This window comes from Lissotriton helveticus, chromosome 11 (genome assembly GCF_964261635.1).
Source record: "Lissotriton helveticus chromosome 11, aLisHel1.1, whole genome shotgun sequence".
NCBI classification, from domain to species: Eukaryota; Metazoa; Chordata; class Amphibia; order Caudata; family Salamandridae; genus Lissotriton; species Lissotriton helveticus.
In genome coordinates, this window is record NC_136072.1 from 1,178,176,876 (window position 1) to 1,178,248,964 (window position 72,089).

Genomic DNA, 72,089 nt, shown 5'->3' on the forward strand with positions numbered 1-72,089 from the left:
GGACGCTTTCGAGAATGAGGTCCAAGACCTAGCAGACAAGCGTCCGATTTCCAAGGTGTCCCAGGGCCATTTCAGTGGACCAGGCCCAAAAAGGAAACAGCCTGCCGCCATTTTGAGAGTCCTGTGACAGCCGCCTATCGCTGCACCGCAAGAGTGGGCGCAACTCAGCTGAATTGCGGCTTTTGACACAGTGGACCAAAAACGGACGGAATGGCAACTGAAACGGTAAAGGGGCGCCCCACTACAACAGATGACACTCCACCTGGAGAGGCCCGTTCACGCCGCCTCCCCCTGGGCGCTCCACGCCGTTATTCGGAGCAGCATTGTAGGATACCAAAACCAGTGCGGCAACTTACTGGACATCACCTTGGTGCCATCGTTCTGCTGCCTTGGAACTATTCGCGCAACAGTTTGCTACTGATGACCCACCCCCCGCGACGCCCCATGCCGTTATTTGCTGGGTGGCAACTTACTAGACATCACTTTCGTGTCATCTAGATTTCAACGCGTTCTGCTGCCTTGGAACTATTCGCACAACAGTTTGCTACTGATGACCCACCCCCCGCGACGCCCCACGCCGGAAATCTGGACGTTGTGCTGCGTTGGGACTATTCGCACAGCCGACCGCTACTTCGTTGTTTTTCCCTAAAAATGTTTATATGTTATTACTATTTTTGTTTTCTTGTATATATTTATAAATTATTAAAGTTTTATATTCTTACTACTTTGTCGGAGTGCTATATATTTTTAATGTGACACATAATTGTAAAAACTTTGATGTACAAACAGTCATCCCTGGAATCTTCCGCTTCAGGCTCGGTCCCCTCCCCAATCACAATACAGGATGGTTTTCAGATAATAGCAACGCTTCTGCTGTGACGAATCTCATCGAGTGTGGGCCTTGATCTACTATAACTCCTTTGAAGAGGGGTGATTCTTTACAGCTGTGGCCATAAACTACATCTGCAGGGCTAGCTGATACCCTAGGACCAGCCTGGACAATCGGACACAGAGGAAAAGGAGTGTCAGAGGGTGCGGTAGTGAATAGGGCGAAAGGGAGGTGTCGGGCGGGCACAGGGTGTGATTCTCAGGGAACAGCAGCGCAGATGGGGGAGGTTTATTACCCATGCATAAGACAGAGAGCGGGGGTGACCACTGCCTGGGGGAGATGTTTGCGAGGGTGGGGAGCCATGCTAAGGATCGACAGCGTGCACAGAGTGGGTCTGGTCAAGGCATCTAAAATGGCTGCCGTGCACGACAAAAGTGTGGCATTTGAAAAAAGACAAGATGGCGCAGACAATGTTTTTCAACACTTCCTGATTTCCTTCGAATCGAACGTTAACAGACGTTGGGGCATATTACCAAAGTTAAGCGATATTTATCCCTAACGATGCTTAGCAACGATTTTTTTACCGTCAGAAATTATCGCAGATAAACCTTGCTATTATCAAGGTTTATCGGAAATACGATAAAAAACGACCGCAATGCATTAATATCGCTGAAAACTCAGCGATATTCATGCATTACCGAGCTAATGCTCTTAGCCATGTTATCCACCTCCCATTGGATAACATGGCTAAGAACTGCTCAGGGCAGGTGGTAGCTTTTAGAGATATTCGCCCTTATCTCGAATATTTCCAAAAGTTGATAATAGGAGATAGCGATGTTAGCGACTGTTTCCAGTCGCTAACATCTTGGCATGCCCACTTTGCATGTCATTAGTGATAAATATCACTCACATGCAAAGTGGGGCCCAAGATGGTCGCTATCTTCTACTAGCCGTCGCTAACTGGTGTTAGCAACAGCTAGGTAATACACATATAATTTTATCTCCGCGAAGCGGAGCGCTGTTACAGATATATATCTTGTTTCTGAACGTTAATTTCTCAAAATGCACTGAAGCACATATATTGAGACCTAGCAAAGGCACATCGGGCTACCAGTCCCTACAATTTTGCCAAGTTTCGTGCAAATCCATTCAGCTGTTCGATCCTACCGAGAGACAAGATGGCGGCCGCTACGTACTGTTTGGAATGTTTACAGACACCGGAGAGCCAATCAGCTTCGCTTCGCAAAGCTCCGTAACGCGAAAAGTACGCGAAGCGGTGCGCTGTTACAGATATATACCTTTTTTTGAACGTTAATTTCTCAAAATCCACTGGAGCACATATATTGAGATCTAGCAAAGGCACATCGGGCTACCAGTCCCTACAATTTTGCCAAGTTTCGTGCAAATCCATTCAGCTGTTCGATTATTATTATTTTTATTTTTTTTTGCCCCGCGGGGCCCTTTTAAAACCTCCACATCAAACCTAGGGGGTGAGCGACAATGTACTATGCCCCCTTATGGTCATTTGCCCCTTCGCTTCGGCCTCCTCTTGTCTCTCGATCCTACCGAGAGACAAGATGGCGGCCGCTACGGACTGTTTGGAATGTTGACAGACGCCGGAGAACCAATCAGCTTCGCTTCACAAAGCTCCGTTGCGCGAAAAGTCCGCGAACCAGAGCGCTGCCCGGTCCGCTGTTACAGATATATATCTTTTTTTAAACGTTAATTTCTCAAAATCCACTGGAGCATATATATTGAGACCTACAAAAGGCACATCGGGCTACCAGTCCCTACAATTTTGCCAAGTTTCGTGCAAATCCATTCAGCCGTTCGGGCTAAAAGTGAGGCCAACCGCCCTATGGAAAACTCAATGTTAAAAACACGTTTTGGGACCCCCCTTTTTTCTCGGCCCCCACTGGACGAACCCCCCCCAAATTTTCAAGGGCTGCTCAGAAACAAAATGTGCCATTTTCCTGAAAATTTCAGCCAATTCCGTCCACAAACGCCAAAGTTATTAGACATAGAATTTTCAAAAAACCCATAGAGAAAAAATCCTAACTATATATACCTACTGGCGACCGCCAGTAGGTAATATATATATATATATATATATATATATATATATATATATATATATATATATATATATATATATTCACTGAAAAAACCATATGTTTCACACCAGTTATAGTTAGGAATTAGCATTTAAAAAACCTATTAAATTCACTGAAAAAACCATAGGTTTTACACCAGTTATAGTTAGCTGGAAATTTTACTCGCATAAAACCATTGAAATTCCCACGTTATAGTTAGTTGGACTCACTATAACTTGCGCGTGCAATGCACTGCTGATGACGTCACATATTACATCACTCATGACATGGTCTGTGACATCACTCATGCCATCACTGATGACACAATCCTTGTGACAGAGTGACAGACCTCTTTTCACTGTAATGTAACCCTTAAAACACATATTCAAAAATAGAAACTAAAATTTTTTTTAAAATGGAGATACCCATACCAGTTACAACAACCAATTGAATAATTCCACCATCTATATACACATGCACTGATTCACCAACAGTTCTATATAGTCACTCATACATATACTCACTCATCATATGTAGTGATACACCTATACATCCTGTTACACACTGACAGGCATCCAAAAGTTACTCACACACATACTCACACATGCAAATAAACTATTGAACATCCATTCATTAGCATATACAGCTATACGCACACTACCACTTTACTTCTAAGGAAACTTACACATACTTACTCTCTTAAACAATCACTTATAGAAACACATACTAATTTAAACAGGAACTCTTAGAATCCCTCACTCTCACATATACTCACTTATATACATCAATATTCACATATACTAGATTAAAACATATGTAGTTACTGATAAAGACACTAGTGAGACAGTCATTCACTCACTAACACACACATATACACACTCATCCACCCATACAGTCCTGCACATATGCTGTCTTCAAAACACATACAAAGAGAGAGTCAGTCATTCATGCATCTATGTGCTAAGTAACACCCCCACCAAACATATAGACACTCATATTGATATTACAAAAAATCTAATAACCCATATACCTACACATGTAGCTACTCACCAACCCATGCAGCCACTTATACACAAAGTGAAACATTAATACATATATTTAAATATTTAAACATTACTCACTAATATTAAGTTTTCAAAAAGACACACATTCACTGGATGGTGTCATCAGTGATGTCATGAGTGATGTCACTGACCATGTCATGAGTGATGTAATATGTGACCTCATCAGCAGTGCATTGCACGCACAAGTTATAGTGAGTCCAACTAACTATAACGTGGGAATTTCAATGGTTTTATGCGAGTAAAATTTCCAGCTAACTATAACTGGTGTAAAACCTATGGTTTTTTCAGTGAATTTAATAGGTTTTTTAAATGCTAATTCCTAACTATAACTGGTGTGAAACCTATGGTTTTTTCAGTGAATTTCAATGTTTTTTTAATAGCAAATCTTAATAGGTATAGAAAGTGAAACATTTTAAAACAAATTTTATATTGTATAAACGTAAAAAAAAAAAAAAAAATTTTTATTTGTAACCCGGGGGCGCTCCCGGGGCGCGTACCGGTGAACGCACCAATAAGCGCAATGTTACGGCGCGTCCCGTTAGCGCTATTCTCGTGAACGAAAACAACATCGTGACGTTTCGCGTAACCGCGTGATGCGTCATATGACGCACAGCGTAATGGCAACCGAAAGCAAGCGATCGCATACGATTGCGAAACGTCCTGACACGCTTAGGCTACGCACCCGCGGGCACGCCCCGGAGCGTGACTACGGGCGCCCCCCGGTGCGCGTAGCGTAAGCGCGTCGGGTCATGTGACCTGAAAATAACACTTTCTATTGGTGCAGAACAGTTTTGGTTTCCAAATGAGTATAGCCTGGGTCTTGTGACCAGCCTGGGTCTTGTGACCAAAAAATAACACTTTCTATTGGTGCAGAACAGTTTTGGTTTCCAAATGAGTAAAGCCTGGGTCTTGTGACCTGAAAATAACACTTCTGATTGGTTCAGCACAGTTTTTTTTTCCAAATGATAAAAAACCCCACCTTTCTTCCTCACTCTGACTTTGTCTTTTGACTGAGAAAGACCTGTTTCATCTACAGAGACAATTCTTTTGTACTTTGAAATGGCTACTGTAGCAGCAGCTGGAGCATCTGCACCACCACCACCACCACAACCACCAAGAGGACCACCACAACAATACATTGCTTCTAGAGAAGAGGAGGAGGAGGAAGAGGAAGAGGAGGAGGGGAGCAGATGGCTGCCGGAAGAAATTACCCCATACAAGCCAAAAGAACACATTGTATGGGAGTTTTTTTCTCTTCCAGAAGGCAAGAAGAAAGTTAATGCGGCCAAGGTAACGTGTCGAATCTGTGGTGCAGAACTCTCAAGGGGCAATCCAAATAAAAAATATTCATTTGGGAATCATACCATGATTCGGCATATGACCCGGAAGCATCCTGCTAACTATTCTCGTGCAGAGATCAGGGAACTGGCAAGTCACCTCCCCCAGTGTTCAAGGACCAGCTCAAAAAGAAAGCTACCCAGTCAATCGGACCCAGAAACAACGGAGACGATGCCTTGCATTCAGCAACAATTTGGTACTTTTAGAATCACTTGTACTGAATGTGGCAAGCTCATTGCCTATGGTGAAAAGAGCGTAAAGCTGATTGTCCTTGCTGGTCAGAATCACATTTGCCCCAAACAAAATAATTAATTTTTTTTGTTTTTTGTTTTTTGCTCCAGTTGAGCCATTTTCAATTCCCTTTCTCGTTGTTTCTTCCCATAAAAAATACAAAATAAATATAAAACTGTTTTGAAAAGCCAAAAAAAGTACAAAATGTTCAAAAAACATAAAAAAAAATATAAAGCAACAAAAAGAATTTAAAAAAAAGTTCTTTTCAGAACTACCTTTCATTTATAAAATTAAACCTATATTTTTAAAGGATCTCTGTCAATTTTTTGTCCTTAGGGTACGCGTAGCGGGGCGCGCCCCGCAAAAAAATAGAAAAAAAAATGAAATGAAGCAGTTCGCATGAGGGAAGGACACAAAGAGAGTTATGTTAAGAGAAAAAGAGCTACAAGATGACCACAGAGGGAATATTTATTACATAGTAAAAAATAGAGAAGGTGTAATTGGATGAAAGTGAGAAAAGTAAAATGAGTAAAGGAGCGAAAGAAAGGAAGAGAGAGGAAGAACACTAAAGTAGAGATAGTGTGAGACTGTGATTGGCTGTTAAAAGGAAAAAAAAAGGACAGTAAAAAATGGACAATGAAGGGAAGTGGCGGAACCATGATAAATGAAGAACGATGAGGGAAAGTGAGAAAAGACCAGGTAGTATAAGTAAAGAGGGATGAAAGAGGGAGAAAAATTGAATTAGGATAACACATGGGGAGTGACAAAGAGAGAGGACAAAGAGAGTAAAGGAAACAGTACCTGAATGGACTTGAGTAAAACATTAAAAAAAGATAAGTAATGCAGTGTGTGTGACTTACAGGGAGTCAGTGGGTGTAGGTCGGAGTGTGGGTGTGTAAGGTGTGTCTGTGGGTGTGGTTGTGTGCAGTGTTTTGGTGTGGGTGGAGGTGAGGGTGTGTGAAATATGTGTGAGAAGTGTATGAGTGGGGTGTATATGTGTTCGATATATGTGTGTGTATGGAATGTGTGTGGGAGGATGTTTTGTGTGTATGAGGTGTGTGTGTGGGGTGTATGTTACAGGTGTGTGTATGTGTTGGAAGGGGGATGAGGTGTATGTGTAGGAGTAAGGTAAATAATTAAGAAAAAGAGAATGAGTGAAGAAGCAAAGGAAGGGATAAGAGGGTAAGTAAAGTAAAGAAAAGGGATTGAAAGAAGTTCAATATGAGATGGGAAAAATCGGAAAAGGGGAGTACACATGTAGAATAAGAATAAGTGAGTGAAACAGAGTAAAGACACAGGAGTGTGGTAGATTAAGAAAATGTTAGTGAGCTTAAAGCAAAGGGTGATCACAAACTACATTTATTTAGTCATAATTACCATATAATAAATACATTTTTAACTGCACTTTGTATCTGTGAAAGAGAGAAGAAAAAATAAGTTATAATTAGTAAAATATGTATTTTAAATTAAAAGATACAAATGAAGAGGTTAAAAATCTTAACACTCTATTTAGAAATAAAGTTAGAGTGAAGAACACAGAAAGGGTAATAAACTAAGGTAGAAGGACAAAAAGAGGGAAAAAGAAATAGAAGGAGAGCAAATTACAAAGAGTAAGGCATATAGATTCACTGAGAAAAAGAGAGAGAAGAACAGAGAAATGAACTGAAGGTAAGAAAGATACTAAAACAATGTGAGTTAGCAAAACTAAATCAGGAAACAGAAGTAAATAAAAAGATAATGACTGAGACAGAATACAGTCTAATTAAGGATGCATTTAGAAGAATGAGGAATAGAAGATAACTGAGAGTAAGTGAAGAACAGTCATTGAGTGAAAGGATGAAGGGAGACAGGATAATATACAACGATTGAAGGAAATGGACTGAGGAAGTTATAAGGTAGACACACTAAGGGAAAAACTGAGTGAGGTGGAGTACAATGAGTGAGAAAAGGAAATGAGTAAGTGAGGAAAAAGAAGGAAAGAGAGGAGAAGACGACTAAAACAGTGGTACTGAGAAACAATAATTTGGTGATGAAAGCAAAGAGAAGGACATTGAAAGAAAGGAAATGAAGGATAGTAATGGAACCAGAGTAAAAGAAATGGGATGAAGAATGATGAGAAAGGAGCAGTGAAGTTGTTGTAAAAGAAGTGATAGAAGGTATATAAACACAAGTGAACATAACACAAGTAGAGTGAGGCACTGAGCACATAGAAGTAGTGAACGAAAAACAGAGAGAAGAGGTCAAAAGTAAGGAGCAAACAAAGATAAGCTAAGGAGAGTGGGTGATTTATAGTGATAGAGTGCAATAATACTGCTGAGTGAGTAAACATGAATTACTAAAAGAGCAAAGGAGGAAAATACTTAAAAGAAAAGAAAAACAGAAAGACTGAAAGCTGAAAAGTTATGCAAGGGAGAGACGGGATACACACAGTTGAAATGAAAATGAGGGATTGTCAAAGAAGTGGAGTAAGGGAACGGGGCTTACAGAGAGTGAGAGAAAGACATTATAAGTGAGTAAAAAGAGGTGAAAGATGATGGAAAAAGGAAAGTAAATGTCAGAGAATGGAATACAATTTAATTTACACAATCCAAAGTATAAAATAACTTGTACAACATGTTACAAAGTTTATTTTTGTTTTTCTCAGAATATATTGAATTTCACTTAAAAGAGTGAGTTCAATTTACTCATCATATGACAGCGGGAAAAAAAAACACAATCTAAAAGATTGTGTTTTAAAAAAAAACTTAGATACTGACAAATCACAAATCTACGCTAATCTTAGATTGACTTACTTTTCCTTGAGGCCAAATACTGTATCATGGTGGTCCTTTTCGCATTGGAAAGTAGTTTGCTGTTCACTTAAAAATCCATTTTATCGACTTTCTAGAAGAAAAGCTCCAAGAACATCTGAAATATTTTCAATATTTTCATATACTCCTTTTTTCAGTCATGACTCTTTACTCCTTCCTGCACCTTTCCATTTGGCCAAATAGTGTCAGATGTATGAGTATTTGTTCAAATTAATTCTAAGGCACTCTGAAATGATCTTTTTCCCAACGTTCTGAAAGAAAGGCTCTACAACATTTTCACAACATTTAAATATTTGTAAAACCATCTCTGACTCACTCATGTTCATCATTTTGTATAATACTAACCTCACTTATTATGAGATCCAATTACAGTACCTATATGACAAGTCCATTTTTTATATTGCCTGGAACACTTTTACTCAGAATATATTTTTAAACAGCAAAATAACCTTTATAAACTACTGCCGTCTTCATATGCCAATTACTTTTACCTAAATTTTGGCTGTAAAAACACTAGGTATGAATTTATAAAGCCAAAAGGCAAACGTTGTTTGAAAGTCAAATGAGTGTTGTTACATTGGGTCCAACCTTTAGAAGTTTTTAAATAGCATGTGTAATGCCCTGATGTTGTAGAAGGACCATCATGAAAAATAATAGCTACAGTTGCAAAGGTTCTTCCTGATATCGATAACTGAGAAGCCACAACATTTTTAATAGAAGTTGTCAATTTTGTTCCATCAGGTCTACATCGTTGGAACATTAAAATGACATAGTGACCATAATTTTGTAGAAATAATGTGAACAGCATTGTAGACTTACATTGGGTACACACCATATTGTGATCAGCTGCTTTAACTAGATTATTAAAAGGCACTGATTTGCAGTCTGGTAAAGTCAAATATATAAATCTTTCACTGTCTATTCTAGTAGTACTTGATGAAGCACAGTTATCACAGTCATGTTGCCATTGATAAGAAAGGTTAAAAAGATTTTTTATATCTACTCCTTCATCTACCAATACATCAAACATATACATTAAAAATTCCTGACAATCCTGCTGAATTATCTGTGAAAATTGATTTTGACCTGAACATATGTCTACAAGATTCCTAATTTCTGAAACACTTTCTATTTTTCCTCTATCACTACTACATTTCTCTAACACAGAATTCAATAAACAGCACAATGTTTGTTCCCGATTTTCGACAATCAGTTTTTGTAAATTTTGAAGAAAAAACAACATTAACTACTACATTAGCATAGCAGTTGACACCAGAACTGTTTTCAAACTGAAATCCAACAACATCCTCAACAGAATCCTTTTTCCTTCTGCTTACAATTACAGTTTCATCTACTTTTTGTCTTTTTGCTACTACCTCACTGCAATTACTCTCATTTCTTCTTTTTTGGCCTACCACACGTTTTTCAATCAAATGATATTGAGGCAAATGTGGAGCATACTCTCTTCTTAACCTATTGTATTCTTTAACACAATCTAGATCTGCACAAATCTTTGTTTCATCACACTCAATCAAGTACAATCCTGATAAAGTTCTGACTCGTGATACAGAGATTTATGAATTGTCACCGCATATGCCAAACAAATAGGAAACTGTTTTCGGCGAACATATAAGTCTTTCACGAGCAAAAATCTAGCTGAACAACGACAAATTTGTTCTATTTCATCAATGCCATCAAATTTAATTTTTATAATTTCAATTCCATCTCTATTTTTGTAATTCACAAAACCAACAACATGACCCATAGCTCCATTTACCAGACCTCTTTCAACATTTAAATTCCTTCTCAAAATGACACGACAATTCAAACAAACATTCAGAGTCTTTTAAAAACCAGCAGTTTTAGATATATTCTTCTCCAATGAATCCAATTTTGATTTCAAATTTTCTGACAAAATAATTGTTGCTCCCAAATGCTCTATTTTATCTATAGCTTCCAGTTTCACTATCTCTTCATTTTCTAACTTCAGCATTTTGACGTTGAACATGGAACATTCTTTCAGAGTAGGCATCAAACATATGGCAGATTTCTTCTAGTTAATTTTCTTAAAAATATTCTCTGGAAGAATGTTTTCATTTGGGTACAAATTAGAAATTAACCATCCATGTAAAGCTTCTTTCCCTTGTTGACTTATTTTTCCTACTCTTACATCTTGTAAAATATTTTTATAATCTTCATCCTTTGCCTGCCGCATATTTTGAAGCAGTTCTGCATATTTAAAGTTTAACCATATATTAACGTTTCCAATGCTTCCTAGGCACTTCCTGGTATCTTCATGTGTGAGCATTTTGAACACAGGTTGTCCTTTCACTGGAGTCAACTGCAGAAGATCTCCAAAAACAATAATATGTTTTCCTCCAAAAAAAACATCATAGTCTGTTCTAAGAATTTCTTGCATTCTCAAATGCACAAAAGCAAGCATTATATTTGACACCATGCTTACTTCATCAATGATAAGAAGTTTCATTTTCTTCAGGACTCTCGAAACTTCGGAACACGCATCTCCAGATAGCTTGTGATATTGCAATTTGTTATCATGCTCCACTGGCAGCATCAGTAAATGATGTAAAGTAATCCCTTTAATATTATGTGCTGCCAGCCCAGTTGGAGCGGTAACAACACAAGACAGCGGTGATTCAGTCCTTTTCTGCAGATAAGATGCAATTGCTTTAATCAGAAAACTTTTTCCAGTTCCCGCTTCTCCACTCACGTACAGTCGGACAGGCTTAAATAATGTACATGAGCACTCTTTCTTCTCATGACTCAATCCATGTTCAACCTGTCCTGTGACTTCGTCATATATCAGTTTCTGCTCAAGGTTTAATTGTTTCACCAAATCTTCTAAATGAATTACATCCTCTTGAGCTTGCTCCATAGCTCTTTCCACTTCATCCATGGCAGTGGCAGCTTCATTTTGGATAATTGGTCCTCCTAGTGGATCCTGACTCAATGAAGCAGAACTCTGACTGCCTTGGGAACTATCTCTCGCAATCTCTGCAGCAATTGTTGATTCTTGCTCTATTTCTTCATTCAAATTTGCAGATAATTTGGAAAAACAGGACATTCTATGGTATCCTTCATAGCAGTAAAAGAGTCTTCATAACAGAGAAAATCTCCAAGTAGTTCCTCTTCTTCTCGCCATGGTTTAAAGCGTTGCAAAAGAGCCAAATAGTAAAATTCTCTTTTGTCTGGATTTTCACAACTCAATTTTCGATGATTAATCAAATGACCTTTTTTCTGTTTCACTAGACATCCTTCACATCCAATGATTCCATACATTCCATTATTGATATCTTCTCTGATGTTCCTCTTATAAATATATCTTTGCAGAACTTCATAGAGACAAACGTTCTCAAGGTGAGGACTTCTATTTGGATAGTATGTATCCAACATGTTTGTCTTCAAAATATCTGTACTTTCTGGTTCTTTCTCCGCCAAATACTCTATCTCATGTACAGATTTCAAAACTCGATTTCGTGTTGCAGCAAGACCTAGACTCACCCAAATGATGGTTCTAGATTTGGCATAGAGACTTGCTGACGACAATCGATCAGAACATTCATATGCTCCAATTTCTCGATGCGACAACATCTTCAGACTGTAACTGTACAATTTCTTGCTTAGGCTCTTTTCATGTGAAATGTCCTCCCACATTTCCTTCAGTTCTGTCTTTTCTTTTTTTGTGATGTAAGACGTCACATATCGAGCTACAGCAATAGAGTTGTCAGCAACGAATTGAATATCCATGTTAGCATTCCACATGGACAAAATCACTGGGTTGTAGTCATTGATGTACTTGGACTCTCCGTTTCTTTTTAAATTGTATGTATTTTTTGATGATTTTCTCGTCACAGTATGTCGCAGAGAAGACATTAAATTATTTACTCTTCCTTTAGAAATCACTGGTCGTGGAAAAGCGAAACGACATTTTGTGTAGAACTTGTCCTTGTTTCTGAATTTTCGACGACAGTACTTTCCACAACGATGGGATTGAAAGCGTAAAACTTGTTGCCTTAAATTGTTTTCTTCTGTAGTTTTCGGAACAGCACATTTTGAATACTTTTCAATGAAGCTCATCACTGTCTCATCTGAATCTGTTCCAAACTTGGGTGCATCTTTAATCCATAATAACATATGTATGTGAGGAGCACCTCTCGCTTGATACTCCTTTCTCCAAAAGAAATCCAAACCCTCTCCATGGGGAGGATTTTTTTTGTTGGTAATAAAAGACATCATAGCTTCAAATCTATGATTTAAATATCTGCATACATTCACTGGATCCAAAGAACACAGTTCTCCAGGTGTTTTGAATTCTATATTTTGTATATTAGCATTGGCCTCTCGTAGAAATTGAAGTAAGTCCTCCCATGCATACTCGGCACAGCTAAGAGTGAGGACCATGTAGGAGTTCCTAAGTTTCTTAGCATACATTTCAATTCCCCATGGCGACGGTACCAATACTCATTTGTACCACGCTGACATGCCATGAGATTGATTAGATGAGATTCTAAAATATTATCTTGCAGATTCACTTTCTCCATAAAGTCCCTCGCCGAAACATTTTGCAGATGTGCTCCACTTTTCAGAATATGGTTTACTGCATAAGAAAGCCCAGACAAGTCACTTTCATACAGTAGATGAAACAAATAGGGAATGAATTGACGAAACCTTGCATCTTCAGCATATAATCTTACAGTTCGATATTCAGATGCAGGAATTTGAAGTGGTCGATCGTCATATCGTCCACCTCGACCTGTTGGAAATAGCTGTGGAAAACAACGAGCTTCCAAACTTTCTTCCCATACACTAATGGGACTTCCTTTTGCTGTTTTCATTTGAAACAATTCAATTGCATTCCCCATTACTTGTTTGGAATGCAAAGGATGAACAGTATAATGTTCATATATTTCTTCACTTCTAGACACATCAACTTTTTCAATTTGGCCGCCTGAACAATCACTGTCTTCATCTGCAGCTGTTTCCTCTGCTGCAACACATACATCTTTGTAGTACTCATTGTTTTTTACTAAATACAACGTTGCCTTTTTGACTTTCCTAACATCCACTAAATCTTGCCAGATTTTTTTACTCTTTGTTGGAACCCCATTAACTAGAATAACTAAAGGTTCCTCTTCTACTTTTTCTATACCAATTGTATCAATATTTTTTTTCAAATCTAGGGGCAAATTAACAACTCTTCCCTTTAATCCTCTCTGCAAATCTGTAGGAGGCAATTTCCCTATTTTAGGCTCCATGCGAACAATTGCCTGAAAAGGATGGACACATTGAATCAAAATAGACTCATATGTATTTAAATCCATCAATTCACGGGAATGTCTACCAACTCCAGATTATTATGAACAGCTCAAGCAGGCATTCTGTTTTGATTTAATTTATCATAACAATATTTACAAATACGCTGATCAGAACTCAAATCAAAACAATTCTCCACCCACAAATAAGTTGCTAAATCTTTCCACTCATAATTATCCATCTTTTCACTTTTTGCATATAAATCAACTAACCTAGTCTGACTTTTATAATGAGTCCGTCGACAACACACACAAGTAAAATTCGGCCTTTCACTTGATTTCACCTTAAACCTGGTAATTTCCTTCTCAAACTTTTCTGTATTTAAAATCTGTACATTGTCTTCCACATTACCTTGAATTGCTGTCTCAATTTTTACACTGTCCTCTTTTTCACGAAAATAACAAATCTCAATTTCTTCACAAATCTTCTTCACATCTAATTCAGTTCCATGCAAAAGAGCACTGTTTAATTGTTTAAGCTTAAGTGCGGGACTTTTTGCATAATACAACATTCTCACTAATTTCCTCATTTTGGTATGATGCACTGCTAACATTCTAAAATTATGAAAAACACTCTGACGGACTTTCCTAGAAAGACAAGCCAGTGAATGGCCTTGCAAACCTGTGATTCCTCTCACTCTGCAAGGATCTAAGTCTTGCAACAACTTCACTTTCTGCTTTATACTTTTTTTACTATATGTACGTAAGAAATTACAAAACAAATCAATTGATTCCTGTCGCACACTACAAATACTACTACACTTCCAAGTGTACACTGGACCCTTAGTACGTCTCCCTAAAACTCCATCAGATAACACCTCTCTGGTTACAAGTTTCTCTTTTTCAATCGGACAACCGTCTTTCACTTCATATGCTCGACCACTGGTGTCAACTGCATGCACTAAATCATTCTCCGGGCTGGTCCAAAATCCGCTGGCTTAAGGATGTTAAGCGTCTTCTTATTGAATTATCAGGCTGGTCCAAAATCCGCTGGCTTAAGGATGTTAAGCGTCTTCTTATTGAATTGGGCCTTGAGGATGCGTGGGCTAATAGATCTGCCCCGCCTAAACAGACACTAAAGACGCTATATTGGTCATGGGTGTCGAATGCCAGGACTTGTAGTCCCATTCTCTGCAGAACCTCCATCGAATTTCTTTTGCTCAAGGATGTCCCTTACTATGAACCATATCTAGATCTGATTAGCAAATCTTGGGACAGGGCATCAAATTCAGGTTGGGTTTGTTGCCAGTGGGTAGACTGATTGCCAGCTGGAGGGCATCATCGTACTCATCTTTATTTTGTCCTTTCTGCAACAGCAGGCCAGAGTCTGTACCTCACCTACTCTTTGAGTGCCCAGCTTATATTGCCCCGCGCCGCACCTGGCTAAAGCCTTTGTGTAGGAGTCTCGGAACCAGATCACACCTTGAGGCTCTACGTATCTTAAGATCTGACCCCCGCCCCTAGTTTGCTTTCTGTCTAGCCAAATTCTTGGCCTGGGCATGGCGGATTCGATCTCTTAGGCTATTAGCAGTACCCCATTAGCCAGTTGCATATCCCGTATCAATGCCCATATCGTTTGCATGTAACTCAAGAAATGAAATGAAATGTTTTTATACTGTATTCACCTTTTTTAAAATATATATGTTTTTTTGTAATGCTTTTTAAGATATGTGCAATATATCGAAATAAAGCTTGTTTCAAAGACAAAGACATTCTCCGGGAAGTAACTCTCCTCATTAAAAAATGGCTCACAACTTGAACTGTGCATCCATTCTCCAGAAAAAACTTTACAAAAATTAGTCCGATTAATTACTCTTTTCCATCTACTGTTTGATTTGAAAACATCAATTTTCTTGTTAAGTGTCCTAATTCTATTGATTATTAAAATAAATACTTTTTTCTTAACTTCAAAAGCCTGATCAACAATCTTCTCTACACTTTTCTTTTTCTTATAAAAAGCAGCTCTCTGTTTACCTTTCCTAATGTTTTTTAACAAATTTAAAACCACTCTATTGCGAAACATTCGTCTACGAATGTCTCTAAACTCTAAAGTACCTTTTTCCCCCATATTTTAAAAGTGAAGCATGTAGGTAGATGCGTCACTTTTTAAACCTCTGCGCCACATTATACTCAAAAATGTAAAAACCATTTATTTTCCCCAAAATAGTTTTTGACATCACATTTAGGAAACACAGCACAGATCATATTTACAATCACCTGCCTCACAACAGGAATAAGACTGAGGCAAACGCTTTCACATGGAGCTTCACAATTTTACAAAATACAATTCCTCTATGCAAACAAACTCAATATGCTTCCTACACTGATTTAAAAAACAGGTAACATCATTGTAAAGAGTCAAATTGACACCTGCGTCTAAGAATGAAGACAGGTATATGCTTCATGAAGCCTAGTCCACTGCACTCTTAGACACAAGCTTCACCACCTACCCAGGAAAACCCAAACAAGTACCTTTTTGCCCCATATTTAAAAATTGACACATGTAGGTAGATGCGTCACTTTTTAAACCTCTGCGCCACATTATACTCAAAAATGTAAAAACCATTTATTTTCCCCAAAATTGTTTTTGACATCACATTTAGGAAACACAGCACAGATCATATTTACAATCACCTGCCTCACAACAGGAATAAGACTGAGGCAAACGCTTTCACATGGAGCTTCACAATTTTACAAAATACAATTCCTCTATGCAAACAAACTCAATATGCTTCCTACAATGATTTAAAACACAGCTAACATCATTGTAAAGAGTCAAATTGACACCTGTGTCTAAGAATGCAGACAGGGATGTGCTTCATGAAGCCTAGTCCACTGCACACTTAGATACAAGCCTCACCACCTAGGCTCCCCAGGAAAGCCCAAACATGTACCTTTTTTCCCCATATTTAAAAAGTGACGCATGTATGCGTCATTTTTTAAATCTTTGCGCCACATTATACTCAAAAATGTAAAAACATTTTATTTTCCCCAAAATCGTTTTTGACATCACATTTAGGAAACACAGCACAGATCATATTTACAATCATCTGCCTCACAACAGGAATAAGACTGAGGCAAACGCTTTCACATGGAGCTTCACAATGTTACAAAATACAATTCCTCTATGCAAACAAACTCAATATGCTTCCTACACTGATTTAAAACACAGGTAACATGATTGTAAAGAGTCAAATTGACACCTGCGTCTAAGAATGCAGACAGGTATATGCTTCATAAAGCCTAGTCCGCTGCACTCTTAGACACAAGCTTCACCACCTACGCTCCCCAGGAAAACCCAAACAAGTACCTTTTTGCCCCATATTTAAAAATTGATGCATGTAGGTAGATGCATCACTTTTTAAACCTCTGCGCCACATTATAATCAAAAATTTAAAAACCAATCATTTTCTCCAAAATCGTTTTTGACATCACATTTAGGAAACAGAGCACAGATCCTATTTACAATCATCTGCCTCACAGCAGGGATAAGACTGAGGCAAAATCTTGCACCTGCCTCATAACAGGAATAAGACAGGCAAACGCTTTCTCATGGAGCTTCACAATTTTACAAAATACAATTCCTCTATGCAAACAAACTCAATATGCTTCCTACACTGTTTTAAAACACAGCTAACATCATTGTAAAGAGTCAAATTGACACCTGTGTCTAAGAATGCAGACAGGGATATGCTTCATGAAGCCTAGTCCACTGCACACCTTTTTTCCCCATATTTAAAAATTGACGCATGTATGCGTCATTTTTTAAACCTTTGCGCCACATTATACTCAAAAATGTAAAATCCATTTAATTTCCCCAAAATCGTTTTTGACATCACATTTAGGAAACACAGCACAGATCATATTTACAACTATATGCCTCACAGCAGGGATAAGACTGAGGCAAAATCTTGCACCTGCCTCACAACAGGAATAATACTGAGGCAAACGCTTTCACATGAAGCTTCATAATTTTACAAAATACAATTCCTCTATGCAAACAAACTCAATATGCTTCCTACACTGAGTTAACACAGGTAACATCATTGTAAAGAGTCAAATATATTTCTATTACACATGCACACATTCTTTATTCCTTTTAAAAAATGTAAAAACCATTTATTTTCCCCAAAGTCGTTTTTGACATCACATTTACAAAACACAGCACAGGTCCTATGTAGAAGCATTCCATGTCACGACTAAAACTTCACAATTTTACAAAATACAATTACTCTATGCAGTAAAAACTTTTTACCAAGCATTATCAAAAAGCATGACACAAAGCAACATTAAAAAACCACAATTTGCTTCTAAATCTTCTCCATAGAGTATACAAGTCTCTATGTATATTAAATGAATCATAACTCACCTTTACGAATACTTTAGGAGATTCAGAACAGTGTCAGATACACACACCAATATTTCTTTAGCAGAGCAAAAGGTATGTTCTCCAGACACTGCAAACCATAAAGGCACAGAAAACCTCTAATTCTACACACATATTGCTCATGGTAACCAATCAAATCTCTTCCCTCTGTATTTTCAAACCAACACCCTTCCCCCCCTCATCCCTTTCTACCTGTTACCATAGCAACTCCCTCCTCACTGAGCTCCCAGGGTTAAAAGTTTATTCTACAATGTTGCAATGTTGCAGGTCAAGGATGTTTGACCTGCGAATACACCAGCTTTTCTGGTGCAAGGTTTCTTTAAATTACTTTTTTTTAACCATTCAAATTACTTCTTACACAGAACACAACCATGCACCCTAACTTTCAGTTTTCAACTATCTCATTCTACCAATCATTGCTTGTGATTCAAGAGCACTGAAGCTCCACAGGTTTTTTTTTTACAAACTCCTATTGTTCCAACTGCCATTTCTTTTCCACACTTCATCTGACTGCATCAGAATCTCCTCTCACCATGTATTCTGTCTGGATTATTGGACATAGCTATATCCACTGGGCTCAAAGGTATGCAGCTACCAGAAATTTTCACAACCTTGACTTACCAAATGTGAAGATTAAATGGATTGGCCACAGAGGATTGAAATGTCACCAATTGATACCATTGGTGAAAACCTTTTTGCATTTGCCACACCCTGACCTTTTAATTGTGCACTGTGGAGGAAATGACTTGGGCACTTTGACTGGGGTAGGTCTGGAAATGCTTATAAAGGACACCTTTGATCAATTGATGGCACTTTTTCCTCAAACTGCCTTGGTATATTCCAATATATGCCAAAGGCAGAAATGGAAGTGGTCCAATCAATTTTGTCCACAATTTGAGAAAGCACGGAAACATGTGAATAAATCTGTTTCTGATTACATGAGAGACTATGGAATGGGTTCAATATACAATAATAACTTGCGTTACAACATGCAAGATATCTACAGGGAAGATGGTGTGCACTTTTCAGATGAGGGGAATAGAATATTCCTCCTGAATTTAAGACTGTGCATTGGTACCTACTTGTAGGTACCTAAATCAGCCACAAAACCCAAAAGCCCTTTTCAGGGCTACCCTATCTCTGATCACTCCAAATGATTATCTTTTTCTAACTTTTTTCACTATTTTTCACCATAGTACGCTCCCCGGTACGCTTCCCGGTGCGCGTACCGGGCGCTCCCCCCGCGATAAATAAAAACTTTTTTTTTGTTTGCCTATTTGGGCCTCCTAAGACCCCCTCAGAAAACCTAGAGGGTCAAGGAGTGCCTACGATGCCCCCTTATACCCATTCCCAACGTTGTTTGTCCTCCATTTTCTGTCTTAAATCTACCGAAAACAAAATGGAGGACTGCCGTAGTGCTGCCGGTACGCGTACCGGGGCGCGCACCGGGAAGCGTTGTAAAAAAAATGTTAAAAGTTAATTTACATAAAAACCACTGGAGACACATTCACCAAATATAGAATAGCTCATACTACATACCAATCCCTACCATTTTCCCAAATTCGATGGAATTCCATTGAGCCATTTAGCCTGTAGACCTCTCTAAATACCCTGAGGTAAATTACTTCACAAAAACACATCTGAAGTGTTAGAATTGACAACCAATTAAAATGTTATTTTCATTTCCTACTTTTTTTACCTGACATTTGATTGGTTATGTACATGAATATATATAAAGAAAGAGAGGGAAACACAGCCATTTTGACTACTACTTCCTGGTGTACATTTCAAAAGGATTTTCACTAATAACTTCAACTTCTTTTTAAAGGTAAGTTGTTATTTTGAAAACTGAAGTATATTGTGCACTTTAAGTTAATATGGAAAACTTTTTCTGATAGTTATATACTATCCCTCTGTAATAGTTATAGATTGAGATAGGCTTCTCTGTTATAGTTATGGATGGATTTAGGCTTGTCTTGTATAATTATGAATTTACTTAGGTTTCATCACATACACTTTTTTATATTTCTACTTCCAGCCTGATACCATACACTGCCCAAAGATAACTTCACTGTTAAAAAATCAAAACTACCTGTCTGAACTTAAACCCAACAGTGCCCTATCTCTACTGATATATTTATTTTTTATGCAATTTACAGCAACATAATGGAAGGAGATCAAACTAAATGTAATATTTCATTCGAACTTGATCTTCAGGACAACCCAGAGGAAGAGAATAACGATTCAGATTTTTTGGATCAGTCTCTTGATGAAGAGTTTCTGAAATATGTGGAAGAAATGGAATCATGTAATCCAAATGAGGACATTCCTGACGACATAATGTTGGAAATCTTATTAAATTTTGAAAAATCAGAGCAATAAATTTATATTTAATAATTAAAAATTGTTCCAGACATTTTATATGTAATCAATGAAATAGTACCAAAATGAATATAATATAATGTGAGACTTATAGTATACTGTCCAACTTTTTTGTTTTACATAGTAATTTTGCTCATGGATACTTCCTTTCTCCCACTATATTATCTCCAAAGTGTATTTGACATCTCTTTTTCATCTCCTGCCTCCATGTTCTTTATGTTTTCCTGACAGACTATGGTATGCATTCCATATACCACAATAACTTCTATAACAACATGCAAATTATCTACAGAGTAAACGGTGTACATTGAATTTAAGACTCTGCATTGGTACCTACATGTTGGTACTTAAATCACCCACACAACACAACAACTCTATTCAGAGATACCCTACCTCTAAGCACTTTAAATTATTATTTTAGTGTTTCACTGAGTTTTCCCCATGTGTGGGGGTGGGGGAGGTGTGTGTGAGGGATGTGCGGGGTGTGTCTGCGAGGTGTGTATGTGTGTGTGTGTGTGTCTGAGGGGGATGAGGTGTATATCTGTGTGGGGTATGTGGGTGTGGGTGGGGATGTGGGTGTGTAAAGTGTGTGTGTGGGTGTGGGTGTATGGGGTGTTTTGGTGTAGGTGGAAGTGTGGGTGTGTGAGGTGTGTTTGGGGTGTGTGTGGGTGTGGGGAGTATGTGTATTGGATGTGTGTGTATGTGTGGGATGTGTGGATGTGCCTGTGCGGTGTGCGTGTGTGTGTGGGGGGAGGTGTGTGGGATGTGTGAGGTGTGTCTGTGAGGTATCTGTGTGTGCCTGTGTGTGTGTTGGGGGGTGAGGTGTGTGTGTGTGTCTGGGTGTGTGGGATGTGTGGTTGTGGGTGTGGATGTGTAAGGTGTCGGTGTAGGGCTGTGGGGTGTTTGGGTGTGGGTGGAGGTGTCCGTGTGTAAGGTGTGTGTGGGGAGTGTGTGACTGTGGGGGTGTAGGGTTGTGTGCGTGTGGGTGTATGTGGGACGTACTTGTAGGTACCTAAAACAGCCACAGAACCCAAAAGCTCTTTTCAGAGCTACCCTACCTGTAATCACTCAAAATGATTATTTTACACTATTATTTTCACTATTTTTCACCAAAGTACGCTCCCTGGTACGCTCACCGGTGCGCGTACCGTGCGCTCCCCCCGCAAAAATCGAAAAAAAAAGTAAAACATTTTTTTTACCCGAGGGACCCTTTTATTGCCCCCACATCAAACCTAGGGGGCAAGGGGGGGTCTACCCTGCCCCCTTTTCATTATTTTCCCTTTTGTTTTTACCACCTCTTGTGTCTCGATCCTACCGAGACACAAGATGGCGGCCGCTGCGGACTGTTTCGAATGTTTACAGACACCCGAGAGCCAATCAGCTTGCCGTGCGCAAGTCGCTTGGCGCGCCCGGAGCGCTCCCCGGTACGCGTACCGGGGCGCGGCTCTAGATATATACATTTTTTTGAACCTAAATTACTCAAAATGCTCTGGAGCACATATCTTGAGACATAGCAAAGGCACATCGGGCTACCAGTCCCTACAATTTTGCCAAGTTTGGTGAAAATCCATTCAGCCGTTCGAGCTAAAAGTGCGACAGACCGCCCTATGGAAATTAACATGGGGAAAACACGTTTTGGGACCCCCTATTATCGCGGCCCCCGCTTGACGAATGCCCCCCAAACTTTCAGGGAAGGAGCGGAGCGCTGCGAGGCAAAGTTGCTGAACAATTCAGGCTGATTCCTCATTCGGCGCCAAAGTTATTCCAAATAGAATGTTGCGATTTCCCTATGGAAATCGATCCTAACTATAACTACCTACTGACGACCGCCAGTAGGTAATATATATATATATATATATATATATATATATATATAGAGTGAGTTTAGGAAGCAGGCTGAAATATCTCCCTCACTTTGAACCAAAGTTTTGATAAAACCATTCCAAACAAGTGAAGTAGTTGTCCAGACCCCTCTCCAGAAGAACCCCTCTCCAGAAGAACACCCTTGTTTTTCATCCAAGCAATTATCCATTCATCATTTCATTGTACTAGTATTCTTCATACTTTGATGCCCACCATTAAGCTTTACATTCTCTCATCCAGTCTTTCACTATTGAAAACCACCCATCCATATATAACCATCCATCCATTCCTTCACCTATCCACTGCTCTCAACCATCCTCTCACCAATACATCCATTAACTTACCCGCGTATCCTTTCACCCATTCACCCTTTCACCTATCCTGCTTTAACCCATCCGAGAAGGTTTGTATTAACCCATCACCCATTTCCCCCACCCCAGCAGGCATCCTTACTCCCATAAACCCATCCTTCACCCGCCCATGTATCCTATCACCCACCTATGCATCCTTTCACCTTCCCTCACCCACGCAACCTTTCACTCATATATAATTTCACCCATCCTTTCTCCTTCAATCCTTTTTTCAATTTCCCATCAACCCTTAATTTTTAGTGTTCATTGGGAGCTTTCGGCTTCTGAGTTGCAGATAGAGGAAGCCATTAACTCAACCATGCTGTAGCTGCTAAAGAGGAGGGCGTGGGAGATTCACGACTCCCTTGAAGTGATTATACTAGTAATTTTCAATAAGTGAGCAATGTGACTCATCACCACCCATCCCTGCCACCACTTGGACTCCATCTTCGACCTCTGCCGCGCCTGCCCCTCTGGTTCTGTCACTGTCCCCGGCAATGATCTGTGTGGCTTGAATAAACATTACACATTTTAGTTGCCGGATATGCCTCCCCTTATCATTTTTTTAATGCAAAATACATCACTACAGTTTAGTTGCAGTGTCTTCAATCAAAAATATCACATTGGGCAGTTTGTTTGTTGACAGTGTTTGAGAAACCAGGTAGTCAAGCCAACCAAAAACCTTTTGTAATTTTTGTAATGGAGGGGCAAAGCTATAATGACTCTTGAATCCCCGGGGCCTGATGGGATAGCCCCGGGGCCTGATGGGATCCCAATTGACATATTCATATTGACTATTGATCTTTGGGCCCCACTTTTAACACGTGTTTTAACGGCCTGCTGTTAAAACGATTCATAAAAACCTGGTCCGAATCGGTAATAATACCTATCTATAAAAAAGGGGACTGAGAGAATCCTGCTAGCTACAGGCCCATATCTCTCCTGGACTCACTAATGAAGATAGCAGGTAGGGTGGTTTTAAACAAACTACAAACCTGGGCTGACGACAATAACATCTTGAGCCGGGTCCAGTACGGATTTAGGGAGGGGATGGGTACTGTGGAGCAGGTCCTAAATTTTGTGTTATTTCAAGGAAAATATACACTGGCAAAGAGGGGGTGCTTATATGCCTTATTCGTTGATCTCACAGCCGCTTTCGACTGTGTTGACCATAATAAGCTCTGGGGAGTCCTGGAAGATTTGCATTCGACAACTATATGCAGGAGCCACCGCAAAGGTGAGACACGGCCTTAAGGGATACTGCACCAAGTCTTTCCGCGTAGAGAGGGGTGTCAGACAGGGCGGCGTCCTGGCCCCATTCCTTTTCTCCATATATGCGAACGCTTTGGAGGAGGAGATTGAGGCATGGGTAGTGGACTCACCAAGATATAGCAATAAGCAGGCTGTCACCCTTCTCTACGCGGATGACGCGGTGCTAATGGCCAGAACAAAAACAGGCGCCCAGAGGGCACTTTCCAAATACATTGAGTTCATGGATGAAAAGGGCTTAAGATTAAATGCCAAGAAATAATTTGTGATGATGTGTGGGAAAGGACGGGCCAAATGTAAATCTATCCAGGTGGGTGACGTCACCATTGAGCACACTAAAACATTTTCCTACTTGGGGGTGCTCCTTGATGGGTCGGGGTCCTGGGGTCCTGTGGTCAGGAGCAGGACCTTATTGTTTAAATGCTCAATTGCAGCATTAGTGAACTTTGCCCAAAAATTAGGAACAAGACCACTGGAGATTTTTCTAAAAATATATGTAGCCAAATGTAGAAGCATAGCACTTTATGGGGCGGGCATTTGGGGGTTTCAGAACGTAGCGTCTATTCAAATCGCAGAAAATTGCTTTTTAAGATATCTTTTAGAGCTACCTCAGGGCTCTTCAGTTTTTAACTGTCACGCAGAACTAGAAATGGAGTTTATTACAGATCTTACAACCTATTCTACTCTGGCAGAGAGTTTGGTCTGTAGATGCGCTGGGCCTTAATCGTTAAATTAGTAAGGACGTAATGGCATTGGATGATTCTAGACAAATTCCATGGTTAGATTATGTGAGGAAAACATTAACGGATCTGCATAGACCCGAACTGTATAATAACACTCAACTAATCTGCATGATATCGAGAAAGGAATTGAAAACCCTATGTATGAACCATTTCGAACTGCTTAGATCAATGGGCGAAATCACAAAAATATCTGTGATTAAACATCAAATGACCCTGGCTTGTAATACTATTCAACCTTATTTGCGCCATTGCACAAAGGGTTTTGATAGATTTATTTTGACCAGGTTTAGATTCGAAACATTCCATCGCCTGGTAACATTTCCGTCCAAAAATGATTGGTCAAAGAATGTGGAGCTTTGTCCCTGTGATAACCTATCATTGCAATCCACATGGTTTTATTCTGTAAATACTATGAGAATGAACGTAAAAGGTGGATCAAGCAATATTTGAAGCAGGGCATATGGCGGCAATGCCGGCCAGCGTATGTATTCCTACAACTGGAAAATGAAGTTTGTATAGCAACTATGTCTGGTTTTTTAAAAAGTATCCTGAGGAAACGGAATTTTTTAGCACATCAATTGTAGCATTGAAGGATTTTAGCCTGTTATTGTAACTGCATAACTTTATTTTTAATGTATCTTTATGGCATTTTTATGAAATGGTTTATTGTGATCACTGCTTTTATGATTTTATGTTTGCTCTACAATCGAATAAAGCATTTCTGACTGACTGACTCTTGAATCATTCACGCACAATGAAGGGGAGGAATAACAATTGGTCAATGAAGGACATATGATCTTATTTGGCAAATGGAATAGGACCATCCTCATACTTGTTTCCAGCTTTACTACTGTACAAGTGAATACATACACAACAATTGGAGGGTCCACCCATGATTATGGCCACTTTCTTGTTTTACTGTTTGAGCATGAGTATGATAAAGAAAACCTTCCCAACGAACATGCGTAGAATATATATAGTTTCTTTGGGCATGCAATCTTCCTAGTAGAGTACCTGTCCTAAAATAATTTTTCTTAGTCTTACAGTAGCAGTTCACAAGACATATAAGTGAACAAATGGAAGCTACAGACATAATAGCAAAGGCAGGAGTAAGTTAACAACAAAAACATGAAATATAGACAATACCTAGTATAATGCAAGGAAAACAAGATTTTAAAAAAACATTAAACAGAAGCAGAATGAAGGGGAGTTGGGATAAAATTAGGATACAGGCACAGTAAAAAAGAAAATAAAAAGGAAAAAGTTTTCTTATGTGTAGTGGTAAAAGTTAGGGAAGTAATGATAATATTAAGCCCTCCCATGCCCATGCTCGTCATGACCCACTGTGCTCCGGTGCTCATGACGAGCTGAGCTCGTCATGGCCCGTGGAACGCTCGCGCGCTGGGTTAATTCCCCTGCTGTGCTGAAGGTTCCATTAAATGGGCATGGCTGTGACGGCCTGAGCTCGTCATGAGCACCGGAGCACCGTGGCTCATGACGATCTGAGCTTGTCATGAACATGGGGGCACTGTGCACGCCCCCAGCACAGCAGGGGAAAAGCCCCAGCAGCCAAGGGGTTATTAGGCAGACTTACTGGTACCAGCAGATCCATCAGTATTGGCAACGGCTCTGGTGTTAGTGGTGAAGGTGAAACTTCCACCCATCACGGCACTGATGGTGGCACCCCTGGAGCCCTGACCAGCCCCCTACTTGCCCCTGGATGCTGATGTAAGAAATAAAGAGATAAAATAAGAAAAATGTGTGGCTCAGTTAATAATCTCCCCAAAATATTTTAAAAGGCAAAGGCAAACACTGTAACGTTGTACTTTTGTACATCAGATCAAATATACTACTACTAGTATCAAATTTACCTATTCCTAATTCCCTAAACCTACGCCTATTCCAACTATCCTAAACTACACTAATGCAAGCATGGAGAGGAGGTGATGCCACTTAAAAAAGTAGTACAGCCACCACCACCTTAGAGAAAATGGCACGGTGCTGCACCTCTTGGCAGTGCTGACGACCGCAAGATGTGCAGCTAATAGCCACCCTGGCACAGCCAATCCCTCTCTCACCCCACTCTGCAATGGCACTGGGTGTTCCAAAAAAACAAAAAGAAGAAATAGGTGAAGGAAAAAAGAAAAAAGTATAAACTTAAAGGGAAAACCATGAAAAGTACAAACAAAAGGACAAAAACATAAACACAAAAAAAGCACACTGATACAATAAAGCAAAATGAGGGATGGATGAGTCAGATGGGGGGTTTGAAAAAAGATTAAGGGTGGATTAAGAAACAGGCCCCAGCACCATCCTCAGACAGCAGAAAACAAAATAGCCATGCTCATGCAAATCCGCAGTGCCGTTTGCGCGCGCTTTCGTGCATTGCATTGCCATGCATCAAAAATGAGTATCTCCACCCTCTCGTGGAATTCCTCAGAGTCTTCCAGAGTTTTTGGGGCGCTCTGCAGAATTCCGTGCAAGCAGAGGTCCACGAGCGCCATCCAGACCGACTTTACATATCACAAAATAGCTTCTGTGAAAAGGAACCGTTGTTTTAAGGACAGTGAGCATGCTGGGTCATATCAGGCAGAAAACAGACAGAAGACAACAACAGAGATGAAAACCAAGAATACACATGGACTGGAACCTGGAAACAAATGCATGTTAAGTTTCCTATGGGTTGACCAGGCTGTTACCCACTATAAATGCATTATGGATGATGTGAACAGGAGAAAATGTCAAGGTATTATGGCTCAGACTAGAAATTCAACTATATTTATTTTCTCCAAAAGGCAAAAGGATTTCTAGTTATTCACTTGTAGAAAAGAGCTCCTGTTAATCTAAATGGTTAATTGCAAAGGTGTATTCAAGAGCCTTCTGTCTTGGCCTTGTGCAAGAACGGATTTTGTAATTTTGATGCTTATTGAATGCAGCATAGGATGTAACAGTTTTTAATTTTGGGATGCAGAACAAGTGTGCTCTTGTGATGGAGTGCATATCTGCCTGGACAGGAATGTATTCCCTGCCACCTTGTTGCCTCAAACAGCAGCCCTGAAACCTATAATATATTCAAATGCATTCAGCAGCAATGTGAGCTGCTTCGGTGATAGCAGCCAGGAGAAGCAGCAAGCATTGTTTTGTTTGCTGATCAATGGGACACATCTGACGCTGGGGCAGTTGCACCGGGCGCCCATGGAACTTCTGTTAAACACACTACTGCCCTGCCCCCTTCTCCTTCAGAGGCTTACATATCAGCTGGGTGATTTAGAGCTGGAACTGAGAGTGCCCTATCATGCACAAACATGCTGGTGAAAGCTGCACACTTGAACAGAGGGTAATGTTACTCTCTTTGTTTACATAGATGTAGGAAGATCCTTTTATATTATCTCTGCTGCTTGGCAAAAGCTAGGACTTGGCTCTAGAGCCCATTATGAGCAAGTCAGTCAGTCAGTCAAAAGCAATGTTTATTTAGACCTTAGTCTTTAAACTGCAATACCCAACAATATGAACATTAAAACAGAGATAAATACATATTCAATAACATACAATAAGAAACAAAAAATTCATCAATAAATTCTTATTCCTAGATTTGCTTTTTGATGACCAAATTCAATCTAGGACTCACCGAGCAGATACAAAAACATACTTTCACTTTGTGTCAAGGGAATCCTAGTTTCACAGAATCTCTGCTGTTTCAACCCAGTGGGCCTGATTCACAGAACTAACGTAAGACAAAATCCTAAACTTACTACTTTTGGTATTCACAGAAGGCATTTAGTAGTAGTAAAGTTAGCATTTTGTCTTAAGTTTGACTTAAGGCAAACTTAAGACAGACTTAAGACAGACTTAAGACAGACTTAGGACAGACTTAAGTTAGGATTTTGCCTTATGATTCTCTTAAGTCTGTCTTAAGTCTGTCTTAAGTCTGTCTTCAGTCTGTCTTAAGTCTGTCTTAAGTCTGTCTTAAGTTTGTCTTAAGTTTGTCTTAAGTTTGTCTTAAGTCAAACTTATGACAAAATCCTAACTTTACTACTACTAAATGCCTGGGGTAGCAAGGTGAGCAAAAGAACAATGGATTTAACGCAGATCTCTTGACTGGGAGTGAATGTATGATTTATTCAGCATTCCGTCCATCATTTGTTTGCGTGGCACTTTTCACCCCAAGTGGGATGGGTATGCCCAGATGTGGGTCCCTTGCTCACTGTGCCACTGGATTCAAGATAGCCTGGCTGATGAAGTGTAATACCCAGAAACCGGTCCCAGGATGCTTGTTATCAGTACAGGGAGGACCTGGCTTGGCAGTTCGATCTGGACTGTTGCGATTAGGCACAGGGTCAAGACTGATTTTCATATGGCTGCGTCTAAATTGGGGTGGCATGGTGAGCAAAAGAACAATGGATTTAACCCAGATCTCTTGACTCGGGGTGAATGTATGATTTATTCAGCATTCGATCCATCATTTGTTTGTGTACCACCTTTTTAAAGCATAGGGGACCCTGGCAATGATTGCACAACAGTCAAAACTGAAGGTGTTAGTAAAAGAGCCGTTTCACATATAACTGGTTACTCTGACAAACTAAGATTTGGGACTGTGATTATTACATGTGATTCTGTTCTTCTTCTGGCATGGAACATCGGCTTTTAGGTCTGGGGCCCAATGAACTATTTGTCCAATCATCATTTGAATGTTTCAAGAAATGGTATGTCTAATCACTTAGGAGCAAGAACTAGTGTACTTTGGTTACTATTAGGGGGTGCTTTCATGCTTCCATCGTTCCTCTTTTTTCTTTGCTCTTTTTTCTTTTCTTTGTCTAATGCTGGGTCCTTGATTATCCAGGCCGGGGCGCCTTGGTGTGGTGGGGGTAGGGGTAGGATGATAGATCTTCGCACAAGCTCACGGAGCCAGACCTTTGGGCGTGGGGAGCATGTCAGTGAGATGGTGCACCACTCACCATGGCTCAAGGGAGGGTGTAGTGAGAGGACGTAAACCAAGAGGGGAAACGGGGGAGGAATTGGTGGGGCATGTGTCAGGTGTCAGGTGTTAGGGTTGGGTGAAAAGTTTGATAACAATGAATCCAGGTATGCAGTTGTTTACCTAGAGTAGCAGGGAAAGTAGAGTAGAATGCTAAACATATCTGGAGGTAGGTTCCTCCCCTCCTGCCTAATTCAAGATTAAGATGATGCTGTTGGGAAGAAACCAGTATTTACTTGTGTATATGGCTCCTATTTGGAGAGGGTGGATCAATTTGGTCTGTGGCTTTGTTTGGGGGGGGGCAGTAAGATAATATAGCTTAAAGCCTATTTTAGAGTAGACTATTAGTTTGAGTACATTCTTGAAGGTAGTTTCCTATAATGCAAATGGTTTAAATGATATTAAGAAACTGCAGGCAATAGAAATGTGGATCCTAGCTGAAATCCCAGCAGTGATTCGGATGCAGGCGACTCATATCCCGGTTGGGAAGCTGGCAGGGTTTTCAATGTTTAAAAAGTAGGCAGCATATAGAGGGTTCTGGTCCTCCCAAGCAGCCCACTGCGGTACTGCTATATTTCTTTCAAAAGGGGTTGGGAGACAAAGTGGTCAACAGTGCATTAATAAAGAGGTTCGCTGGTGTTGGGTGACTGGTATGGTCCAAGCTTATGGGGATCTGTTCCCGTACATGGTAGTTTGTGTGAACTCCCGTCCAAAGTGATATCTAGGCATAAGGTTCTCTTCTGAGATCGAGGATTTGTATGACCTTACCTTCGCTCCCCTCCTTTTAATAATTCAAAATCTATTTTCTCTGTGGAATTCTCTCCCGTTGACTATCTTGGGGAGAATCTCCCTGATCAAAATGTCGGTCCTCCCATTATTCAATTTCCTGTTCTCAGCTATTCCAGGTGTTTTATCTCCTTTTTTCAAATCTGTAGAATCCATGTTTTCATCATTTATCTGCCAAAAAATCGCCCAGAATTGCACTATGCACTTTATATGAATCGCGGGAGGAGGGAGGGCTGATTACTACTTTCCTAATTTGCACAATGCATGTCTAGGTTTAATTCGAAGTTACATTGTTTTTATTTAATGAATAATATTGTGAAGCGTTTCATATTCTGCATGTGCTCAAGATGTTTGAGCATCCCAAAAGAGTCCACTATAAGAGCTTTAAGTAGTTCTTCAGGAAGCGTGGGAATCTCTATGGGCGATATACTATCCCCTAGATTAATGCAGCCATACCACCGGCTGTTATTGATATTGAACCAGGGAGAAATCTAGCACCTGAAATTGGGAAGAAGTGGGGAAAAGTGTGGTACTGGGAAATACCAAACGTACCGCTGCGGGACAGATGGCTAAACTTAGCGTGAGTCTGACAGCGGATACAGGATAATTTTCTTCTTTCAGGATCCTTTATACCATGCAATAAAATATTGATTGATATGTATCTGGCCCGGATGTATGTCGTTACAACGCATGCTTTTACAACGCATGCCTTTACGACGCAAGTTTTACAACGCAAGTCGTTACAACGACTTGCGTTGGGGGGCGCTGGATAGTGAATAGTTTAATTTACTATTCCAACTCCAGTCCCCGTGGATAGTAGGGAAGGTGTTGGATAGTAAACTAAACCTATTCCCTATCCTAGAGCGCCCCCCAGCGCAAGTCGTTGTAAAAGTTGGGTTGTAATGGTTGCGTCCTAAAGGTACTTCGTTGTAAAAGTTGCGTTGTAAATGCTGTTCCCCATCTGGCCCAGATCCTCAGCAGCAGGGCGGCTGCCCTAATAGTTGATGGGGTTTTGGAACACTCGGGGACTGGAAAAGAATGCTTGCTTCTATTGAAGGTCCTAACCTTGCCCAAAAAGTGATAAATAAATAGCACAAATATGAAAACTTAGAAATAAGAAATAAGATGTGGAAGGAAGTTAATATACTTAACTATAGTGGTCTGAGAAGGGCTAATTGGCATTGAATGCCATTTTTTTCTAAATGGCTTCTGTTCTATGCAGAATTCCGATTTTCTTAAGACATATTGACCGGTGTCTCCCTGGAAATTGTTTTGTATGTTTAGATTAATCCCCGGCCAATTGAACACATGTAATTAGTCATTGCTCATCCATTCAGGGATTCTGGGCTGAAGTATTTCAGTATCTTGTAAATGAATGGAAGATTAATTTGGCTTTAATCACTTGGCTGAGAGTCTTGGGGCATGATCCATTAAAGGGTCTGCCCAACAGATGGGTCAATGAAGTATATATAGCACAAGCGGTAGCTCGGTCCCTTCTACTTCAAAATTGGCAGTCTCAGGTGATTCTTATAAGGAAGGACTGGCTACATAAAATAAGGAGAGTTGAACCAGTGAACAACTGTATGCAATACAACTGGGGGAGTGAAGAAATTTGAAAAACACAGGGGGCAATATTCATTATCTGAAGACTGAGGATGAGTTTAAAGGGGCTGATTAAATTACCCAAACTCTTCTCTTGCATCTCGTTGCTAAGCACTTTATGAGTCATCTTTATTTCTTAGCTGCCTTTAAGTCAACTGTATGATTAGTATATATGCCCCAGGCGCTTTGGTTGATAACCATTTTTTGGTAGTTTGCTGTGTCTTATGTATTTAGCGATACATAGTATGAAATTTGTAGGTATACTTATATTTATTGATTACTTGTATGATGAATTTTTGGTGAATATTACCTGGAATGTATATTTATATTTACATTCTTGTTAATGCACTACTGGGATCCTAATAAATTGCCCTCCTAGATAATTCAGTCAATGTAAAAAAAAATACAAATTGACAACATTTTGCACATACTCTATTCTCTGGTTCAAGATATCTTTTCTTCACATCTTCGGATGAGTATGACACCCTCCCACCCACGCCCTCACTATATTTATAGCCTGTGTCCCTTGCATTGTGTTTCATAACTTCTTGAATGCTGGAATTTGATAATTAAAATTACAGATATTGCTGAACCCTTGCCATGTGGCAGAATGCAAAGGAAAAAGAGCTCTCATTTTCTGAAGTAAAGAGAGATGAAATTACTTATAAGTTTGTTAGAAGTGAATTGACGTCTTATAAGAGTAGATACCCTGTTGTGAAATGGTAATATTGTTCCACAATGTATAGCATCTTTTTGGGAACTGTTGACATTGTCCTTGTGTATTTTCGCAGCCCTGTCCGAAAATGGTAATACCATCAAAATAGGTTTGCACTTTGCAGGCCCCTCTAAAAATGTGGGTCCACTCCATGAAAGGTATAACAGCCCGACCGCGAAGTAGACGCCCAGACTATCTACCTGAAGATGGCCAAGCAAATGTCTGACAGCTGGTGATACCTGCTGGCCCCAAATACAAATCCTGGCAATGCCAGCTCTGAATGTAATCCTTTTGAGGTTGAAATATTAGATAATAATAACTTGGTTAATTGCTGCATTCTTTATTTACAGCACTGAAGAACAAAACACACTGTGGCATGGTATTAAGTGCCATGTACAAATATGCTATTATGGCCTGAGGTATGGCAGTCTTGGTGGTAACTGTCAGGCAATGTCCTACTGCAAACATAGGCACTGAGGAGCATAGTCACAAACTACATTTTGTAGTAAATTTGTTAATACTACAATAGTGTAACTAAAATACCACAAAATTATATTCACAGGTGTAAATCTCCACCTCTCCTATCTTTCTACGGGGAGATCCTCACACATGTAAGTTTGCTACTTAGTATAAAATGTTGGAGGGTAAATGGCTGGAAAAGGGGGCATACTTACTGGTAAATGGGAGAGATTTAAGAGGAGTAAGAACAAGTTTAGGGAGGATTAGTGAGAGGATTAGAGAGTGGCATGCACCTAGCTGCAAAAGAGTAAACCCTTGCTATTAACAAACTGTCCAAAGTTACTATAGCCAAAAAGGGACCAAAAACAGTTGTTAATTACTCCAGCTCAGAGGTGGAGTAAGTCCAACAACACATATGGACAACCATCGGTACTCCTACACTCTTCCGTAGACAATAATGAAGGTAAGTACTAAAACAACAAATCCCTATAGTAATTTAAAAACAATGAAATTAAGTTATTTAAAACAGTTAGGAATATAAATAAATATATTTTAATGGTAAAAAAGCTATACAAATGGAATATATTTATAATTTAATTATACAATATTTTCTCAACCTGTTTTGAATGTATAAATGAACGTAACATGTTTGTTTATTAAAGTATAATTGAATTACTTGTAAATAATTAATTGAATCGCTTTTAATATTTAACAAGGCACAATGACTCATTAGGTAGGAGTGTATTTTTAGTTTGATCTGCAGAAAAACAAATGTTATTCAATTTAACGTTTAATTAGTGTCTGGCATTGAGGATGCAATATACTCTTATACTGCTGCTAGTGGGAAATCGTGTTCCCAAATACTTTGGCAGACCTTCGAGCTCTCCTTGAGATTTGTCCATCAAAACTGGTCTAACATTAATATATTTTTTCCAGTGCCGGGTCCCAGTCTCCATCTGCCCATGGTTCTGCTGATCAGTATTTGCTGTTGGTATTGACCTAGAAAGAAGAGCAGCAATGCTAAGAGGTGTTGGTGCTATTGTGGTGGTAGCATGATGCAAACCAGAAGTACATATCACGTGTGTAGTCTATCCGTTGACTGAAGCCATGTAGCCACAGCATTACCACGCCCCTTACACTACTGGCCCCTTATTTTGTCTACATTTTCCATGGTTCAATCCCTCTCCCACAGTTGTGCACACTTGTGCCTCCCTCTGGTGTTTGTGTGCTGGAACATGCTTGCTTCACTCTCTTGCTGCTCCCTTCCATGTACTTATGGAGGACTTACTTTGAGTTTCCATATTTCTTACTGGGTATCACAGTACCAGAGGCTACATACCATATTCCGGTGGTAGGAATGATGTATGGTCACTTAAGAGAACCCCAGGGAAGAGGAACACAGGAGGATCTGGCTCTTTCAGGGTACAGCAGTCATAAAGATAAATAAATACAACTCAAAAAAAGATTGGAATAGGTAGAGTTGATCAGATTAAAAAACATTGCAAAGTCTCCTAACCACACAAGTACAACAAGCAATAACAATGTGTACAATATTCAAAGAAAGGATGTAATGACTAAAGAGGTGCGTAGTTCCAGTTAGGGTCTGAGTGTAAGAAGTAAGGAAACATCATACATTGTAAGGATATAACTTCTAAAAGAAGGATCCCCCAGTGAATAACAGGTGCAAAAGCAGTGGGTTCAACAGTGGCAAGTAAAGCATGAGTGTAAAGCTAAGATAACAGAAGCATATGGTAAGGGAGACACATTTTTAACAAAGATAAACAAGTATGCAGACTCCTTAATGTTATGACCTTAAAAGAGAAGGAAAGAAAAGAGAAAAGTTGAGACCTTTAAATAGACCAAACCTTTTGAGGATATGTCACAAATGTGGATAGATCACCCAAAACAGGTGTGCTTCATAGAAGGCAAGGCACTAAAAGACTCTACAAGCATAAAACCTTGCTCTCTTGAGATGAAGAAATAGATTTAAATGCAGTGCAAGAATTATTCTTTCATGGAGTATCCACAGTAAAAGTAAAAGAGAAGGTGGCTCCTCACTGTAGACCCTTTTTAAATCATTATATCAGCTTATGCAACAAGCAAGTTAAATTAGCATGAACACCAAAGTAAGATCAGTTGGAAATAATAAAGGCAATTTTAAACTGATACTCCTTGGAATGAAAGGACCTCCAATTATATACGTTTCTCCAATAATCTCAACTGTTTAAGCTCTGACCTGCAAGAAAAGTATGAGTATAGTAGACTGAGTGATATCGATTAGGATAGCATTTACCCTGACATCCAGTCTGTTCGAACATTGAAAATTTACAGGCTACAACACCTGATAAACACTGAATCTCTCAAGAAAATCCTAGAAGCGTACGATTTATTATATATTTTAAAGAGACATGGCTATGAGGGGAAAACAATTGTTGCCTGCACACATATAGTCTTGAGCAAATCCCAAATAGCACAGGTCTTAACTCAGGTGGGTTTATAATGTTAGTATCCACAAGTTTGGCAAAAAGTATTACAAAGGTACCAGCAGAAAGTGAATGGATACAGGCATGTTAGATGGATCTTTTTGATAAGTTAGAAACAATTGCGATTAGGGTATTGTGAACATGTACATTCGTCTATGTAACAAATCTTATAATGTGAATCCACTAACCTTATTAAATAAAGATCTAAGTCTCACCTGTACAATGTCCTAAATTACACTGATATTAATAATGGGGAATTTTAATCTACAAAACACAAACACTTTTAGGTAGGGTCTGAGGCAATATTTTAAGACCTGCCTGGATACCTTGCCCCAATTCACAAAACTAACATACCTTGAGTATCCAAGGGTCTACAACAATGTTCTGAACACTATAAACTCTAGAAAACAAACACCACAATGTATAGGCACCACAATAGAGAAATATTCATGAAATTTCCGGATTCCCATCACTCACGAACTTGGTGACATGCTTCATCATCTGGGTCTCCGCTTAAAGTCACTCTGGTGACACTAAGGGCTACAACCCCATCACAGTGATTGGGGAGCCTGAGGATGTTTTCATTAAATTGGTAAAGGAGGATAACTATCTAAACTACCAGATGAGAGCAGTTGACTGAGGGGAAAATAGGTGCAGTGCATCAGTGCTATGTGAGATTAAAATTGAATTGCTACAGACCCTACATTTATTATTGTCTCTCGCAGTTCAAACTAAAAACAGCGCAAACAACAGTTTTACCAAATAGCTGTCTGATAATATAATGTGGTCAACATGTTTCAGTACACCTGGAAATCGATCTGTCCAGTGCCTTCGTCAGGACCAACCAAAGTATTGCTACTGCAAAATGTGAAAAAATATATTGGAAAATTAACTAAGACAAGTACACTTGAAGCGGTTGGAAACAATACAACCGAATCACCTGTAGTGGGGAGTGTACAATCCTTCCTCAGCAAAACCCGTACACCTGAAGGTATCTGTAACATAGTAAAGGAAAAAGTGTGAGCCACATTTAGGTTCATTGACATAGAATTTAGGGCCATATGTATCAACATCCTCATTTGCGATTCTCAAATAGCGATTTTTTAGAAATCGCTATTTGAGAATTGCAAAACGGGATGTATTAAAGAAATCGCAATTTTTTTGCGAATTCTTAGTATTCCTTAATTGCGATTGCGAAATCACAATTAAGGAATACTTTACCATTCATTTCTATGGACCAGGAGGCCCATAGGAAGGAATGTGTAGTCATTCTCAATTTACGAGTCGCAATTTGAGAATTGCAAATTGAGAATAATTTTAAGGGTGTCATAAGGACACCCAGATGGACCCCTAAAATGAACATGTGTGCGCATATGGCGCACATACATGCCCTCAGGGCATGTATGTGCACCACATGGCACCTTTACAAATGCCAAAAAGTGCATTTGTGAGAGAAATCTCAAATAACCACCAACTTGAAGTTGGTGTTAATTTGCGATTTCTTAGGGAGAAATCGCCCAACGTGGGTGCTTCATACATAGCATTTAAGGAAACACGATTTGCGAGTCCTTAAATGCTTATGTAAAATTAAGGAATCGCAAATTTTGTGATACCTTAATTTTGCGATGAAAAAACAGCTCATACATCACGTTTAGCGATTTTTCATTTCCAAACGCTGTATTTTTGCGAATCGCAGTGTTTGTGAATGAAAAATCGTTTGATACATATGCCCCTACGTGTTCTCAAAACTAGCAAAGTAGTGACATAAACATACTTTGATGCCTGTCAGATTTGAGCACATTACACAGCCAAAAATAACAAAATAATAAACCCACATAAAAAAATAGTATAACAGCACGTATACATGTTGAGATGTGCAGTAATTTAAGCACATCTCATTGCGCTTTGTAGATTCCAATGCTGCAATTATGTACAGCCATCGGCCTGAAAGTCATTATTCATAGCATGGAGAGTCACTCTAAAGAAGACAAATTATCTGTATTTTTACACTTTTAAAAATGAATACAGACAGGAAAGACAATGTTTTCTGTCTCTATTTATTTGTAAAAATATGTAAAAACAGAAAACACGGAGCCCTCATTTTAATTAAATAAAATAATCATTAGAGGACAATATTTTTCTTCAGACCCTTTCATACGTTCACCTTAACAGAATAATATCCCATAAATTCGAAAGATACAATAATAGAGCCCATTTATAAAAAAGGAACACCATGCTGTCTCAAAAACTACCACCTGATCATTTTGATTGATGTAGATCAAAAGATAAATGCTAAAATAATCCTGCAAATGCTAAAAGGACAATTGATGGGCAGAATGCAGAACAATGTCATACATTCACCCCAGTACAGAGATCTGGGCATAAATTCATTGTTTCTTTGCTCACCTTACCTTTCCAGTTTGGACCCAGCCATATGCAAATCAGTATTGACCTGCGCCCAATGGGAAAAGTCCAGCCCAAACAGCCAAGCAAGGTCCTCCCTGGACTGGAAACAAACATCTTAGGACCGGTTTTGGGGTTTCACCCCTCATCAGCCAGGATAGCTTGACTACAGTAGCATGGAGAGCATGAGACCTACGTCTGGGCATACCCGTCCGACTCAGGGTGACAATTGCTTTGTCCAGCATTCCGTCCATCAACTGTTTATTTTGCATATGTTGCCCTAATTGGGAAGGGTATGCCCAGACGTGAGTCCCGTGCTCACTACACCACAGGATTCACACCTGGCTGATGAAGGGTGATGCCCTGAAACCGGTCCCAGGATGCTTGTTTCTGGTCCAGGAAGGAACTGGCTTGGCAGTTTGGGTTGGACTGTTCCCACAAGGAACAGGGTCAAGACTGATTTGCATAAAGCTGGGTCCAAACTGGGGTGGTGTTGTTAGCAAAAGAATGACGGATCAAACCCAGACCCTGGTGACTGGTTGTAAATGTTTGCATTGTCCAGCATTCAATCCATCAAATGTTTCTTTTGCATATGTCGCCCTAATTGGGAAGGGTATGCCCAGATATGAGTCTCGTGCTCAGTACACCACTTGATTCAAGCAAGCCTGGCTGATGAAGGGCGATGCCCTGAAACCGGTCCCAGGATGCTTATTTTCGGTTCCGGGAGGACCTGGCTTGGCAGTTCTGGTTGGACTGTTCCCACAAGAAACAGGGCCAAGACTGATTTGCATATGGCTTGGTTCAAACTTGGGTGGTGTGGTGAGCAAAAGAATGATGGATTAAGCCCAGATGCTTGTGACTCGGGGTGAATGTTTGGATTGTCTAGCATTCAGTCCATCAACTGTTTCTTTTGCAAAATAAGTATGCAAGCATTAAGAAAATTGGATTATTGAGAACATTCTTATACCTATTGAAAAGGGAGACTCTCCTTTGGACGATAGCACTACAACCAATTAAAAGTGGCAGATTCCTGTTCCATTACTTTGTAGGTTTTTGGGCTGCTTTCAATGTGGTTAACCAAGAGATTTTGTGTTAAAAATCAGAACTCTTAAAAATACCAAGCAGTCTTTTAGCCGTGCTGAAAGAATTACATAGGAATAATTACACCAAGGATATGTCTTGGCCCCAATGATATTTGCACTGTAATTAACTGACCATCTTTAAACTTTATCTAACCCCAACGCCTTTTCACCGAAGATGGAACAAGTACATATATTCTGTCTACTTTATGGTGTAGTAGTAACCAATAGGACCCCAATTGGGCTTCCTAGGAAATTAGAAGATTTAAATAATTATAATAATAATTATTTTTGCCAAAGAAAAACACTGGTGATTTTTCTGGATGAAACCATAATAGTAGCCTTCAGAGAAAAGCAGTATGGTTGTATGTTGATGATTGGAAAGAGTAGGGTTGAAAAAGTATCCAATTACAAGTATTTGGGTATGGGTTTTAGTAAGATGTTAGCGTGGTCACAGTACGTAGCCACTTTAAAATCAAAGGCACTTTCATCCATAGGGGGGAATAAAAACATTTGATGGAGATTATAGCAGCTGTTAGAAATGGGATTCCTTGTTGGCTGATGTATGCACCCAGGCCAGGCAGGAACAACCACTCTAGTCAAGGTAAGCTAGATACATACTAAAACAAAATAGCTTAGAGCAGACAGGTTTATCTAAAGAGGCAATGTGTAAAGTATTTGGGCAGCACACTCACACAGTAACACAATAATTACACCATAGAAAGACTCCACACAGGTTTAGAAAAATAGGAAATATTTATCTGAGTAAAACTAGACCAAACCAACAAAAAGCCAATCAGTCGAAGCAGAGAGATGAATTTTTAAAGAATAAAAGCAAAAACAGTGCTTAGAAGTCAATAGCGTTAAAAGGCTACTCAAGGTCACGCTAGTCCGGGGTGAATCCAAAATTCAAGCTGACCTCAACGGAGCGCAGGCTGGCTAGAGGAGCCACACAAGGCCCAGTGAGAAAGTACCTTGGATGGAGCAAAGCGTTGACGCTGAGGGCATGATATATCGATCTTTTGCACGCATTCTGGTTGCTGCGCCATTGTCGAGCTGCACTGAGCTGCAGGCAATGCATCATCGTCGACCCGCACAGAGCATCATTATCTGGCTGTGCATGCTGTGGAACCGCAGTACTCATACAGCCTCATGCATCAGCATCAAAGGGCAATACGTTGGTTTCAATTGGCGCAAAGGTGACGATATTTCGGTTTTGTAGTATAAAAGCTGCAGAACCCACTTCTGAGGTCCAGAACTTGTAGAGGGCATCTCAGGCAAGGTATACACCTGTTACAATGCATTTTTTACTCCGCACTACCATTACAACGCGACTTTTACTCCGCATACCGTTACAACGCATTGCGCTGGGGGGCGCTGTAGGATAGGGAATAAGTTTAATTTTCTATCCAACACCTTCCCTAGTGTCCACGGGGACTGGTGTTGGAATAGAAAATTATACTTACCACTATCCAGCGCCCCAAGGCGCTATGCGTTGTAACGGTATGCGGAGTAAAAGTCGCGTTGTAATGGTCTGCGGAGTAATAGTATGCGTTATAACGTCATACATCCCTCAGGCAAGGGTAAGACTCACAGAGGCAGATTCCAGCAGCATCAGCAGAATTACAGAAAGTCATTTGTATTCCTGGGATTTCAGAAAACAGGAGCTAAGCCAGTAAGCCCTTGGAGATCACTTAGGGCCCGATTACGATGCGGTTAGGAAATCTTCCTGATCGAATCGGTTTTGAAATGATTTCATACTTGGACCAGGAGAGTCCAACCGACTGAGTATGATACATCCAGATGCTTCCAAACACGATTTGGTTGGACTGCCATTGACTTCTAAGGGAGCCTATGTTCCTAACCGCAGCGTAATCTGGCCATCGGTTGGGAAGACACGTTCCCGATCCAATTCGAAAGGAGTTATAAGCACAGAGAAATGTTCACTTTTTTAAAAGTGGCATTTCTAAAACAGTGATGTTAAATCCAATTTCAGCAGTACGGAGGATTTGTCATTACCATTCCAAACATATGAAACATGAAAAAGCTACCCTTATCTGATCAGGAACTGCCGCTTAAAAAGTGTATTAACAAATTCTCAATGATAGTCTAGGGGAGAAGGCCTCAAGTCTAGGGGAGAAGGCCTCACAGTAGTGAGAATCAAAATAGGCTGTTTGTCATTACCAGGACATGGAAAACTTACTAGTACATGTCATACCTTTCATGCACACAAGACCGTGCCTTTGGGGATAGATGGGGCCTATCTTGGGGTGATTTAGGTGTAATAAAAGTGGAGTTTTCAAGCTTGACAAATAGTTTCAAATGCCAAATCGACGTGACAGCAAACTGCACGCACAGGCACTACAATGGCAGGCCTGTGACAGGTTTGAAAGGCCATGTCTGTGGGTGACAAAATCAGTGCTGCAGGCCCAATAGTAAAACACACAAGATGATGGACGGAATGTTGCACAATGGCAAAACATTCACCCCCAATCACAGATCTGGGTTTAATCCATCGTTATTTTGCTCACCAAGCCACCCCAGTTCAGACATGGCCATATGCAAAGCAGTCTTGACAATGTGCCTCATGGGAACAGTCCAGCCCGAACTGCCAAGCCATGTCTTCCCTGGACCGGAGTCACGCATCCTAGGACCGTTTTCTGGCTATCAGCCGTCTTCAGCCAGGATAGCTTGACTCCAGTGGCTTAGTGAGCACGGGACCCACGTCTGGGTATACCCTTCCCACATAGGGTGAACAGTAAAATACACAAGATGATGGGCGGAATGTTGCACAATGGCAAAACAATCACCCCCAGTCACAGATCTGGGTTTAATCCATCGTTATTTTGCTCACCAAGTCACCCCAGTTCAGACATGGCCATATGCAACTCTGTCTTGACCCTGTGCCTCATGGGAACAGTCCAGCCCGAACTGCCAAGCCATGTCTTCCCTGGACTGGAATCAAGCTTCCTAAGACCGGTTTCTGGCTATCAGCCATCTTCAGCCAGGATAGCTTGACTCCAGTGACTCAGTGAGCACGGGACACACGTCTGGGTATACCCTTACCACATAGGGTGAACAACAAAATACACAAGATGATGGACGGAATGTTGCACAATGGCAAAACATTAACCCCGAGTCACAGATCTGGGTTTAATCCATCGTTATTTTGCTCACCAAGAAACCCCAGTTCAGACATGGCCATATGCAACTCTGTCTTGACCCTGTGCCTCATGGGAACTGTCCAGCCCGAACTGCCAAGCCATGTCTTCCCTGGACAGAAATCAAGCTTCCTAAGACCGGTTTCTGGCTATCAGCCGTCTTAGGCCAGGATAGCTTGACTCCAGTGGCTTAGTGAGCACGGGATACAAAAGGGGATGATGGACGGAGCGTTTGAGCAAATCAAACACTCACCCCCAGTCAACTGATCTGGGTTTAATCCATCACCATTCTTTAGCCCACTCAGCCACCCCATTTCAGACATGGCTATATGCAAATCAGTCTGACCCTGTGCCTCATGGGAACAGTCCAGCCCGAACTGCCAAGCCATGTCTTTCATGGACCGGAAACAAGCATCCTGGGACCGGTTTCGGATTCATAATCCTCATCAGCCAGGCTATCTTGAATCCAGTGGCCAAGTGAGCAAGGGACTCACGTCTGAGCATACCCTGCCACACTTAGGGCGAACAAAGCGATACAAAAGGGGATGATGGACGGAGCGTTTGAGCAAATCAAACACTCACCCCCAGTCAACTGATCTGGGTTTAATCCATCACCATTCTTTAGCCCACTCAGCCACCCCATTTTAGACATGGCTATATGCAAATCAGTCTGACCCTGTGCCTCATGGGAACAGTCCAGCCCGAACTGCCAAGCCATGTCTTCCATGGACCGGAAACAAGCATCCTGGGACCGGTTTCGGATTCATAATCCTCATCAGCCAGGCCATCTTGAATCCAGTGGCCAAGTGAGCAAGGGACTCACGTCAGAGCATACCCTGCCACACTAAGGGCGAACAAAGCGATACAAAAGGGGATGATGGACGGAGCGTTTGAGCAAATCAAACACTCACCCCCAGTCAACTGATCTGGGTTTAATCCATCACCATTCTTTAGCCCGCTCAGCCACCCCATTTCAGACATGGCTATATGCCAATCAGTCTGACCCTGTGCCTCATGGGAACAGTCCAGCCCGAACTGCCAAGCCATGTCTTCCATGGACCGGAAACAAGCATCCTGGGACCGGTTTCGGATTCATAATCCTCATCAGCCAGGCTATCTTGAATCCAGTGGCCAAGTGAGCAAGGGACTCACGTCTGAGCATACCCTGCCACACTTAGGGCGAACAAAGCGATACAAAAGGGGATGATGGACGGAGCGTTTGAGCAATTCAAACACTAACCCCCAGTCAACTGATCTGGGTTTAATCCATCACCATTCTTTAGCCCACTCAGCCACTCCCTTTCAGACATGGCTATATGCAAATCAGTCTGACCCTGTGCCTCATGGGAACAGTCCAGCCCGAACTGCCAAGCCATGTCTTCCATGGACCGGAAACAAGCATCCTGGGTCCGGTTTCGGATTCATAATCCTCATCAGCCAGGCTATCTTGAATCCAGTGGCCAGGTGAGCAAGGGACTCACGTCTGAGCATACCCTGCCACACTTAGGGCGAACAAAGCGATACAAAAGGGGATGATGGACGGAGCGTTTGAGCAAATCAAACACTCGCCCCCAGTCAACTGATCTGGGTTTAATCCTTCACCATTCTTTAGCCCACTCAGCCACCCCATTTCAGACATGGCTATATGCAAATCAGTCTGACCCTGTGCCTCACGGGAACAGTCCAGCCCGAACTGCCAAGCCATGTCTTCCATGGACCGGAAACAAGCATCCTGGGACCGGTTTCGGATTCATAATCCTCATCAGTCAGGCTATCTTGAATCCAGTGGCCAAGTGAGCAAGGGACTCACGTCTGAGCATACCCTGCCACACTTAGGGCGAACAAAGCGATACAAAAGGGGATGATGGACGGAGCGTTTGAGAAAATCAAACACTCACCCCCAGTCAACCGATCTGGGTTTAGTGAGCACGGGACCCACATCTGGGTATAGCCTTCCCACATAGGGTGAACAGCAAAACACACAAGGCGATAGACGGAATGTTGCACAATGGCAAAACATTCACCCCCAATCACAGATTTGGGTTTAATCCATCGTTATTTTGCTCACCAAGCCACCCCAGTTCAGACATGCCATATGCAAATCAGTCTTGACCCTGTGCCTCATGGGAACAGTCCAGCCCAAACTGCCAAGCCAATAGTAGCATTTAATTTACAGGCCCTGGGTATATGTTATACCACTTTACAAGGGATTTGCATGTAAAGAAAACATGCCAAACAAGTGTAAATCAATTATACAATGTTTAGAGGAGAGAACACATGCCCTTTAGTAGTGGTAGGCAGCCTAAAGCCAATAAAAAGAAGGCTAGAAAAAGAGGAGGAGGATGGCAAAAAATGTGCGGTGACCCTTCACAGTGGGCCATTTTCCAACAGAGGCCACTGTTACAACCAGTTCTTGAATCTTAAAACGCAATGATACTTCCATAACTTTTATTTGGTTGGAGATACTAGGCATAAGTGGATACTTAGACTAGGAAAGGGAAGCAGTCAGATGTTCTAATTTTTTTTTATCAATACCCAATTGCTCTATTGCACACGCAGTTATAGTAGAAAGTTACATGTGGTCATGGTCCTCCTAAGCTCGCTTCCAAACCTTGTGATTTAGGAATAAATTGATAACCTTTGACCAGTCCAAAGTTTGCAGGTTTTGTAAACATGAAATAATCACCAGTGAGCATTATTGACCTAAAGCACAAAGGTAACATGTGTTTCAACTACAAACCATTCTAATGTTACAACTTTCAAACAGATCCCCATCTGAACAAACTAAAAGAGAACTACCAGAAGTTGAGGATTCAGGACAAAGTGCTTTGAAGACTTTAGCAAAAAAATGTAACAATATATTTGCTTCAGTCATGAGAGAATAAACAACATTCCTATATATACCGAACCAAAATGTGCATTGTGTATGTAAGAAATTTGGGGCCCGATGTAGGTGGACCATTACCGGTCGGTAAACCCGAAATTCGGTAAATTTCAGGTTTGAACCAATTGTGATGTAGGGGAGGATTCGGTAAATAACGAATCAGTATTTACCGATTCGGTATTTACTGAATCATCATTTACCGATTACGTATTTACCGAATCGGTAAATGACATGTAGGAAGCACTTTTAAGAGTGCTGTTGTGCTTTAAGGATTCGTTATTTACCACCAACTATTAGTTGGTGGTAAATACCGAATACCTTTGAAAATGCAAATCTGTGCATTTTCAACAGTGCCATGTGGCAGACATACATGCCATTAGGGCATGTATGTGTGCCACATGTGCATACAAGCACTATTCAGGGGCGCAACAGGGTGTCAATGTGACACCCTGCCACCCTTGAAGGTTTCCCTATTTTACCGAATCGGTATTTACCGATTCGGTAATTCACATTCATTCCTATGGGCCTCCAGGCCCATTGGATTGAATTGGAATTACCGATTCGGTAATTTTTACTGATTTTTTAGCTACATAGCATTAACCGATTCTAAAATACCGAATCGGTAAAATTCGGTATTTTAGAATCGGTAAATGTACTTTACCTACATCTGGCCCTTAGTTACTCGTTAATGAGGTAAGGGGTAAAACTCTACTCAAGCTACAACTACAATTCTTGTCAGGGTCAAGTAACAAGCAAACTCAAAATTAACCTGTGTTCAACCACACAGGTAGTTTTGGTAGATTAACACTGGGCAGTCAGGCTCAATTTAGAAGCTATATGTAAAATATTTATGCAGAACTTCAAACAGTAATACATTCAAACCCAACACAAGAAAAATCACACAACAATTTAGGAAAACAGAGTCACTTTTAATAAATAATTTGGCATAATAATTTGAGCGCACTGCATCACATTTGGTGATGCAGTGCGCGTAACGAAATTCGTTTTATTGATTTTTATGTTTACGTACCTGTGAAGGTCCGGATTCCATACATTACCAGCCCCCACCCTGCCCCTCCCCCTCCACACGTCACTGCCCGGCCGGTACTTCCACTACCAGCCGCGGCTGGTGTAGTTCACAACTTTCTCAATGCAATGTTTGTATGTAACCTGTGCATCGGCACGATCTGTAATGGCTTTAAAGAATTTTAAATTCTAGTGTGTATTTTCTATAGAGTATTTTTACGAATTGACATATTTATTGTTTAAGATGCTTTTGTTCTACATAAATTAACTTCTGAACAATCCCTAAATATGTATGTGAAAATGTGTTTAATTTCAATTCAATGCTTACCCATGTGCTTTAAATTACAGTTGATGCTTATTTTCTAAAAAGAAGTCTTTTGGAAAAGCACCATATTCTCCTAACAAGCATATTTGATTTGTGTATCTAAATACTTCGCAATAAACTGGAGGCATCAGACAGCTATTCAGTGCAACATTATGGGGCCGATTATGATTGCGGTTTTTCCGCATCCTCCGGGCCGGCGGAAGGCACCGCCGGCCCGGAGGATGCAGAAAAACCGCTGCGGAGCCTCCAAAGACCCACTGCCATATTAGGTTGGCTGGTGGGTCTTGAATTCCGTCCGCAGCTTTTCCGCTGCGGTCGCCTTCCGACCGCTGCGGAAAAGCTCTAACATGGCTGGCGGTGTCTATCAGACACCGCCAGCCATATTAGGATGGTGGGAAAAAAATGTTTTTCTGCTGCGGCTTTTCCGCCGTGGAAAAGCTTACGGACTTTCACTTTGGGGGTCCGTTGCGGGCCCCCTGGGTGAAGGGGGGGGTGCACATGGGGGGTACCTATGGTACCCCCCTGCATTTGCGTGCACAAAGCAGCAGGCACTACGCGGTGCCTGCCGCTTTGTGCATGCAAATGCGATGCATGCATTTTTAATCTTGCGGCGGGTGCCGCAATGTTAAAGATAGAGGATGTGACCGCCACCCTGGTGGTCACATCCTAATCTGCTTGGAGGGAACGCCGCAGCCCCTGCGGACGTTCCCTCCTCCTCAGGGGTCGCGGACGGACTCAAGTCCGTCCGCGATCATAATCGGCCCCAAAGTACAGAAAAAAGAACATATGTGCGTAGAAAGATAGAGGTCTCATATGAGATTTCATATTGAAAAAGGGGAATTAAATGTTAGGTGTAAAAAAGGTTTTAAAGAGATGCCTTTTAAAGGCCTTCTGAAAATTAGTGAGCTATGGGATATTCTTAGATATTAGCAAATGCAGGACAAACCCCTAGTGGAGGTCTCAATGCTATTGACAGAAAACGGATGTTTATCGGTTGTCAACTCTATGGTACCTATGCTATCTACCTCAGTAGCATGTTACCTTAATTGCACTAATTGTCACTAATTTTCTAAAATACTTCTGGTAATTGAGTCATAATAATGTAAAGTGCTCTCTAAAATCCTAATATATTGTCCTGTGTCCCCCATAAAGCCTGTGCTGGTGAAATTTCCTCAAGTAGTACTGGGGGCTGTGACGCCCAAAGCGGGCTATGAGCCGACCCCTCACAATCTTCTCTTCAAAGCACATAAGGTTGGCGCTGCTGGTGATGACCATGGAAGAGACATACACCAACCACATGAAAAGACAAATGGTTTTATAGGGAGTATCGTCCGACTATGTGCGTTTTGAAACTTTGGGCATATTTGCAAGGGAGTTGCACCCCCAAAACGTCATTTATTCCGATGTTCTGATCGTACAATGTCCTGCTCCAGATTTGCTAAGCACCATTAAGCCACTTTTCATGGATTAACGCTGCTTTTTAAATATTGTACCCTTTCAAGCAGGTATCTGCGTGAAAGGGGTGTGCAATGGGTGTTGTGGTGGGTGTTCCACCGCAACACTCATTGCTTTTTGGCTCAGCTCTAGATTTATAAAGAACTGTAAACCTGAGGCCGCGCCGAAAACAAACTCCACTGAATAACAGGCGTTAGATTGGCACATAGTGGAGAAATACCTGTATTTCTCTACATTTTTGCCCTTTCTATGTGTGTTGCAGAATGCAGCACACATAGAAAGAGGAAATAGCCTTTGAAAACTGTTTATGAGCAGGAAGATGTCCTTTCCTGCATATAAACAAGCATTCCATGGTGCAAGGGTGCCTGGGCTGCAGGGAATCATCCTTGCAACACAGGCACTCTTGCACTATGACGCAAGGGTGTCTGTTTTGGCGCTACGCAGCTTTTTTGAGTGGCAGCACAAGGGAAAAACAGGGGTGTGCCATATTCCTGAAAATATGGAGCGTCCCTGCATTTTGTAAACGACGCAACGCAGCGCTGCATACAATTTAGCAGCCATATCCTTGTAAATATACCCCCATTTGTTTTGCATAGTTGCCGGAGCACTGCAGACACAAAATACCACCAGTCTGGCCAGAGCAAAAAAAAAAAACAGCCCTCACCAACAGTGAAATGACCTCACACTCTGCCAGCCCACCTGGAAAACACCTGGTGCCCTGTACAGCCCTACGTGTTTTCAATACTCACACAAAAAACACAGGAAAACATCCTTAACAAAAGTGAAAAGCTTCTTCAATGTCCCATTATGAAATCAAAGTTACAGTTTACACACTATTGTGTGCAAAAAACAAACTGGATGCATGTCATTACCGCGCATGCTTTTACAACGCATGCCTTTACCACGCAACTTTTACAATGCAAGTCGTTACAACGACTTGCATTGGGGGGTGCTGGATAGTGAATAGTTTAATTTACTATTCCAACTCCAGTCCCCATGGATAGTAGGGAAGGTTTTGGATAGTAAATTAACTATTCCCTATCCTAGAGCGCCCCCCCAGCACAAGTCGTTGTAACGACTTGCGTTGTAAAAGTTGCGTGGTAAAGGTACTGCGTTGTAAAAGTTGCGTTGTAAACGCTGTTTCCCAAACAAACTACATTCTATCCTTGAAGAACACCAACTGATCTAGGTTAATTTCCAGTTATTTAAAAGTTAAACAGAACTATCTTTTAAAAGTCCAAAGGTTACAAATTAAATTACATAATTTCCTTCCTGTTGGCTTGAAAGCCCAACCTACTTTCATTACAATTAAAGTTTAATTGGAAACCTGAGCTCTAATAAACTTCAGGAAAGAAAAATATCTTCTTTTTTCTCTAAGACAATTTATCACAGTGCTTGTACCGCATTCCCAGCTCACCTCTTCTGAACCATTCTCCTTGTGGTGCACCTGCAAAATTAATAGCAGTCAAAGGAAGGAGGAGGACAGGGCCAGTCTTTTAGACCGTAGCACACCAGAGGCTGGATTTACAAAGAGAGCACGCAACGCAGCAGAGCAAGCAAAGTTGCGGACCAGCTTTCTGTGAACAAGAGAGCACCCAGCAGCACCATATGTACTAAGAAGGCAACAGCTCCTCTCTCTCCTTGAGGTAAAACACTTTTGGCTGCCGTGGTCCAACCCAGACACGCTTGTGCCATATTGCAACGGTGTCAGTGTTGTGGTCAGCATAGTGGTCCATTTCTGCGCAAAAACTATGATTTAAGGATTTTTCCTCTTTGTATGTGTGTTGTAGAATATCACACGCATGCCTCAGGGAGGCAAAGGATTTTGGTGCAAATCCCTGTCTACAATTCTTTGTAGATAGGGATTTGCATTAAAACCCATTGGTGGTTGCCTGGGAATGCCCATGCACCACCGGTGGAACGCCCCATTGATGCAAAGTAAAGCAAGGCAACATGTTGCACTTCATTGCGTTACTTTGGGTTATAACCCAATGCAAATCATGATTTGTGCGCAGACTGTAAATACTACCAATAGACTTTGTCTTGAAGCAGGAGCAGCGTGTTCCTGGACCCACAAATTCAATTTGGGTAACTGTCAGTACTTCTATTACAAAAGAAGAACATGCGGAGAACAACACAATTCTGGTAAAGAAATCCCGGTTTGCGAGACTACATCAGAATGACTTTGGCAAACTTGTAAGCCTATTTCAAGATTCAAGAGGACTGCTCAACTTCAAACGATAAGCGCATCGCGAGTACAAATATTTTGGAAATAATTACATAATTGCATGTGCGCTCCTCGAGCGCAAAATTTAAAAAGTAAATACCTGGAGCGTGAAGCACCTTTGTTTGTAGAATCATCAGAGCTCACAGAGAACTTCTGCACCAATATTTCTTTATTACCGAAACGTGTTCACACAACATTGTCACGCAGGCGTGCAATGTCACGACGTGATACACGCAACGTGGAAGCCATTTTGAGAAAGATTTGCTAGTGGTTGGAGTCCTTAGCAATGCATATAGCAACGAATACGCGGGACACGTTTGTTCACGAAGGAGCAAGAAAGAGAGTGTTTAAGGAGAATGTATGCACAATTAATTACAAATACGTACGGATTCATATTCTGGGTTGTCATCACAAGAAAGTTTTCTTTTGCAAATTGGAAGTTACAGAGAATGCTGACTGTTATCCATGACCATATATAAAAAAAAAACTGTTTGAGGCAAAAGGTACTTTGGAGTTTAGTTGTGCATAAGAAGTATTTAATAAACTGTTAAGGAAAGGCGATTTGATCCGCCTGCCAAGATTTTACAGACCAAAGGAGAACCTTCCATACCTTGGTCAAGATGTGAAGAAGAGCTTATTAACTATATGAGAACAATTGATGGGGAACGGATGGGTGCTAAGAGAAAGAAAAGTATATTTCTACATTGTTTAGGCTCAGAGCCTTACCCCAAATTACTATTGCTGAAAACGGAGATGTAACTAATGTTTATAACGATGCATCGCTTAGAATGAATGGAGAAAAGAGTTAAACCTACTACAAACATTGATCTAAACAGATTCAAATTTACCGCAAGAGCACAAGAGGAAAATGAATCGTTTGATGATTTTTTAACATCTTTCAGGTTGTTGAGCATGCAGTGTAATTTTGGAAACGTGTGATGAAATGATAAGAGATCAAATTATCATTCATGTAAATAGTAAGAAAACACAAGAACATTTGTGGGTGATGGGTGACCCGAAACTTACAGAAGCTATTTCCACAGCTAAAGCTTTTGAACTATCTGAAAAATGGATGCACACTGTTAGGGACGTGAACAATAAGACAGATAAAAAAGAATAGGTGTTTGCAATAAACGTCTTGAGGATCAAAGGAGTGATATGGTGAATTTGTGTTTTAATACATGTCATAGCATGTACTATAGTTGGTATAAAAAATTTGATAAGAGTGATAGAAATATGGGTTGTTACATATGTGGCGGTAAAACACAGTTGGCATCCTGTCGGGAATGTCCGGCTATAAACAGGGAGTGTAAAAAATGTGGAAGGATGAGACATTTCGCCAATATGTGTAGAAATCAAAGGAAGTACGCATCTGAAATGCGCGGAAAAGTTTCATGTATGTTGAAAAGAGATGAAGAGAAACATATGTATGAATGTGTTCCAAGTGTTGAGAACAAGGCTTTTGTAGTTTCATTAGTAGAGGGAGTTGCAAATATTAAGGATACAAAAGACAAACCTATTAGAAAAGCACCCTTGTGTACCGATGAAGTTTCAGGTGTAAATCTAAGTCTCCTGGCTGATTCAGGGTCACCATGGACCATAATTTCTAAAATGTATTTTATAGAAAAACAGTGCAGTTTTTAACATAAAGAGATTTTGATGTCTGAAATCACAGCAGAGAGTTATGATGGCAACAGATTTGCTATGGAAGGATGTTTCAATACAAATTTACATTTTAAAAGCAGAGCAGCACAAATAAAATTGTATGTCGCAGTTAAAGGAGTGAAGGTTTTAGGTTGGAAAGACCAATGGAAACTAGGAATAATGCTAAATCCAAAGTCAATAGAACCAGTTATGTTAGATGAAACGGTTTATGTAAAGAATATTTCAGTAATTAGTTGTGAAGACAAAGAGAGTTTTATTAAGGAGAGTTTTAAAGAAGTTTTCAGAGATGCTTTGGGAAAACTCAAAGAATATTCACATCATATTAGACAAGAGTAACATTGCACCTGTTAGACAAAGACTGAGAAGTGTACCAATCAATGTCAGAGAAGAGTTAAAGAACATGCTAAGTTAACTTGTCTGGGAAGGTATCATTGAGCCCATAGATTCTTCTGAATGGGTTTCACCCATTGTTTTGGTTCACAAACCGGTCCAAAAATTGAGAGTATGTGTGGATTTGAGGGCATTAAATGCAGGTATTAATGTGGATTGTCAACCTCTTCCCCGCATAAATGAGGCTGTGTCCTTGTTGGAGGGTGCCAAAGTGTTCTCTACACTCGACTTAAGATCAGCGTATCACCAGATCCCATTGACAGAAGAGTCTAAGATTTTAACTGCGTTTATTATAAATTGATACTTGTATAGCGCACTACTCACCCACAAGGGTCTCAAGGCGCTTGTACGAATACCGTCGAGGAACCCATCCTGGCTTTCCCTGTGAGGTGTCCACTCCTGGGCACCATCAAGGTGGAGGCCAGGCATCCTTAGCATTGTGGGGGCCATTGTGGAGATTAAGCAAGCTATTGCCCAGAGTGGGACTCCATGATTGGAATAGGCACCGAGGCGAGAATTATCAGGTCCATGGAATTTTTTAGCTCAAGACCCGCCGAGGCAGGAATTGAACTCTGGTCCCGGGATAGACCTCTGCAATAGGGTCTGCCGCTCTAACCATTGAGCCACACTTCTCCACATTACACCGCAAGGTTTGTATCAATATACCAGGATGCCATTTGGGTTAGCCTCTGCTGTCTCAGTCTTCCAAAGAGTCATGTTTAATATCTTTAGAAATGTAGACAACTTTGTAAAATGTTTTCAAGAGGACATTTTATTATTTTCATCTAATGAAGAAGAACAACTGACACATTTGAAAGAAGTATGTGAAAGATTAAAAAAGAATGTCTGATGCTTAAGGCACATAAATGCAAGATGTTTAAGGAAGACAGTAGAATATTTAGGAGACACGATTACAGGTAATGGGGTTGTTCCAAAGAAATCTAATGTTGATGGTTTTGTAAATGAACCGGCTCCAACAAACAAGGAGCAATTGTTGTCCTTTGTGGCCATGTTTGAATATTATAGTAAATTTGTAACCAATTTTGTAACTAAAACAGAGACTTTAAGGAAGTTATTAAGAAACAAGGCAGTTTTCGAGTGGAGTGAAGAACAAGAAGAAGCATTTATATCTATTAAAGAAGATATTGTGAAAGCCCCCACTTTAAGACCATTCAGTATGAACTAAGAGTGTGTTATCACGGTGGATGCCAGTCTGTATAGTATCGGGGTGTTTTGTCACAAAAGGGTGGAAATGAAGAATGGAATGTTTGTTTTGCTTCTCGGACGTTAAATGAAACAGAGCGCAGATATGCTGTATTTGAGAAAGAGCTATTGGTGTGTGTCTGGGCAATTGAACACTATCGTAATTATGTCTGGGAAAGTAAATTCACATCAAGGATGGATTACAAACCTTTAGTTAATATTTTGTCACCCGGTGGAGGCTGGAACTCCACCGCACACATTGCGAGACTGACTTCTAGGTTACAGGAATATTGTTTTAAGACTGAGTTTGTTCCTGGCAAAAACAATGTTACAGCAGATTTTATGTCATGCCATCATGATGAACATGTTGTGGAAAATTTGGAGGATTGAAAAATTGTAACCACCATTCAGGATGTTGTTGTTTGGAGGTTTTGAGGATATCACTGACGATAAATGGAGGTCATGCGAAAAAGAAGATGTATTATGGCAAATGGTTAAGAAATATATTTTAGAAGGTTGGCCCAGGAAGAAAGATATTAATGGCAAAATGATGCCCATGTTTAAAGTTGCAGAGGAGTTAGAGTTAGAGGGAGAACTGATGTATAAAGGTGGTAAGTGTGTGCCACCTGCTGGAGTACATGATTTAATTTTGAAATTGGCTCATAAATCACATCCTGGATTGTCGGCCATGAAGTGCCTGGTTCGGTATTATTTCTGGTGGCCTGGCATGGATCGCATGGTTGATCGCACTGTCAGAGAATGTGATGTGTGTATCGAGTGAAAAGATGTTGAAGCTCAATGTACCTCCCCTTAAGAGTTCTGAGTTGCCTGATGAACCGTGGAAAAAACTGGCTTTTGATATTTCTGGTCCATTTATGTCTTTACCATCTGACTCACGGTATGCCTTAGTACTTGAAATTTACCACTCACAATGGCTGGAGGTTAAATTTGTTTCCCTTTCAACAACCAATTGTGTTTTGGAATTTTTTAAAGAAATTTTTATGAGGGAAGGTTGTCCTTCAACTCTTGTGACTGATAATGGTGTGCAGCTTAATTCTGCTGAGATGGAAAAGTTTCTAAAATGTCATAATATAAAACATTTAACTACATCACTGTATGCGCCACATGAAAATGTCCAGGTTGAGCGTTTCAACCGTGTTTTGAAGGGTTATGTTTCAGACATTGTTAAATTGGAGCGTGATTGGAAAAATGTATTGAGAGAAAGATTATGGGTATATAGGATTATAGGATTACCCCGCATTCTGTCACAGAAGTTAGTCCTTTTCGCCTTTTGAAAAAAAGAGCTCCTGCATCCAAAATATGTCCATGGTGGTTTAAGGAATAATGTAGGAGAAATATGTTGAATGGAGATACGGTGTATGATACTGCGGAAAGAGTAAAAGAAAAATAGTGTAAAATCAAAGTGTGGTCTGATAAGAAGGGGAAAACTAAAAATCACGATTTTAAAATTGGTGATTGGGGGAAATCAGGAAACCTGGTCCCGTTAGCAAATGTTCAAGTAAATTTGGTAAACCCATTAAAATGACCAAAGTTTTTTAAAACAGTGTTATCACATGAGATGGTAAGTTATGGAATGTAAAACGAGTTGCAAGATGTCCTTGAAGCTTTTGTGTTCCTAAAAGGTACAATGAGTCCAATGATAATTTTGGTGTCTATTCTAAGAATTTTTCCAACAGCATGATTTCACTAGTTCACGTTTTGTACCACTCAATGTCACTGAAGCTACAAATTGTCATGAAGACACTGTTGCTTCTAGAGTCATAGATTCCTGTCGCAGTAGACAGTTACTATTGAGATTATCTGACTTTCTAAGATGAAGATCTGTATTTGTTTACTTGTTTTTTTTTCCACATTGTATATTTTTGTTTTTCTTTCTCATATGAGGGAGATAGGTTATATTCTCACTTGTTACTTCTTGGAGATCTGTTCTTGTTATGTTCTGTGTTCTAATTCCATATGGAACATTGTGACAGAGCACTGGCAGCTGAATGGTCAATTGCACTGGACCTTGATAATGACCAGACTGCCCTATGTGCTGTGCTGCAAACATAAATACTCAAAGTAATAACTGGACTTTTTCTACTTCTAATACTAAGGTGGGGAAACTGGAAGCAGGCTGTTTTGCTATTTTCCAAACCTTAGGAAAGGTTCTGTGTATTTTGCCTTGCTTGAACTAGAGTCCTGCAATCCAACCTCTGATCACATCCTGCCTGGATTTTGGAAATGAACTTTGGCTGGGCCTCTCTCAATCCGCACTAGGAAAACGTTAGAGTGTTCAAAGTGCAGCAGCTCTTCTTTTGCCCTCACTGCCTAGACACCAACCTGTGCTTACTTCTCTGGCAAAACTTCAATGATTCCTGATTAAAATAGGGATTCAATTCAAATCTTTATGCTTTGCTTTCTGAGCCTTCAACAACAGGGGTCCGAGTCTGCTGCGCATCTGGTCTGATGTTATACTCCAGCGAGAACCCTTAGATCCTCGACTTCCTACTCTGCAGTACCCAACAGATTAAAAAAAAGAAGTGGTGACAGTTTCTTCTCCCCTCCTACTTCCAACTTATGGAATTCTCTTTTATCAACCCTCACAAATTCTCTGGATAAACACATTTTTAGGAAATCTCTAAAGACCTAAAGACCTGGTTGTTTGAGCACTTGTGTTAAGTTCTTATCTGGCTCATACCTACATTAGCACTGGGAGGCCCTCTGCGGGTAGCCATGTATTTTACAAATCACCATAGCATAGCATGCGTGCCTTGAATAGTAATGCATCATTCCTGCTGTCAGGGTGGAAAAACAGGAAGCTTGTTCTCATCACGTATTGCCTCTTTATGGTAGCAGAAAAAAGGACCTATATCCATCAATGGAACAAATTTGCATTCGAGAGAATATGCATGTGTGTGTGTGTGTGTGTTTTTTTTAGGGTCCAGCTGATGGCGGAAACACCGAAACGCATCGTCCGTCTTTCCCTACTTGCACAAAATGGAGATGCTGAGGTGCAAAGAGGAAATAAATGAATCCCTGATGCCTCTACATTTCTGTTTGCTTATGATAGGAAAATAGTGTTTTATGGAGATGGGTGATTAGGTATGGGTATCCATAAATGCCAACAGCTCCTTCTAGAACACCAGCCGGGATTCCGCGGGACCAGAATCAGGTTTCTCACTGAGATCACTGCATCACCAAATTGGCCACACACTGTGCCTCCTCCCCGAGCCCCGTATACTGCCCTACTTCGTCGTAGCATTTAATTTTTTCGCTACCGAACTGTGTCCGTAAGTACATCGACACTGTTCCTTTTCATTTTTACCACACACCTTAGCGAGTATGTAGGAAAAACACTGTTTCACGTGGCCACAGTCTTTTTGCCACTCACCTTTTCACCTACTGGTCCTGACGAAAGCCCCGTAAGATACCCAGAGGGGGCTGAAACATGTAGACCGCATTACCTTAGTCAACTCACAGGAACACTATTCCTAGAGTAGTTGCATCACACATAATTTTAAACAATACCTTGGGCCGCCAACAATAAAACATTAGGCAAGGATTCCCAGTGGTACTTTTTAGCATTCACCTTCACTCCCATCACACTGTTGCACGACACCTGCTCCGCTGTAGTCAGGCGTCGAAGCACAACCAGGTGGCACTCGGCCGCCTGGTTGGGACCCCGATGATGAAGCATGACACCAACCAGGTTGGTGTGTGAGGGGTCTTTTAACAACACCCAATGGGTCCAGTATCTAGGCCACAATCACTAGTGACTAATGATAAACACATACACATAGTGGGCTAGTCCACATTGTTTCTACCTTCTAGAACACCGTCAGTTATTCTTTCGACCACTAAGTCTCCCTCTTCAGTGTGCCCGTATGTTTGGAATGTGTACACCCCGTCACCATTCTTTGTAAAGTAAGTCTCTTCGACACTTCATGCAGTTTGAAGCACGCACTGTCGCTTCAAATAGTAGTTATCTGTTACATGGTGTGTCCTTCATGCTTGGTTTGGCGGAGACTTACTAACACTTAAAGCTTGTGAAGCTTGCTCTACTTACTAAAATATATTGCACAGCTGTACAAACCAAGTAGTCTGGAAACATAAGCCATCTTTACCTCAGAGGGCAGATTTGGCACGCTTTGCAGCTCAATGCTGACACATCCCTTTATTGAATATTGTTTCTATCCTGCTCTGCAATATTTTCATGTCTTTATCTCCAAATCTGTTGTTTTGTTTACTGATCCTACAGAGAGCATTATTGATGCCTGTGAGGCGGTGTATGCACTGAGTGGCTCAGGAAGGAACAGTCTGGCATATAATAGAGAACAACAAACTCTTATCCCTTCCAAAACCATGCAGCAATCAGAATGCGTGGGCATGGAGTGTTAATGTTACTGTTTTCTTCACAACACTGCAGTCTTTAGCATACAGTTCCAAGAAGGACCCTAAACATGCCTGGTGCAGAGGTGTAGAGCATTGGTATGGTATGTGCATTAGTGTTGTGTGCATCTCATCCTTTTGGTGGCTCAGTGGACTAAAGCAGCCACTGCAGGGACCAGTGTGCGACCTCATGGTCACAGGTTCAAATCCCAGCGGGTCCACTCAGCCTTTCATCCCTTTGAGATCGATTAAAGGAGTACCATTGAGTTGGCTAAAAATAAACATCTGTTATTTAGCGCCAGGCCACTTTCAGGTAATTGTGTGCTTTACAAATACATCTTTTATGTTATTCTACAAAACATTTAAAGTTGCACCACCTCAAAAAGCATATATTCACTAGATACAATTATATATAATTCGTCCAAATGATACAATTTCTTCTTCCTGGATTTTTTTGTATTCTTCTTTTTCTTTGATGAGTCACAGCCAACACGTTTCGTTCAGAAAACGGAACTTCTTCAGGGCATACAATGTTCGAAGATGTCGACACAGTTGTGCTGACCGATTGAATTTTCTCAAATAAATACAAATATTTCTTAGGAAGCCCTCTGTTTTGTGTTTGTATATTCTCACAAAGTTAATCCATTTATTCTAAAAATTCCTTCAATAGCCACAAATTATTCCTCCACGAATGTTGGTTATAATATATTAATAATCCAGAAGGTATCCACTAGACTATTCTGGATACATCGTATGATTCGCCTACATCAGGGGTCCGTCTATCCAACGTCCATAACTCCGGATTCAAGAGTGCCCGCCAAATCAGCTGCCTTTTATGTTATGTTGAGAGAAGGAGAAAAAACTGCCCTATCTGGGGCACTCTTGTTTTGCTCCCCCAGGGCTCCCACTGAGCAAACACATTTGAAAACATCTTCAAAGCGCAGTACCTTAATTTAAACATCACAGCACCAATTTCAAATTGGTGGTAAGCCATTTGCAAATGGGAAGGGGTCCTCAAGGGACACCTTCCGCTTTGTGAATAGGGGTGCCAACAATTTTTCAGGGCAGGCAGGGGTCCTGCGGACCATTGTCCACTTTACAAAAAAATGTAAAATATTTTTTATTTTCATTTCTTAAATGCACAATGCAGCCACAGACATCGTGGCTTGCTGAATGGACATTCCCAATAGATTGCAAATTGCGAACTGTCTCATGAATATTTAACGAGGCTTGTCCCTTTTGGCAAATTTGTGAATTGCAAACAGTGCCTGAGACACTGTTGTACATCAGGTTTCGCGACTCGCACATGTTGCCCATTGTCTATTGACCTCAATTTATATATCACTGACTGCATTGATTTCACGCGGCTTCGCTCTTGTAGGGTGTGTTCTCCTCCTCCCCCACTCCTTCCTCCTCTTTTTCCTGTTTACTGTTCGAATATCAATTAAGAAATATATATATATATATTTAAAGTAAAATAAGGTAAATCGATAAAATATCAAATGATACTCAGAGTAAAGCTGATCTTGTATCTTTTGGTATTTGGAAATGGATGTTCAGGTGTAAAACACACTTGTTAAAAAGACAGCTTTGACTTTGGATCCTGTAGTGAGCTATTTTGTTGGAACCAAATAGACAAACCTGAAAAAGTCTCAGAGAGAAGTCAAGTTTGCTAAAAGGGTTTCTACATGAACATGAATTAAAACACTGTAAGTAATAAATAAACCTGCAATCTCAAAATACTTTTAAGATATTCTCAAATTTGGATGAATATATTGAATAAGAAATCATTAGTTGATACTGTTCTCAGTTACAGGTGATAGGCTCAGAATCTGTAGGTCACCATTCCATCCTTAACAAGACATAATCTAGCAGTACTAAAAGTATCATCGACTCTTTGACAGCCGCCACCACCCTATGCCAATAACCAGTCCTTGCTACAACCAAGCTGAACATTGTTGGTAATGCCATGTACATTAGAAGACAATTGTTTGTATTTTGTGAAGAAAGTGAAATGTTTAGACTAGAAGAGGTCTGAATATAGATACATAGGGGCTGGAGTAACATTGGTCAGATGTTTTCTGTCAATAGTTCTAGGCAGTTATAAGTGTTCCTTGAAACAGCCCATGAATGTTAGGGAAAAGGTTGGAATGGCTTCTCCTTGCTGGCATGTTTTTATTAGGAAAGTATTTCTTTGTAAGCAGATACTAGAAATTAGCTTTTATTACAAAATCAAGGGGCGAGGGATGACAGGGGCAAGATTTGGGGCTTTTCAAGATAGCCCAAATCAAAGTCGCTAATTAATTAATGATTATGAATGTGTATGAAGGTAATGAGAACTTTAAATTTAAGGATCCAAACATTGGTATTTTGGCTAAATCAAGACGGATGGAGAGACTGAAAATAATCGAAAACTTTTTTAGCTAACCATCTTTCTGTTTTTACCTAGTTCAAAAGTCATCAAAGTTTAGTCATCAACCCCTTGGCTATTGCGGTGATTCCGCCGCAGCACTAGAGGGGGAGGGGGGCTGCGCGGCGCCGCCATGCTCGTGACGGAACCACTCCGTCACGAGCCTCGGGCGTGCTGTGCTTGTGACGGAGTGGTTCTGTCACAGCCCCGCCCGATCAATAGAATGCTCAGCGCAGGCGCGAAATCGCTGCCGCGCAGGCGGGCGGCGGGGACGTGACGGAACCACTCCGTCATTAGCACAGCCCATTCGTGGCTGGTGACGGAGTGGTTCCATCACCAGCACCCAAAGGGTTACAGACTTGGTACCAGATTAAAAAGCATTTTACTGCTCACAAACGTAACCTATTACCAATTCGCAAAATAGGATTTGCAAGTCGTTATTAGAAAGGGGGAGTGCCAAGCATGTCCTTTCTCAATAGCAAGTTGGACTGGTATGTATGAATGTTTTTGCAACCATGAATGTCGTTGCAAACCATTTGCACTTACCACCAACTTTAAGTTGGTGGTAATCCATTCACAAACAAGAAGAGTTCCCTTTTTGAATGTATGCAAAAAGTTGTATTAAGAGCAGGCAGTGGTCCCAAGGAACACAGCCTGCTCTTAAAAAATGATAATAAGTCATTATTATGAGTTTTGCCGTAAAACTTGGACATGGCATGGATACATGTCCTTTTAAGGACTAAAAACTGCCAGGACTGGTTTCTACCACATATTCTTTCACCAGTAAGTTGTGATTGGTGGTATGTATAGAGTGAAAAAGGAATATTGCACATCCAGGAAGTTAATGGGCCACTCATTATATGGCCTTCCTGTGTTCCTTCTGAGGACCACCTGTAAAATATATGACCTTTTAACACCCATATTTTAAGAAATGTGCTTTAAAATTCATCATTTGGCCTCCATTTTCCCAAACTTTTTGGTGGGAGAAGCATGAAAGACTGCCTCATTCTGCTTGGTCAGGCAATGCAATGTGTGGCTTTTCACCCAATGTCCAGGGCCCTTGGCTAGGGCTCCATCAGAGCCCTATCGGGGGGGTTCGACTGAGTCTGCACATAGTCAAGGCACTGCCTAGGCCACTCGGGGTGACACTGCCTGTCACAACAACATATTTTATATGAAACCAGAATACATTATACAATAATTACCAGCTCCCCATGGATAATTAGCTGCAAAGCAGTTCCCTGTGGATATGTCTGTCGCAGCGGGTAGGACTCTGTGAGCCAGGAGGAGACAGGGCGTTAATCCGGAGATGAGGCAAGTCAGAAAAGCTGATTAAAAACACAGCCACCTGCCAACAGAACGAGGCGGGGGCCCTCCTATGGCGAGGGCGCTGAGCCCCTAAACGTCAACTTGCGCCCATAAAGGATTCTGTTGGGAACACCGGATTAAAACATATAATAATTCAAATTAAAGACAGAGATTTATAGCCTATTTATCATATAAATAAGTATTGTACTTGTCTCTCTACAATGATGCTCTGCATAATGTTGCTGAGCTAGAAGACGTAAATATTAGTGGTCTTATGTATCTGCAATATTAACCTCTTCCGTGCCTCATGACGAGCTGAGCTCATCATGAGCCACGGCGCTCCAGTGCTCATGATGAGCTCAGCTCGTCATGAGCTGTGGAACGCTCACACGCGGGGATAATTCCCTTGCTGTGCTGAGCGTTCCACGGGAACGGGTGTGGTCATGACGAGCTCAGCTCGTCATGAGCACACGAGCGCCGTGCCTCATGACGAGCTGAGCTCCTCATGAGCACAGGGGCGCTGCGCGCGCCCCCGTTCCCAAGCACAGTGGGGGAATTACCCCAGCACGGAAGGGGTTAAATGCAGCGAAGGGTCACCAGAGGGTAATGCAGCATCATTCCTGTGTAGGGCAAGGAGGCTGGAAAAGAACCAGATGTTAAATATGTGGTACCTCATTTACGAGTTTTGGATACAGTTCAGCGCAGCAAGTCACTTTGCTAAGCTGCCCTGCGTGAAAAGGAAAGTGCACAAGTGTGCAGTATTTATGGCACAAGGCGCATTCCTGTCCTTTCCCTCTGGGCTGACACCATTTTGGCTGCCTTGCACCAATGCAGGCACCGAGTGCAAGGGTGTCTGCGTTGTGGAGCAATAAACATTTCTCATTGTAATGCCTACCCTGGGGAGACGTACAGTTTGATGCATTTCCATGGAACACCTCCCTGATGCAGTGTATGGCAATACAAAAGGGGGTGGTGATGGACGGAGCATCTGAACCAATCAAACACTCACACCCAGTCAAAAGATCTGGGTTTGATCCATCACCGTTCTTTAGCCCACTCTGCCACCCCAGCCGGTCCTAGGATGCTTGTTTCCAGTCCAAGGAGAACCTGGCCTGGCAGTTCAGACTGGACTGTTCCAATTGGGCGCAGGGTCAAGACTGATTTTCATATGGCGGTGCCAAAGTGGAATGGCTTGGTGAGCAAAAACATGATGGATTTATGCCCAGACCTCTGTGCTGGGCTGAATGTATGACATTGGTCTGCATTCTGTCCATCAATTGTTCTTTTTCCAAAATAAGAATTTCCAGAGGAGACATGTACACGTACAAGTGAGGGGGCCTGAGTTAAATAATATGTGATACTCTGAAGACAAACTACTCTCGCAATGATGAAATAGGGTGAGCGTCTACATAGCGTCTACATAGGTTTACTTGCATCCCCTCAGAGTGGCTACACTAATGCCACAGTCCACTAATATGGAGTCAACTGTGTGTGTATTTAACTCACATCAGTATCCACCATAAGTGCATGCCCTCACACATTCCTGCAGTGTATCAAGGTTAGAAGATCTGTAGAGGTGTGCAGGATGTCTGTGAAATACAGAACCCCTGGCCACATGAATGCAGAATGTGCATTCAAGACAGCACAACCAGGCAGAGTGCCGTGGTGTACTGTGTGAAAGGCAGACTGCAGGATCATAACTAATTAATGTCCCAAGCCACAACACTTTTACAGTAGCGAAGGGCTGAGTACTGGTCACAGGGAATGCAGGCTCCCTGGAGATTAAGTGCAAAGTGCATAGTAGTGGTGTCAATACATGAAAAGACATGGGGCATATTTACTAGCCCAGTACTCAACCAGAACTTCACTTTTAATGATGTTGTGGCTGCACCCTGGGCTTACCCATGCACAACTTTTCATGGCCCTGCAGATATCGAGTGAGTCAAAGCAGAGCAATTCAATGCACTGCCTCACACTATGAAGGGGAGGTGTGCAATTGTGGTACTGAAAATTTTGGACCTGTGTCATAAACATATTCGTATCATGACGAATTTGATATCAGCAGGCCGAGAATGACTAGTGGACTATGCACAAGCATTTTCGTCATATTCGAGTGACGAAATCACCCTGTATTTTGAGTTTTTCGCCCAGAACCCTCGGGTTCCATTTTGTGAATGGCAGCCATTTTGTGATTGCCCTTTACATAGGCCGGTGACTAAGCCCAAAACCGAGCCTGAAGGACACGTACACCTTCGCTGACTCCTGCATGACCTGGGCAAGCTGACTCCACTGCCCAAGGCCAAACCTGTTCGGTCAGTTCCTCTCCCAGTGGCCGGTCGAGATAGTATCAAGGCACAACATGCCATAAACCCTTCATCGCACACAAACCCTTCCTAATCTTACACACACCTGCCTCTGTTTCTTTCTTTATGACTTGCTTTACGAGGAGGAGGCACCCGTTTTTATTGGGGTTTCGTCAATATCTGATGAAAATACTGGGCCTTGCCGGGTAATTGATTGTGGGCTGAACAAACTGAAATATGGGCTTGTCATCATGACTCTGCTTTTTCTTTGTATTGAAAATATGTGAATGGTCAACTGTAAAATAAGGAATGTTTGCCTGAAGCATAATATTTTGTATAAAAAAGAGAAGGCTGGCTTTGTAAGATTGAGCAGTCTCCTGAGAATATACACCGTGTTGTACTTCTAGGACACCTGTTACTTGGTTGCAGCCAATAAACGCGATCTTTGACTTCACCTAGAAGACTATGAGTTTCTGTGTCTGAAACAGGAAGGACCCGAAGTTATAGGGTGTGTCCCTGGCACCGCTGGGTTCCGAAAAACCCAGTACTTCATTTGGCCCCCATTGTGGGGCGATATCAGCGGTACCGGTCCAAGCCAGAGGTTCGTGAGGAGCTTCGTGTGAAAATTCTGGAGGAAGGCCGCCACTTCATCGACCCCTGCATGTCGACGTGGTCCGAAAGTCTTTGCTGCGAGGTTCCCCGCTTCCCGACGGCTACAAAGGACTGCTGCCCTGACTATCGTCCTGTTTTGGACCCTTGATGATTTGTAGAGCGAAACGATAGACGAGTCTTCTGGTGACGTCATCGATACCTCAGTTAAGTGTAAGTGGAGCGTCTCCCAGTCCTTAGTTTGGTTCTTAGTTTGGGTATCCCCTTGGGATCTTTGATTTGGAACTTGCAAGTACCAAAGCCGAGGGACTCGTGTATTCACGAGACTATCGTAATCGATAATCCTTTGAAGTTTGAAGCTAGACTAGAGAGCGAAGATGCCTGGTCTTAGCAGACTTGGAAACTTGTTTTGTCTTGGTTGTAATAGGGATTCCTGATTGGAGGACTCGTGTCCGGTTCCTCCGATTGGAACTCCAACTTATGAACTCTATGTGAAACACGGCGTAGGCCCCATCACGTATAATGAAGTATGGATCAGATACACCAGAAAGGATGGTGTTTTTAAATGGCCCCAATATGGTAGTTTTGACACAGAGATATTAGATAATCTAAAGGTTAGACTCTTTAAGAAGAAAGCCCGGCCGGCAATGTTTGACTCTTTCCGCCTATGGCGAAAGGAAGCCAAACAGAAAGAAATTAAATTAGCTAAAAAGAATAAAAGAGAAAAGGGTATTTCGATAATGCAAGCTGCTATGCAATACAAAGATGATGAGGAAGAACAAGCAAGTGAACAGTTGCACAGGCAACGTAAAATGGCGATCAATAAATGCTATCCAGTTTTGCCACCTCTTCAGCAGGATACAGCAAAAGAACTTGAGAAAGATCCTTTAATGTCTCATTTATTGAATTCGCCACCCCCCTATGCACAGAGTGCTACTGCACCTCTGCAACCTTTAGTTGTGCAACCTCCAGTTGTTGTGCCCCAGGTACTTCCACAACCGCCAGCTCCTCTTCAGTTGGCTCCTACTGCTACGGCTCAGCCTCCTCAAGGGCCGTTGACTTTGCTACCTGCTCCCCCTGTATTTCCTACGACTTTGCCTGCTGCATCGACTGCCTCTTCTGATATTCCTACTGTTACTGCGTCTGCATCTGCATCTGCATCTGCATCTGCCTTGCCTCACTCTGCTTTTACTCCTGCTCTTTCGTCAACTTCTCCTTCTGTTCGACAGAGAATGACTAACACTGTTGCTAGTCTTCTGTATCCTCTTTTTGGGGCAACAAGTATGACCCCAGTTTCAACAAGCAAACAATTGCGTAGTCAACTGCCCGACTCTAGAGAGCGGGAAACATTGAATTATTTGGCACACAAATGGGTTACGGACCCTACGAGATATGAGTTAGATTCTGTTATGGATGTCTTCCATCAGTGGGAAGCACCGAAGCAGAGATACGTTTTTGAGAAAACGTGTACTTTTCTTTGTGAGGATTTAGAGGAAAATGATTTGGAGCCCAATCCGCCTGAGTTATGTCGTATACGGTTCGAGTTTGCAAAAGGCACAATTGTGGGTTCCGATGTTGAAAAAGCAGTTGCGACATTGTTGTCATTTAGGAGTGAGGGTGTTTCTCGGTCATTGTTTGAGCATGATCCCTCTGTTAGGAGGAAAGCGAGACAGTATCCCATGAGAGAAGTTCCTCCGGTATGGAAGGAAGCCGTTGCAGCTGATGTTGCTAATCGCGTCGATGCCATACCAGCACACTTTCAGCGTGTTTGGGTACATGTTCCTTGGAAGCGAGCTGAAGTATTGGCCCTTAAGCAGATCCACGTAAAAATCCTGCAGGGTATTACAAGGAATTGACACAGACTGCAGGTTCTTGCATTATGAATTTAGCGGATATAGACATGTTGTTTGGAAATTGCCTTTATGGGGAAAGATTCGTCATGCGGATCATGATCAGGAGTTAGGTGATACATGGGTTAATATTGCTGCTGCTGATGGCAGACAAGTTGGTGGTGCTAAACCCGAACCTTTAGTGGCAGACCTCCCTGGTAGCATAATTACTTACATGAAGACTTTGATGCCTGCGATGCGGGTGAATTGGGACAAATTGTCTGCGTGTAAGCAGAAGAAAGATGAGACCGTGTCTGATTTCTTCACTAGGTTCGAAGAAACGTTTATCGACCACAGTGGTCAAGATATGAGTACAGAAGGTGGTCAATGGTTGTTCATTAAAACAAATTAGTGCTTAATTTGGTTCCCGAGTTGTGTAAGAAATTGAAAGATTCAGAAAGTTTGTGGGCCGTTTCCTCTTCAGCACAGATATTGGCTACTGCCCAGTATTACGAAAATCGGGATAAAGATGAAAAAGATAGAGCAGACAAGAAAACGAAAGAGTTAAAAACACAGGTTCTTTTACAGCAGGCGTACCCGCCTCGTGGTGGTCAGAGTAACTATCAGCAGCCTCAGCAGTTTCAGAGAAACATGCAAAGGACCGAATATCCAAAACAACGCTTTCCTGTAGGCCCTAATCAGTGTGCATATTGTAAAGAGGAGGGCCATTTTAAAAGTAGTTGCCCTGCTCTGCTACAGCGTATGAATGGTGTTTCTAGCGCACAAGGTCGAGGTACTCCAGAAGCGCCTAGAGGTAGAGGACGTGGAAATTTCCCCCAGAACACGCGCCCATTTCCACCTCAGAATTCAATGAATAGTTTTGATCAGCAGAATAACGCGTCTGGTAGGACACCTCAGTACTATGCTGATGACTACTATGCAGAAGATGAGAATATGGAAGGTAATGATTGCTAGGACAGCCATAGACAGAGAGAGGGAGTTGTTTCAGTTCCAGTAGATCAGAATGGACCTTATGTTGAGGTGATTACATCCGGTGTGTCAGAGCCTTTTCTGTTGGATACTGGTGCTACAAAGAGTTCTATTATGCACTCTAAACTCCCTGGCGCACCTTTGTCTGGCGAAATGAATGTTTCAGTAGGTTTTTCTGGCGCCCTGGTTGGGAACCCGATTTCTAGTCCTATGTCCCTTTCTGTTGGACCTTGTGAATTAGAAGCACCCCTTATTCTGACAACAGGTTGTGGTGAAAATTTGTTAGGATTGGATCTGTTGAAAAGATTGTATGTGACATTGTATTGTTCTCCTTCAGGAGTGTAACTTACACTAGGTAAGAAAGTGGTCTCCCCAATGTATTTGTCAAAGGATAAACTTCCGACAGAGTTGTCGCTTCTTCCGGATATTCTTTGGGCTACTGGTCTTAATGATGTGGGTCTTTTGGAAATACCGCCATATGTTGTGACATTGAAAGCCAATGTTAAAATGCCACGAATTCCCCAATACAACATATCTAGTGAAGGTGAAAACGCGTTGCTAGCGATCATTTATGATTTGATTGAAAAAGATGTAATTGAAGAGACAAAAGGCAACGTTTGCAATGGTCCTGTTCTGCCTGTTTTGAAGCGTTCTGACCCTTCTCAGCCACCTGTTTACAGATTTGTGATTGATCTTAGAGAAGTGTACAAAATTGTTGTGCCACAATTCCCAGTTGTCCCTGATATCACTGCCCTATTGACTATGATTCCAGCTTCTGCGACTTGGTTCTCGGTGATCGACTTGAAGAATGCGTTCTTCAGCATCCCGATTGCCGAGGAGAGTAGGGATATTTTCGGCTTCAGTTTAGGAGGTCGAAGCTTCCGCTTCAAACGCGCTCCCCAGGGCTACTGTGAAAGCCCATCAATATATAGTCAAGCTTTAAAAACACAGCTTTATACGATTGTTTTACCTGATGGCGCTATACTTATTCAGTATGTTGATGATTTGCTTGTTCCTGCAGATACCGAGAAAATCTGTAAAGAAGCCACATTGTCGTTGTTGCGTCATTTGTCTGATTTACATCACAAAGTGTCTCTTTCCAAATTGCAATATTGTCGACAAGAAGTGACCTACTTAGGTCATCTCTTATCGAAGGAGGGAAGGAAACTGACCCCAGAAAGAATTCAGGCAATTGCAAAATTGAGTGTGCCAAAGACACAGAGAGAAGTGCATGCTTTCTTGAGTATTACATCATATTGCAGACAATGGATACCAAATTTTTCTTTGTTGGCCAAACCTTTGGTGGCATTAACCTGTAAAGATACACCGAAACCCCTCCCATGGTCTGAAGAGTGTCAGAAAAGTTTTTCCGAATCGCGCAATGCATTATGTTCGGCTCCTGTGTTGGGTACCCCCGACTACAGTAAGCCCTTTACATTGTATGTCCATGAGAAAGAAGGTTGTGCATTGTCAGTGTTGACACAGTTGTTCGGAAACAAGCAGCGTCCATGCGCGTATTTTTCGTCAACTTTGGACCCGGTAGCTAAAGCATTGCCAAGTTGCTTAAGAGCCACAGCGGCAGCGGCTACTTCTATTCGGCAGTCTGCTGGTTTAGTGATGAATAATACATTTGTGATGGTTCCACATGCAGTGGACACGTTGTTAAATAGGACCAAGACAAAGCACTTAACTAGTGCTCGATTGTCAGGTTATGAGTGGACACTTCTAGCGAGTCATGTACACATAAAAAGATGCAACACGTTGAATCCAGCTACGTTGTTGCCAATTGTAACAGAGACAGATGCTTCTGAACAGCATGATTGTTTTCTCAGAACAGAAGAAGAAACGAAAGGGAGAGTAGACCTTCAGGACACTCCTCTTGTGAAGAGTGATGGTACCTTATGGGTGGATGGTTCATGCTTCAAACTTCCGAATGGTGATACGACTGCGGCATATGCTGTCACGACTGCGGCATACGATTGTTGAAGCTGCACGTGTCCCACATAATTCAGCTCAAGCAGCAGATTTGATTGCACTTACAAGAGCGTGTGTGTTATCAAAAGGAATGAAAGTGACCATATATACTGACAGCCAGTATGCATTCGGTGTGGCCCATAGTTTTGGACGATTGTGGAAAGAACGTGGATTTCTGACTTCGCATGGAGCTAAGATACAGCACGGTCAGTTGGTGAATGAACTTCTCGAGTCACTTACTTTGCCGTTGCAAGTTGCTATTGTAAAATGCAGTGCACACAAGAAGGTGACTGATGATGTTGGTCGTGGAAATGCATTTGCTGATGAAGTCGCAAAAGAAACAGTGAGGGATGTGATGAGCCGAATGTATGTTGCAGGCCCTGCGAGATGGGTTGGTGACAATGGAATGTGCGAAGACATGATAGAGAGTGTGAAGTCTATTTAAGCTGAAGCTACAGAGAAAGAGTTGAATGTGTGGAGAGAGAGTATGGGTAAATTGGATGCAAATGGTTGTTGGGTTGAATTGTCAGAACATCAGCGATGGTTGTTACCCGATGCGTATGTACTTGCAGTGGTTACAATGGCCCATGGAATGGCTCATATCAGTGTGAAAGGGATTTGTAAGTTGTTGGCTCCAGTATGGCAAAATGCTGGAATTCCCAAGTGTGCAGAGAATGTGGTCAAGAATTGTATGGTGTGTCTGAAATACAATCCTGGTAGGGGAACCCCAACTCCAGCTGGTCATTTTGCGCCTCCAACGTATCCGTTCGAGGTTTTGCAGCTAGATTTCATCCACATGGAAAGGTGCAACAATTTGAAATACGTACTCGTTGTTGTTTGTGCCTTTTCGAGATGGGTAGAAGCATATCCCTTAAAGGACAACACTGCCTTGTCCACAGCTGAAGCCCTTGTCAAAGAATTTTTCCCTAGGTTTGGAATGCCGAGAATGGTCTGGAGTGACAATGGGAGTGAATTTGTGGGTCGAGTGATGAAGAAAGTATGTGAAGGGCTAGGCATCCAACTGAAATTCCACGCTGCAAATCACCCCCAATCAGCTGGACTAGTAGAGTGCTACAATGGCACATTAAAACTAAAATTGGCCAAAATCCAAGCAAGCTCCGGTCTTAAATGGCCTGACGCCCTGCCTTTAGCACTCCTATCAACAAGAATGACTGTGCATTCGCAAGTTGGACTTGGTCCCTATGAAATAGTGTTCGGCCGTCCGGCCAACATATGGGGAGTGCCAAGGCCGACAAAATTCAGTGAGATCGAACACCCTGTACTGCTTGATTACCTGTATGAATTGACGGCTAAATTGCGTGTTTTACACCAACAGGTTCACGATAATCTGCCTCAGGTCTCTGAAGCTCCAGGACATCCTATTACTCCTGGATCCTGGGTGCTGGTCAAGAATTTTCAGCGGACAAAGAATGACCAGCCCCATTGGACCGGCCCCCAACTAGTTCTTCTCTCAACGAGATCAGCCGTTCGAGTGGAAGGAAAGAAAAACTGGATCCACGGCGTACACTGCAAGAGGGTCCCTTTGCCTCTGCCGTACGACCGGTGGGTCCAGGAGGGTGTTGCTGACTCTGAGACTGAGACTGTGCCTCGTTTTCTACCTTTCAGTGATGCACGCATATAAGGAACAGTTTCTGAACAGGAAAGTGACAATCTTTTGCAAGGAGCTGTACCACCGTCAATTCAATTGGACACTGCAGAGCCTGAACAGCTGTTTCAAGACCAGACATTACCTGGAAAAAGACGCTATAACCTGAGGCAGAGAGCTATGGACTAATACATTTTTCTTTCCTTTGCTATTTTTGAAAGTGCAGCTCTCTCATCTGAGAAACTTTTTTATTTTTGTTTTTTGAACCACCATCCGGGTTCAGCTGTAGGGTCGCGGTTGCCCAAGTCTTTGGAGTGCAGCTGAAGACGTTAGGTCGACAGTTCTGGTTGGTCTAAGGGAGTTGCCCTGGACTGACAGAAGCATTCCTTAGCATAGAACACCCTACCATCGCGAGCAGCATTTAGAGAGGATGGAGTTTTTCGAGATGGAGAGACCTGCCATAGAGATGAACATTAAAACTAAAATAGGTAGAATGATGACCAAGAAACGTTTTTTGATATTATGCATTTTTATGTTGTTCAGTGTAATGATGTTTTTAATAGGATATGTTTTATTCTCTTTTCGAATGACATCTGCACCCACTACACTGCCCATACCTCCTCCTACTGTTTCCTCGCATTCTTTCCACCCTTTTCCTGAGCATGAGTCCGTTAGGAGATTAGAGTTTATTAATAACTCCTTCGTTCAGCTTTTGCACCAACACCAACTAGTAATGAACACGACTAACAGTTGGGTGTGTGGTCTTATGCCTTACACAACTGATAAAGGTATCCCTTATCTGGTCCTGCCTTTCAGCCATAATGGTTCTGTGTGGGCATACAGAACAATGTTCATCTACGCACATGAAGTCTACCCCCTACGTTCTGAAAAAAACAATCCAAAGAATAGTGCTCTAGTTAAGGGTATAGTAGATATGATTAGGGAAGATACTTCCTATGAGACTATCCCGAGAGATGAGACACTAGCATATATTGGATGGAACGTGACCGGATATGGAGTTACTCTGAGTGAAAAAGAGCGAGCTAAGAGATCCTCACCGATTTGGATTGTACCCCATCAGGGTCACCTATGTCTGCAAGGTACTGGCAAGAATCCCAGAGCTCAGTTAGGGAAAAGC

At 41.3% G+C, this 72,089-nt stretch overlaps 1 protein-coding gene across 1 annotated transcript in view; it reads left to right on the forward strand.

Annotated features, from left to right (window-relative positions):
* Positions 1-71,381: 71,381 nt before the first annotated feature.
* LOC144790960 (endogenous retrovirus group PABLB member 1 Env polyprotein-like) overlaps positions 71,382-72,089 on the forward strand; it is a 1,512-nt gene continuing 804 nt past the window's right edge. The window contains exon 1 of the mRNA XM_078665578.1: positions 71,382-72,089. This exon is cut by the window's right edge and continues 804 nt beyond it. Coding sequence (XP_078521704.1) covers positions 71,382-72,089 — 708 coding nt within the window.